The sequence below is a fragment of the Mesoplodon densirostris genome, chromosome 2 (assembly GCF_025265405.1).
Source record: "Mesoplodon densirostris isolate mMesDen1 chromosome 2, mMesDen1 primary haplotype, whole genome shotgun sequence".
Lineage (NCBI taxonomy): Eukaryota > Metazoa > Chordata > Mammalia > Artiodactyla > Ziphiidae > Mesoplodon > Mesoplodon densirostris.
The window spans coordinates 139786041-139858129 of record NC_082662.1 but is presented as its reverse complement, the minus strand read 5'-3'; positions in this window follow the sequence as shown (position 1 = coordinate 139858129).

Here is a 72089-nt window from a genome sequence, read left to right as displayed (position 1 = left end):
CCCATCCAAGCTGCTCTCATATCATTTTTCTCTCCTCTGTGGAAGAGATGACTGCACTCCAGCCTCCCATCCTGACAGGGGCAGCTTTGTTAGAAGGCAGAGGCTTCTTTTGTGTATCAGGCTTCCTTGAGAAGGGACCCCAAGGCTTAGGTTGATTTTTCAGTGAGGGAATCCCAGGGTCTGGGTAGGTATAGACTCCCAAGAGCAGGTTGCCTGCTACTTGTTGTACCTGTTCTTCATCTATTCTAGGGCATTGATTGAAGAAATAAAGAAGTCAAATCCAAGTTTCTAGTGTCTTCTTTGTCTTCTGCTCTTAACAGTCCAACAGTAATGTCAGTTGTCACTGGCAACTACCCAGAAGCCATTCAATATCCACATGGCCATCCTGCCCTGGGCAGAAGGATGAATTATAGGGCCAATCAATTCCTCTCCCAGACCTGAGTTTCTCAAAGTGGCTAAAGAAGTTCTGATACCGCCTTGACACTGAAATTTCTCTTTCTCTACTAAGACTAAACTGATGTCCCCACTTATCAAATGGTCCCTTCAATTGTCCACTAGAGAATTGGCTTCCATTCTCATCTTGTTTCCATTCAGAGCAAATACACACACACACACACACACACACACACATATGTATATTTATCTCAATAGCTGACCTTAGAATTTATTATCCTCATAAATTCATTTCCCAGATAGAATTCCACTGGATCAGTTTTGCTGCCAAGCTCTCTATGCCACATTTGCAGGAAGCACAATACCATCAACTTAGTACTTCCCTAAGTGTGGGGTCATAGATGTCTCATTATATTCTTATTGTACCACTTTGAGGTAAGAGATATAGAGACCCCAGGCTGAGCAGTTGCAGCTTGTCTCCTGCTGATGCTTCTAGATGGATACCAGTGGGAGCATTGGGCCCCAATTGGGTGCATTCTTGTGTATTTCCCAACCCAACACATGCACAGAGAAGGCCCTCAGTCTAGGGGAAAGACAAAAGGAGGGAGAAGATGCCAGGTGGAATCCATCTTGGCTAAGAGGTGTGCCCACACCAGGACCAAATATGGAGATGATTAACCAGAAAAAAAAAAAAAAAACACTGGAAAACTGTCCCTGTATAAGCAACCTAAGCTGCCCCTATTGTGGGCAACTCACTCCGAGCTCACTTGTGTGCTCTTCCACACTTATTTTGTTTTGTCCACATGTACTTTGCTTCTTCCACATGTACTTTGCTTCTAATAAATGCTTTTATCTTTTTCATAATCTTGGTTTCTTTTGCTGAATTCTTTCTTCAAAGAAAACAAGAGCCGAGGTCCTTCCTCCAGCTTTCCACTGCCGGAATCAATTTTATTTATGATGAAACTGGAATAAAGAGACTTGACTAAGGCTGCTCAGCTAGTGAGTGGTGGAGAATGGATTGGAGCTTAAGTTTCTTCTGGATCTTTTGTTCTTCCAAAAACATCAAACTGTTACAGTGGAAATAAAATCTATGTGTTGACATAAATATTAACAGAGAAAATCAAGAAAGACATTCTGGACTAAGGTTGGCCAGAAATTTGACCTGGGCATGAGGAGAACTGCTCAATGATACAAGGAGCAGAAGAAATTGTCTTTCATCTGTAGAAACAGGGAGTTCAGATGTCAACACCCTTAGACATTCTTGCAAAGCTTCAATAAGGCAAACGGGCAAAAACCTTTGTGAACTATAATGAAAGTTTCACGAGCACAGGAATGTTTACTGTTTTGTTGCCTGATGAATTCTAACTACCTAGGAAGATGCCTGACACATAATAAATTCTTTAAACTTTTAAAACATCTTGGATTGAATGAGTGTGTGACATTATTATTATTGTCAATGCTCTTGGAGGTGCCCTTGCTGTTACTGTTATTAGCAAAGCACAGGACACATGAGCTGAGCCAGGCTCTGGAGCGTCTCAAAATCTGAGAGTCTAGTCTATCCACCAACATCTTTGTGAAATGACCCCGAACACCTCTCCCCTAATTACAATGGACAGATTATTCAGCAGAGGAAGGGGCTCTATAATCACTCTGGGGTATCCAAGACTAAGAAGGAGCAAGACCAATTCAGAGAAAGAGATGAGAAACCTTTAGATCTTTTATTAACCCTTAATATCTCCTGCTTCATTCTGTTTGCCTAGACAGCAGGGACTTATACCAGACTTCCTGAATTTTGAGAAGCAAGGTAAGTGACTGGGATGGTCAGGGAATTGACTGAAATTCCCAAAGTAGGAAAGGGCTAAATGTATGTGTGAGCCTTGACACATAGGCTCTGGGTTAATGAATGGGCTCTCTGCTTGCCCTGATGGGGTTAGAAGCCGGCTGAGACATAGGAAAATGGGGTTGAGAGTATGCTGCATGTTACAGCCAGTTTACCTTATAACCCCAGCACTAACGAACACAATACATCTAGTTTAGTTCTACCTCTGGCTTGGATTTCTTTGTTTGTTTTTGCTAGGGGATGATACAGAAAACAAGACAGACTCTTCAGGGGTTGTATCCAGCTTAATTTCCTCTGAAGGACTCAACTGACACAAGCGGCAGCCTCTCCCTGGAGCAGAGGGAAGGTCTCTTCCCCAACTTCATGTGAGGAGTCCATGGGTGCCCACTGCAGGGTGCTCAGAAGAGGATCCCTGTTGGTGCCACAAGGTTTGCACTCTTATCTGGCTTGAATCTCAGAAAACTTCCTGTCTGGCCCTATCCCTTAGGAACAGAGATAATTTTTTTTCCCTTTAAGTATATTTTTTCTCTAACAAGTAACAGCCAGAAAAAGCAAACACATCCCTAGTTCACTATTTCAGCCCACAAGTCAAGACCTCCGTTAACAATGCCTCCTCTCTCACACAACCAAACGGCCCAAGATTGCTTCTCTTTCAGAGAATGTCCTGTAATTGCACAGCCTGCTGAGGGCTGCTGTCCTTGAATGTCCAAGTACCGGAAGACCCTGTAGGGTGTGATGAAAGTAGGATTGGGCTAGGGTGACAGTAGGGAATGGTAGATAAGACTAGAAATATTTCCTGACCTATGAGGGGCTGGGCAGGCAGATGGGGTAGAACACTTTTTTTTTTTTTTTTCACTTTTCAAATACTTTTTTTTCATCCTACTATCAGATGACCCTATTCATGAATTCACTTTCCCCCTGAAGACTATTGAATATTTAAACCTGGGACCTGAGATGTGCCCAGTGATTCCATAGCGGGGTGATGTCTGGCTTAATTTCCTCTTACAAGACTCTTCTGACAGGGCCAGCAGCCTCTTCTGTATTTGGGGATGGCCCCATCGGTCACTGCCACATGGATACAGCAGCCCTTCCCTGCCAACACCAGTCCATGTCAATTCTGCCTCGTCCCTGCCGGCCAAAACGGTTTGATTTGCTCATTTGTTGAGGGAATATTTGGAGATGAATTTGCAGGTGGTAGAAACCCTCTCCTAACTCAAAAACATTAATGAAAAATCGGTTCCAAACACTGATCCAATCCTTGTGCAAGGGTTGGGGTGTAAGACCGGGCACGGACATGTCTCTTTTAAGTCTTTAAGTCTCCTTAGATTTTCCTGGGGTTGGTAGATGGGTGATTTCAAGTGGTAAATTACGTGTGGAGAGCCGGGGTTCAAGCTCCTAATTAATTTCTCGCTTGTCGAGTGCTTTTGTTGAAGAAACCTTTATTAAGGCTGATCATCTCTTCATCTTTAAAACAGAGATAATGATTATATCAGAATTCACAGGGCTGATGTGAGAATTAAATGTGATAATATTTGTAAAAGTGTTTTATACAACATTGTAAGTGTAAGATATATTATTCGTGCTGACGGGAGGCAGATGTCTTGATAGGAAATCTCTGGAGGTTGCTCCCAACATAAACGTACTGATTCTTCCGGGCATTTAGTCAGAGTTGAGATAAATGGCTGCAGCTGCTGTCCTTAACGACTGGCCTTTTTTGCTGTCGGCTGCTGATCATCCAAGAGGCCACTAGGTGGCACCTCCTTTTAAAATCTCTCCTCACAAGTGAATCCGGATCTTTTCAGAAACAAAAATCATTAGAGAGGGATTTAGTCAACACCGGGGGAGTTTGGAGTACTGTCTCCTCCAGGATGACAGAAGCCCTTTGCAAGGATTAAAAGGACTCGAATTAAGAAAATGCATAAATTAAATACACCACCCTTTCTTGCTTGTTCCCAGCTACCTCTCAGTAATCAGAACATGAGTGGATTTTCATCCCTGTTCGTTACGATCCGTCCAGAAAAAAACCGTTGAACTATTCTGAGGGGTCTGGGAGGAAAAGCCAGCAGCTGTTTTCTGAACTCTTTAGGAAAGGGAGTGGTTTGAGGCAGTACCTGCAAAGTCCCTTTCTTCATCCACAACTGGAAATGTGTCTAACCCCACCGTCAGCACCCTCTGCATCGGAAAGCTCCTTCTCAGATTTCCTCAGATCGTGCTGCTAGCCTGAGTCCAGAACAAACCATTTAGTAAAAAGACCATTGAGCTCTAGGAGTTTTCACTCAGACAAAAGAGGCTTTCAAGAGGCTACAGAAACACTGAGTTGAGGGTGGGGATACTGAGGCTGTAGTCTGGGCGGTCCATACACCAGCTGCACGGTCTTGGCTAAAGTCACCTGCCCTTTCTGCATCTGTTTTGTTACCTATCAAATAAAGGATTTGATTAAAGAGTTTGTTGATATCCCCTTCGGAGGTCCAAACTGTCTGAAGTCACATAGTTACATGGATAGGTTATGTATCCGATACATACCATTGAGATGCGTCTACTTGTTCCCTTGTCAGGGAATTTGACAAAGACTCTTGTCAGTTTAAGAAACATGCAACCATTTATTTATTAAAGTATGCTCTTCCCAAGATGTTCACATACAGCCACTGACTTTCTCCTCCCGGGACTCTTAGAATGGTTCAGTGGCTTTTCTGGACAGATTACAATGGACAAGGATGAAAATCCACTCAAGTTCTTACTATTACTGCAAGGTAATTAGAAACAAGCAAGAAGGGGTGGTGTGTTAATTTAGGTGTGCTTCTCAAATCCAGGAGACCTCAACTTCCCTGGTGGTCCAGTGGTTAAGACTCCATACTTCCACTGCAGGGGGCTCTGTACTTGTGATTCATTAGTAAATACAGCTGACTGACTGACAACAATTAGAGAAAAAAAGACTTCATCTAGATAAAAGTCCTGGAATACTCATAGTTAGCCTAACATTAATAACAATAAAAATAATAGCTAATATTTATTAAACATTAGGAGGTAAGTAAAAAAACAACAGAGATTTTTGTCTACTTGCCAATTGCTATATCCCAGAGTACTGAATAATGTTTGGGACATAGAAAGCACTCAATAAATACTTGTTTAATAAATAAATGAAGGAAGACTCACTATGGGCTTTCTTTTACAGATTGTCTCAAGAGATGTTACTATTATTTCCATCCATGTTAGGAATGAGAGAACGGAAGCTTAGAAAACATAAGTTACTTGCCAAGTTCTCACAGCTAGCATGGGCAGTACTGGACTTCATCATCTTGTCTGGTTCCAAAATCCCCCTTAAAGTTAAATAGTCTCTGAAAACACTTCATTATTTCCTTTGATTACTCATCTGAGGCAAGAATATGTACTGTTTTTTATTATCCATTAATAGATTTTTTTCTATCGAGAGAAAAGTGCAGGGAAAGATGCTCCTCTGGTTCCCCAGATATACATAGTGAAGAGGTCAAACCTTCTAGTTCTCTGCAAAGGAAGTCTCAGCACAAGTCAGTTTGCAAGTTTTTACACTAGGTGGCAAAAAGCAGGTTAGCATGTCTCATTAAGGATATGTACTAGGATTAATCATGGATTAAATGCTTATTTAGTAGGTATGAGTTGAAGCATGGAGAGGGGACCACAGGAGGCATGCATAAGAGAAAGAATTTTGGCCTAAAAAAAAAGGGATTGGAAAGAGGCCATGAATGGGAGGACCTGGCACATGATTAGTTTTCTCTCTACAATTCATACATTGGTTCCATGGATATTTGTTGACCATCTACTTTGTGTTATCCACTATTCCTAGTGCTGAGGATACAGCAATGAACAAGACAATATCCCTGCCCTTATTACAGAATTTGGGTGCTACTAGAACACCATGGATCTGGGCAAACTCACATATTTCTCTCAGCCCTGCTAACAAAGGTTAAGGGCACCCTCCTGAAGGGTTTTCAGGGATCTTCCCAAATCTGAAAACAAAAAAAAGCATGAATTGGGTTCTGCCCTTTTATTTCCAATACTTTAAAATAACTCCAAGAAATTATATACACCTTGATTTTATTTTACCATTTTGTTTTTCTAATCTTTCATAGGATGGAGAAAATAGACCCTGTGAAGCTCACACGCTCAAACCAAATCAGATATTCTTAGACTCCCTTTTATTAGAGTTCACTTGCACACAAGGAGAGTCATCTTGTGCTCATTGCCAACACTAATCAAAAAACTGTAAACCTGATGTTGAAGGAGACCTTAGAGATGATGGATTTTAACTTTCCTGTATTACAAATGAGTCCACTGAAGCCTAGAGAAGGAACAGGAGTACTTTATCAAGGCCACAGAGACAGTTTGAGTAATAGGTCCGACCTTAGGTCTCTTATTACCTAATCCACGATGACACAATTGCAAGACTCCCAGTGGAGATGCAAAGACCAGGAAGAAACTTTACCGGAAGAAACCAGTGTAAATGTTCTCAAGGACACTGGATGCTAACTGTATGATTTCCACAGCTTAAACTGATCTTCCCATGAAAATAGTCAGTATGTTCATGGCATCCCTTTCCAGAGGTCTCTGCATCACATCCAGCAGGACTTTCGATCCCAAATATGCCAGTAGATACTTACTGTCCTTGCTACATGTCTAGGCCTTTAGCATAATTTCCAGGAGGGTCTTAAAGTCTCTAGCCTCACCATACTTGGACTAAATTAATCTCAACAGCCCACAATCTAGTCATTCTCCTTCTTCACACCTATAAAGTCACTATTTTGTGTCTCAGATTAAACCCAGCCTTCAGACTCTTCAGACTCTCAAAGGACTGGCTCAGTGTAAGCAGCCATGGTTTACTGACTTTCTGTAATGTATAAGACACTCCGTTACCTCTAATTTGCCCCCAAGCCCTATGAGTTCAGTGTGATAGCTATGGGTGTTGTTGGCCAAGTGTATCCAATACTTCTCCTTCTGAATACAGTGTAAGGTTGTACTTTCCTGAATCCCTTGAAGAAAAACATGCCCAATTTGAGAGGAAGAGCAAGCACAGATTCACAGGGCACCCCCAGGATGGTCATGAACCATGAGAGGAATAGAAACCTTTTCTAAGAGATTCAAGGGGTTGTTTGTTATTGCAGTATAACCTAGACTGACTAATACAGCTGCTCTTATTAACCTCATTTTACAACAGGACACTGAGACTCAGAAAAGTAATGTAATTTTCCCAAGTTTTTACATCTAGTAATTAATAGAGCAAGGATTCAACTTAAAGCCCTGGTGTCTGATTTGAAATCTTCTGATCTTTCCACTGCAAAGGGATGTCTACCCATCTGGCCTGGGCTTCACAATTGGCCTCTCTGTCTTCAGTCTTTTACGTTTTCCAATATGCTTTACTAAAATGTTTTTACATTCTTTACTAAAATGTCTTTCCTAAGTGTCACTGTGACCATGTTTTTACTGACTCAAAAACCTTTATATTGCCTCTAAAAGGAATGGAAAGAAAACACTAGGAAGTTTGAAACAAGGTCCTTCCTCTCAAACAACGGCTTGCTGCTGCTTCTACTGCCAGGGCTCTGACATCACAAATATGGTGCTTTAATCAGGATGAGCCAAGAAAAGGAATAGGATAGGACTGGGCTGTAGATTCCCTTGCCTTCTGACTCCAGGGATTCTGTGGATAAACCAGATCTTTTGGAGTCACTTTTATTTTCTATGCCCAAACTCACTCCTCAGAGTGTATCAGGAGAAGCCATTTCCACCTCATTGTAAGAGACATAATTCTGTAGCTTTCTAAAAACCTGTAAGAATGTTCCTCTTCTTTCTTTCTCTCCTTTCTGTTTCCCATGGGGCCAGGTGTCACCTGCAAAGGAGTTCCAAGAAGGCAGACCAAATCCACTCAGAAAGAGTCCACTGCCTACCTTAGGTCAGGTTCTGATTTCCCATGGTGCTTGTGTGCTCCCTCGAAATATTTCTCGGCATGGATATTTACAGAAAAATAATAAACAAAATCCACATTGGCGCACATATTGATCCCTAGATTTCACTGACATTTACGAATAAATGATGGATTGCCTTTTTTGTGAGGCTGGCTGAACTGACCTATATGGCCCGTTCATAATTTACTTTTGATTAAAGGAGTGCTTCAACATCAAGGTTCTGTTTGGGAGCACCAGGCAGGATCGATACGTTTATGACACAACTTTCAAACAATGTACTCTGAGCAAGAAGTCTCTGCAGTCAGTTCATCTCAGATTTAGTGGGGGTCGGGGGTGAGGGGGAAGGAAAGGCCTAGAATTTCTGAGAGTTTGGCATGGAGCACTGTTTGGAGTTTAAATACAGAGTGGCTCTGCTTTTTGTAGCTTTGGGAGGGAGCCTCTGATTGCTGGGATCCAGCTTGCCGGTCAGTTGGTGGTCATGTCCTCTCAGTTACTTCCTCCAACTGTGCCTGCGGAAGGTCCTCTTCAAGGTTGCAGACTGCTGACTTCTTTGTGTCCTCACGTGGTGGAAGGGGTCTCTTTTATAAATACACTAATCCCATTCATGAGGACTCCACCCTCACAATCTAAGCACAATCCAAATGCCTTATCTCCTGATACCATCACAATGAGCATTGGATTTCAACATATAAAATGGGGGAGAGATACAGTTATTTAGACTATCGCATATCTTTTCATTTCATGTCATGTTTACAACAAGCCTCTGAGGGAGATAATGTCATTATTCCCATTTTCCAGATGAGAGAATGGAGTCTTTGAAAGGTACAACCACTTGCTCAAAGTAGCATAGCTGGTGTCCGGCAGGCACTGTGTTCACGTGAGGTATGTCTCATTCATTCAGACTGCTATAACAAAATGCCATAGACTGAGTGGTTTATAAACAACAGACATTTATTTATTTTTTCTTCTCTTTTTGCTCAACCATTTTGCCTATTGCTACTTCCTTAGTAATAGAACAAACTCTACGAAGGCAGGAGCCATGCTTTACACACCACTGTAGCCCCAGTGCTTACACATTGTAAATACACACTCAATAAATGTGTGTTGCTGTAGCTGAAGTTCGATGGAGCCCTGGTCTACCAAGTATTATTGTATTAGATTATACCTTGTACTTGGTTGAAGGGAGAGCAGGAAGAAGGGGTGGGAGAAGGCTAAAACCCAATCCACACTCCACTCACCAAGCAGAGCTCCTAGCTTGAGGCTACATCCATGTGAAAGAAGAGGCACGTTTTTCAAATTTGTACAAAGATGTCATACAGGTTAATGGTGGCCTTGATGGAGCTTCAGGTGATTCAGACAATTAGGAAGTCCCAGGGTGAACACACTGACAGTTGCTAGAGGGATCAAGGTCCCAACTTGCCATTGCAGGATGGGTAATGAGGGGAAAGCCAAAGGCAAGCAACAGTAATGATTTAGTCTCCAAGGAAATGCTCTTTAACATCTGGAGTCAAAGGAAGTTTTCTGTCCCTTTTCCTGTACTTAACTCCCCATAATTTTTCTTCTTTGTGTTCTAATTTTTCTCTTTGTGTTCTACATGGTAGAACCCATACCCAAATCTTCCAACTCCTCTTGAGCCTTTTTCCATCCTTTCTACTGTCAACTCTGTTATGCACCAGGCACTGTAGTAGCACAAGACACAAAGAAAGATATTGAAAAGATAGATCCGGTCCCTGCCTTTGTGGAGCGTGCGATCTAGCTGTTGGGGAGGATGATGGAAGAAAATAATTAACTGTAATACAAATATGCTTTTCAAGATAATAGTAACTACCAATAGTTACCGTTTATTGAAGGATTACCATACATAAGGTATTTGGGTGAGTACCTAATGAATTATCTCATTAGCCTTTATAAAACACAATGAATTACGCATTATCTCCTTTCTTTAAGGACTTTGGTCCAGAAATCTCATCCTAAATGAGAAGATGAGAGGTAGTTCAGACTTTTTCTTCCCACTCACAATCACTTGGAAGTTTTGTACATTTCTTTGTATCTGTTTGAATTTAATGCCAACATATTTCCCTTATTCTCTTCTATCTCCAAAGGAAGCCTGATAAAATTCAGCTTTCAAGACACTTTAATTTCCAAAAGTCACAGCATTTTTATTTCATGACTCTGCCCAGCTTCTCCCAGCATTTTCCCTTTGGGGCTGCAGCCATTGATGATCCTCCTCTTTAGTGCTGAGTTCCAGCCCCAGACAACCCTTCATTGTGTGTGACTCATATAGGACTTAGTAAGAAATAACCACAGTCCCTGCTCTCTAAAACAGAGCCATCCTTCTTTGGCATTCTGTAATTAATTGTGTACATATATCTATCATTAAAGTAGAATTTAGACTTCTATTAGCATGGTTTATGACTTTCTTTCTTGTAACTTCCATATGGAAATATCATTTCTTTGGGCTGAGCAAGAGAATGGACACTAGCATAATCTATATTCAATCTAACATGTGAACATAACACATAAACCTTTGTTATTTACATGTTACGGTCACTGTGCTGCTCCATTGCCCACCTTAGTGGAAGAACTAGCATAGGTTATGGTACTATATGAGAGTGTAGGAAGACTCTCACCTGAATGAGGTCCTTAGTAAGGGGAGAATTAGAGAAGGAATACTACTGAATCGTATACCGTGTATCAGATTCTGTGCTAGGGATTTTATATATGCTATATTCTTTATTCGTTACCAAAAAAACTTGAGAGATATTATGGTTGCTATTTTTAAAATTTGAAAACTGAATCCCAGTGAGATTAAGCAGTTTGTCCAAGATGACCTGGTACTAGGGAAAGAGGCAGGATTCAGAATCAGGCCTAAAAGGCAATGAAACTCTCCCACTGCCTTCCCCCACATACTGTGCTGATTTATAGAAGACACCAGGAGAGCATAGAGCTGGTGACCTATGCTTCTCAACATGTGGGAGACCAGTCCATTAGCTTCACCTGGACTTGCTAGAAATGCACATTCTTGAGTCCCATCCCAGGCTATCTAGAGCAGAAACTCCAGGGGGTGGGGCCCAGCAATCCAATTTTATCAAGTCCTCCAGATAGACTAAAGTTTGAGAATCATTGGCCTATCTCATCCTTTGAAGCTCAATGGATAATAATCATCATCATTTGCATATCAAGTGACAAGTAGGAAAATTCCTCTCTTGAAGTTGAAACTAGGTGAGAAGACTCTAGATGGTTGAGAAATTTGAGCTAGGATGCTTTTATTTGTTTATTTATTTTAAATTTTATTTACCTATTTATTTATTTATTTGAAGTATAATTGACCTACAACACTATGTTAGTTCTAGGTACACAACATAGTGATTTGATATTCCTATACATAACAAAGTGATCACCACCATGTCTAGTTACCATCTGTCACCATACAGTTATTACAATATTATTTACTATGGCTCCCTGCTTCATTGATAGACTCGGCCTATGACTTGTTTTGGATAGTGGATCGGGAGTGGATATGAAATATGTACTCCTAAGCAGAAGGGTTAAATGCTCTTGGGTCATTGGTCTCAGGGTCTTCCACCATGACAGCAGTGTGTTTTGACAGTGGTCACTCCTTCAGCCTGGCTTCTGAATGAGAAGATAGGTGAAGATGAGTCCGGACAACTCATAGCCACTCACAGCCCTCATGGAACATGAAAATGAAAGAAAGCTTCCTGCTATCAGTCCCTTCAAAGCTGGGATTATTGCTGCAGCAAATGCTAACTAGTTCACACCCCCAAATTCCCATCTGCAGGGTTGGCTTTTGTCCCAGGCATTCAAACTTGCTAGGCCCTTGCCCCTGAATTCCATTCTCTCTGAGGTTTGCTTTTATAAAGCTCTACACCTAAATGGCAGCAGGTACTGTAAGTAAATGTGACCATAAAGAGGTAAAAGTTATAATGTTGTTTCAGAAAATTGTTGTTCTCATTACCTACCTTATTGCCACATGTTCTAATCTAAAGAACTACGATATGGGAAATTATGGTGACACAAAGATGAAGTGATGTTCTGGCTAACAATACGTCCAAATATTTATTCTCATTCCCTCCCCAGCGATACCCACATACATAATTGATGCCAGCTTCCTCAATTAGAAGTCCAAGGCATAAAGAAAATGAGGACGAGGCTGTTCGCATTTCTGAAGGCTGACAAGGAAAGATTAAAATCTTTTATGAGTTCTCCCCCATCATGTGTGGAATGTGGAACTCCCATATTTCATTTCTCAGGAAAAAACATTGTTTGCATTATTTGAAGAAAATCATTATGAATGCAACTAGTCAGCAGCCATGGTGGGCTCTCTTACATTACCATTTCTGAGTTATCTTTTGTACTTGGCCTTCTCTACATACTTTTTCATTTTTTAGAGATTGTGCATAAAGAGAGGGATAAAATGCAGCTGCTCTAGCACTATGTGTGCACCAGACGCGGTAACATGGAAAAGCGTGTCTTGCAAAGTGGAGATAACTGGAGAGTGTGAACGGGGGCCTCCTGGAGTAAAAGCACACCCATCAACACCTTCACTAAATTGAAGCCAAATCCCTTTACCCTCTTTCCCCACAGGTTCCCCCCTCACTCCTAATCTGAGAAAACTTTCAGGGCAAAGAAGTTAACCTAAACTGGCCTTTCACATGGTTTGGTGAAAAAAATTGCCTTTTGGTGACGTCTGTGTCATGGTGCCAGCTAACAAGGATTAGGTCCATTATCAAAGAGAAATCATTGTGCCATTGTATGACAAGCAAATATATGCACTGGAGTCACACAGAACTGGCTTCAAATCCCAGTTCTTCCACTAATGGCTGAGTAACCCAGAGAAAACTACATAATCTTTCTGAACCTCAGTTACTACATGCATAAAATGAAGCAATAATTGAAAAAAAAATAAACTACTTGTGAAGATTAATGTGTGTATGTAACTTAGGGCATAATAAACATTCAGTAAATGTTATTTACTGAATTATCAATACTTTATAATATTACTTTGTATTAAAGGGGTTCTTGCTTTGTTGTTTTTGCTGTTGTTAAACAGAGAGAAAAACACTCTATAACCCCAGAGCATGTTATTTTAGTTTCAACCTTGGCACTGATCACATAGTAATACAACTATGAGCCTACCTGCCTCTTCCTTCAATGGTGATCCCCCAGAAGGCAGAAACAGTGTGATTATATATCACTGCATCTCCAGGGCCCAGTTAGCTGTGTCTGGAACATAGTGGTCACTCAGTAAATAACTGGTGAATGAATGAATGGATTTTCTCAATATACATTCTTAGGTAGAGTTGGAGGTGAAGCAGGTCTGATGGCAAATGTTATGCTCTTTTCACTACAGCTCACTGTGCCTGTCTTTCATTGCCCAGAGTTCTTATGTGGAAGAAGGAGGAGGCAGGTGGCATGTCCAAAAGGCATTGGATCTATTTCCCTCTTTCAAGTAGTTGACCATGCTACCCTCAAAGATCACCATGAAATCAAGTAAATTACAAATGCATGGCAATTGTGAGCTGGTTAGTTCTTGCTTCACCACTTCTTGAGAACTCATGAGGTAACCTGAGAGAAGTTATCTTTAGCTTCCTCCTTTTAAATCTAAGTCTTTGTAGTCCAAGTGGGATTCAGAGATGTTATGTTTTGCCCAAGATCACATATAAGCTGTGATTCAAATTCGAAAGGCCCATCTCTAAATTTTGCACTCCTTCTATCACACTGAGTAGCACATGGTGAGGCTACTATGTAGAGAACACTCTGTATAGGTAGGTAGTCAAAAAGAATTTGGGACTCACAGCCTATTAGATTGGAAAAATAACTCATAGTTCATCAGACCCAACCCCTCATTTTTCAAATTAGGAAATAGATGCCCAGGGAGGGGAAGAAAGTTGTCCAAGGTCTCAAAGTTATGACTCTCAGTATAGGGCACATTTTTTTTTCTAAGCAGAAGATTTTTTTGTTTGTTTGTTTTTATTTTTGGCTGTGTTGGGTCTTCGTTGCTGCACGTGGGCTTTCTCTAGTTGCAGTGAGCAGGGGCTACTCTTCATTGCGGTGCATGGGCTTCTCATTGTCCTGGCTTCTCTTGTTGCAGAACTAGGCACGTGGGCTTCAGTAGTTGCGGCACGCAGGCTCTAGAGTGCAGGCTCAATAGTTGTGGCCCATGGGCTTAGTTGCTCCACGGCATGTAGGATCTTCCGGGGCCAGGGATCGAACCCGTGTGGTAGACAGATTCTTAACCACTGTGCCACCAGGGAAGACCCTATAGGGCACATTCTACTATATGAATTCATTTCCTGACCTGGTATCCTGAGCATCTTCTTCCTCACATTCAAGATGGCTTTTTATTCTGTTCCTTACTGAAACCAACAACCTACAGCATCTTCAGGAGAAGACAGACAGGTAACCCTTCTTTACCTACTGAATATCCTTAACATTTAAATAACAGTCTATAAAGTTTGTATGCATGGATTCAGCAAAATCAGTATTACACTTAGACACAGGTAAAGGGTATATATTTATCATTTCCTCATTATACTTTGCAAATAAGAAAAAGGGGAATTTGACATAATTTCTCCTTGTGTTTGAAAACAGACCTGCATACTCCTTAGACTTCACTTTTGGCTGTCTGCCTGGGCTCCCCATTCTCCCTTCTTGCCATGAGCTCAGTTCCTTTCCTGGGCTCAAGTTTTAGCTCCTAGCTCTGTGCAGGGCTGTCCATAACAAAATCCCAATAGATATTGATGCCAATGAATGGAGAGATGGAAGATCCCTGTGTTATACTTGTGCACCCTGGAAGCCCAGTATCAAGTGTTACTTTTCACTCTTCAATGTCACCAAAGGAAATGAAGGCGTTGCAGCCAGGGTTTTGCTGCTAATTTGGATTTTAGTGCAAAACACAGAAGAGCTTCCAGGTCATCTCTTCCTGGACCATTGTAGAGCCTGATGGACAGACGGGAGCAAACTCACTTCACGGCAGGTAAGGTCAGCATCTGAAACTGCTGAAAGAAGAAGCCTTAATGGGGTGGAGAAGGCACCCATTTGCAGCCTTATGATAGATGTTTTAAATATTCTAAGTATGTGAGTTTCATTAGTTCTAACTCAGAGAAAGTGTAACTCAGAGTTGTTGCAGTGTCTCCTGGCCAGACCCAAGTCAGCCTGGATATAATTTATACACATCCTCTGGGCTGTCTGTGCCAAGCATTGGCGTGTCTAGTTTATGTGCTCCAGTTGTGAGGACCTCAATATCTTTTTAATTAAAAAACAATTGATAGTGTTGAAGCTTTAAATTCTTTTTTGCTGAAGGGAAAACTTATGGAGAGTTTCAGTGTTGTAGATGGGATGTAGAAAATATTCTTGGCTGATGAGCAATTGTTTTTTTTTAATTTTTTAATCTCTGTATAACTGTTCCTAGACTTTATGGTTGTTTTCTTTAAAGGTGATATGGGTAACTTATTGCCAAGTTTGGCCCTATGTGGTTCTGCATCAAACAGCTTCAGCTGGGTAGTTTTCTCTCTAGGTTGTAGAGCTGCTTAGATAATGGAAGGGAAGGAACACTCATGTGGGACTCTGAAGACTTGGGACCCTATGATAAACTGAGTCACTGAAGTCACTCATGCCTTCTCTTTATTAGAATTACATATCCACATCTTTGGCCATGTGACTTTGAAGTAATGTCCACTAGAATGAATGGAGTATATTTCTCTGACCCAGTGATTTTGGAGCTTAGCCCATGTGACCTGATTTAGCTGATGGAATGGGGGTGGAAGCTAAAGTTTTTCAGTTCTGGCTGTGGTGTCAAGAAGCATAACTTTTTTCTGCTTGCCCTCCTGCACACCTGTGCTCCACTGTAAGATGAACATTCTCTGGCAGTTGTTAATACAGGGTGAGAGACATGTGGAACAGAGCTGGACCCAACCAGAAGCTTGGAGCAGAGCCCAGCCTGGATCAGCCTGGCCACAACTGACCTGCAGACATGTAAGCAAAAAATACATCCTTGTTGTTTTAAGCAACAGGGTTTTGGAGTGGATTGTTACAGAGTGGAAACTGACTAATAGACCTTATCCCAACCCTATCAATAGCCAGCTAATCCTAACTAAGTCACTTCTACTCTAGGTCTCAGTTTTCTCCTGTGTAAAATGTGAAGGTTAAGCCAGATGACCTCTAAAGTCTCTTAAAGTTTTCTTCAAATTCTAGAACTTAGTGTCTACAATGGATGACATGAATTCCTAGGAAATCTTTGCATAAGTGGATTCTATTATTTACTAAGGAGAACGGAACCAGAGAATGAGTTTTTGCTTATTGTTGTTATTTGTTCTCCCTCTAAGAGCAGGTTAAATTAAATGTGAAAATACAAATGCTACAATTTATAACATGATAATTAATGTATAAATATACATTCACAATCTGAATGAATGTATCTACCATGTTGGTTGTTAATTCCTCATCAGTGAATTGCTCTACTTAATAGAAATATTGCTTTCTACAACTAGAAATTCATAAACAATATATAAAACGTTTGTGTTTAAAAGAACACATCAAGTTTGGTCAAAATAAAAATCAGGGCTTCCCTGGTGGCGCAGTGGTTGAGAGTCCACCTGTCGATGCAGGGGACACGGGTTCGTGCCCCGGTCCGGGAAGATCCCACATGCCACAGAGCGGCTGGGCCCATGAGCATGGCCGCTGGGCCTGCGCGTCTGGAGCCTGTGCTCCGCCACGGGAGAGGCCACAACAGTGAGAGGCCCGCATACCAAAAAAAATAAATAAAAATAAAAAAAGTAAATAAAAATCATTCCTGCTTATGAAGACAATAGTAATTCTCATTTTGAGCTCCTATTAGGAGTTAAGAAATGTTCTAAACAATTGTATGTGTTACGTTATTTAATTCCCAAATAGTTTTTTAAAGACAATATTATTTTCATAGATGAGGTAACTGATGCTCCCAAAGTTTAAATGTCTAGCCTCAAATTACCATGTTGTAAAAATTAGAGGCAGAGATTTGAACTGAGGTCTGTCTAACTCCAGACCTGAAGCCTGGGTTTCAAGTAGTATGGCAACCTGCCTCAGAACCCTCATCCCACTGTCAGCTGCAAGAGTGACCTCTGCCAGGTAACTAGCCAACCGTATAGTGACTAACTTGTGCCTATACATTACCTTCAAGACTTCTGAACATCTCTTCAAATATACATAATGGGTAAAAATTTTCACATCACAAACTCAAATGTGAAAAATAATGAACCTTTCTTTCTTCGAGCTGATCTTCATTTGTACATCAAGTCCCATTTCCACCTGATTAATTAAACACACACACACACACACACACACACATCTGGACATTTTTGTATGATCTCACAAAATTAGGACAAAACATTTTGGGTATAAACTCAGCCATATTAAGAGTTAATTCTTCTATCTCCTTTTCTACTCAGATGCCATCTAATATTTGGAAGAAAAGCAGGGCTTATGAGCATACAAGGGGTGAAGAGGTAAGAATGAGGGAGAAGCATCAGATACACCACTCACTGCCTTCCACTCTCTGCTGGTACATGATGCCACCAGCACTTTGGTCATTAGCTTTACTCCCCAGTGCATCTGCTGCTATTGTCCATGGTCCTGCAGTGACCTCTCTTTATCAGAACTCACAGGCACCTCTCTGTCCTAATCCTGGCTAAAAGGCCCCTTTAAGTCCACCAGGTATCCTTCAAGCATTTCCACTCCTCTCCTGGGAGCTCAGAAAATTCTATATGCTTCATTTGCTACTTCTAACGAAACTTGGAAGGCTATTTCAGATCTAACTTTGATAGACACACCACACCCCCTTTCTGCTTTACGACCGTGGCTCTGAACTGGCATGGGGCAATTCTCCCCCGAATCCTTGGACTTCACTAGCATCATGAAGCCTCACTCTTCTCTAGTCAGAGACCCCTTGGTTTTTCATGGCCCAGTGAGGAGCTGGCTGAACACTGTACCTCTTGTCAACTATCGTCTAATATCTCATCACGTCCTCCGTGATACTTGCCTACATCCTCTCTGCCCCTGCCAAACAACTTCCATCTTTATGTCTCCATGATTGGATAAAACGATTCTTCTTCTATTCTTTTTCCACACAGTTTGTGGCATGATTCCTTCAGGGCTTTACCTCTGATACTCAAAATGGCCTGCATCTTGCAAAGCGGCAGCTATAATTTAGAAAATCCATCTTTTCTCTTTGTATTACCACTTTAATAATCTTAATCTTCACTGGGACAATGATGCCACTGATTAAATAGAGGGAGAATCCCAGTATGCTCTCTGGAGGTGAGGGGTGTGTGGGAGGTGGGGAGACTCTTAAGTAATATCTCAAAATAGTCATAGGCCATAAAGAGATGCAGATGATAGTGAAAATAATAGACACTTAGTTTCTGAGGCATCTCATTCATTCATTCAATAAATATTTGTTAAACACTTACTATTTGCCATCCTAAGAACAGCACATACAGTAATACACAAGGCAAACAAGGCCGCTACTTTCATAACACTTTTACATTCTAGTTGGGGGAGACAATGAACAAGCACACACATGTGTAAGGTAATTACATGTACACGGATAATTACTTTAAGAAAAGAACATATTGTTGATATGTGGGGAGCAGGGCAAGAGATGGGGCAGCTGATTTGGATCGGTTGAATAGAGAGGGTATCTCTTAGTGTTCATATTTAAGTTGAAACCTGAATGATGACAAGGAGCCATCAATGCAAAGATCTGGGGCCAAACACTCCAGGGAGAAAGCACAGCAAGTGCGCAGGCCTGTAGCTGGGGAAGAGCTTGGGCTAGGAAGAAAATCAGAGATGTGTCTGGAGCATCATGAGTGAGAAGAGAGGAGGTGATGGATAGAAGAGGGAGTCAGGGGCCCCATTATGGTCTTGCTGACCACAGTAAAGAGCTTGAATCTTATTCTAAGAATAAGAGAGGTAGTCATTTTTAAGATTATAAGCAAAGAACCACCGAATCTGATTCACTTTTTTAAAATGTCATTTCAGCTGGGTAGAGAATAAACTATAGAAAGGCAGGAGTGGAAGCAGGGCGACTGTACTAAGGATTATTCAGGGCAAAGGCCACCTATATGCCTAGCTCCCCAGGCTGGCAATGTTCCATATTTCATCAGATACAAGGGAAGTCTAAATCACCTCCTCAAATAAACTTCCAATGAATGGTCACTAGGGTGTAGATAACTGAATTTCAGCAGCTTTTCCTGTTCCTCCTTTCTTTCCAACTGGAGTCCTTTGAAGGGAACCCAGGAAATGTGTGCTCTGCAGACACTGGTTAGAGACCACCATAAATCTAATTATTTTGTCTTATCTAAACTGGAGCTTTCCAAGGTTGGTGGTGGATGGTGGGTAGGGGTGGGGAACTCCTCTCCTTGCTTCATTGTTCCCCCTACAGCCTTTATCCTAGTGCTAGGCACATACCAGAGAATCAAAAAACATTTGTTGATTGAGGGATTCATTGATTCTGAGGGACTTGAGTACATTTGTAAATATCCTTTGAGGATCTTGCATCCCCTTGGAATAAAGCACCTCATGTTTTATTCAGTTCTTTCCCAATATGCAAATGTGCAGGTGCCCTGATGGCATATAGATAACATCATTACACATACACGCTCACACTTGCACACCAAAGAAATGACTGCTCACATAGAAGACACAATTAAAGGAAGATTGTGTTTGAGAAATCTATTGGGGTTTAATGTAAGAATGATTGGATGTATCCTCAGACACTGGCGGCCTGCTTCTGCAGGGCAGACTTCCCTGCAGACTTCATGAAATAAAATATTTAAGTTAGACGGCCTGATTCAGAACAATAAAGACTAGACAAAGAGCCAGAATGCTTTTGAGTTCTAGCTCTACAATTACTAGCTATGTGCCCTTGAGCAAGTCACTTAAGCCAAACAAACTTCAGTTCCTGATCTGTAAAAATAAAACAAAAATATTTGCCTTAAATAACCTCTATGATGAGAATGAAGCATCAAGATCATGCCAATGGAAATGACTGGCAAACTATAAAGTGGAATGTGTCAGTGAGTTTCAAGCAGGCTTCACCACAGCCTCAGTCAAATTCTAAGAGCCCAACCCTTCAGAGCTAGAAAAAAATATGTCAGTGTTTTCAAAACTATGGAATCAGATCACTGGGTCCATTTCAAATTGCTATAAAAAGCATATAATTAACTTTCAGTATTTTACATTCCTTGACTATTCAGCAACAGCTGTTTCCATAGTTCTTCTGAGGTATTTGTGTTTTCTTCATATTTTATGCTTCTTATTTTTCAATAATTGGATGTCCACACCTCTATCATCTAAGAATATGTTGATGCTTTTTGATACTATTTATGAAGATATAAGAAGTCACTGTCATTCCTTATTCATATTTCCTATATTATTTGATCTTCTTTATTTATTCCATTGTTTTAAAATATCAAGATTATAGGTAGGTGCCCCAGACCCAGATACCAATATATAACATCTCTTTAAAGGGTTGTTTCCTTTTTATTTTGAAAATTAAAGACTTTAAACAAAAAACAAAAAGAATATCTACAGCTTACTATCACTGCCATATTATAATGTAAGACCCTTTGAAATAAATTGAACATTGAATACATTTGGCTTTATCGAAAATTCCTTTTTTTGATGTTTAACTTTGCTTCAATTAATATTTTGAATTTTATTTTATTTCATTTTTTATTTTTTTTGCGGTATGCGGGCCTCTCACTGTTGTGGCCTCTCCTGTTGTGGAGCACAGGCTCTGGACACACAGGCTCAGCGGCCATGGCTCACAGGCCCAGCCGCTCCGTGGCATGGGGGATCTTCCCGGACCTGGGCATAAACCCGTGTCCCCTGCATTGGCAGACGGACTGTCAACCACTGCGCCACCAGGGAAGCCCTGAATTTTATTTTTATAAAACAGTACATTTAACATGGTTTAACATTTAAAAGATAGAAAAGAGCATTTAGTCAAAATTCTCACCACTTTGGTCCCTCAGCTATTTAGTTCCCATTCCATTAAGCAATTATTATCATTTTCTGGTAAATACTTCTGGAGATTTTATGTACACACACGTTTGCGTGCATGTGTGTGTGTATGTGTTAGCTTCATTACACAAATGGTAGCAAAATGTATACACTATCTTACATCACTTCACTTTTCTCACTTAACCAATTATAGAGATCTCTCCATATCAGCCCATAAGGAGTTTCTTGTTCTTATTTATGGCTATGTGGTATTTCATTGTATGGATGCCCCATAATTTATTTAACCAGTTTCCTACTGATAGACTTGTAAGATGTTACCACTCATTCACTATTTAAAACGACCATCAATGAATAATCATGTGTAGTCACTATTTTACTCATGCACAAGTATATATTTAGATTACATTTCCAAGAGTGAAATTCCTTAGCACAAAAGTATGCTCAATACTGCTCAAATGCCCTTCATAGATGTAGCTCCAACTTATACTCTGCCCAAAAGCATGAGAATCTGTTTCCCTACACATTTTTCAGGACAGTAAGTTATAAAACATTTGTATATTTGACAATATGATCAGCAAAAAATGTCTTTTTATAGTTTTATCTCCATTTCTCTTAACATGAATGAAGTTGAGCACCTCTTTGCATGCCTAATAGCCAGTTGTATTTCCTTTCTCATGAACTGTACATTCATGTCTTTCATCCATTTTTTTTTTCTTTTGAAATGTTGGTCTCTTTGTTATTGATTTATATTAATTCTTCATATATTAGGGAGATTGGCTTTCTGTCTAAGATAAGATTTGGAAGTATTTTTTTAAAGTTTATCACAAAATTTTGATTGCATGTGGTGCTTTTGTCAAAAATAAACTTTTTTTCTAATTTACTGTAATTTAAAATATCAGTCTTTCCTCAGTCTCGCCTGAGATTTGTGACATGGTTAGAAAGGACTTTCACACTTTGAGATTATAAAATAACTTTTTCCTTGGTTTCTTCTAGTACTTCCTTGGTTTTATTTTTTATCCTTAAGTCTCTGATCTATTTTCAATTTATCCTGGTATAAGACTTAAAGTATGAATACAACTTAATTTTTTTTCCAGATAGTGACCGAGCTTTCCAGCAAAATTTATTGAATAATCCATCTTTTTCCACTGACTGGAAATGGAAATTTATCATATACTAAAGTAATATAAATCTTTAGGCCTACTTCTAGATTTCCAATTTTGTCCTTTGTTTGCCTGTTTATTCATGTACCAAGGCTAAAACTTTAATTATTGTAGCCTGGCAATATATTTTAATATCTGGTAATACTAGTCTTTCTCCTTTTTATTTTTTTCCCATTTTCTTCCTTTCTTCATTTATTTTTCCATCTGAATTTCAGAATCAGCTTGTCTGCTTCCAGAAACAAATTTTTAACATTTTAAAAAATGAGATTATGTTAAATGTATAAATTGGGCTGAGGAATAGTTTATAGTCTTATGTTGTTGAGGCCTTTTATGTGAACACATTGGCAGGCCTATCACTTTGTGTAAGTTGCCACATGTCCTCAGCAGGATGTCTTACACACATACACATGCACACAAACATACACATATTTCTATTAACTTTATTACTAGGTATTTTGTATTTTTTAAATCAACTGTAAATGAGCCTATTGGAGATTTAACTAGTTGTTTTTACATGAGGAAACCACTGATTTTTTCCTGTTCATCTCACTGAATTATCTTGTTTGTAATAGGTCTTAGTTACATCATATGCAAATAATGATAACTTTCCAAATTCCTTTCTAAGTTGTGTTCCTGTTGTATGATGGTTTTGGCTAATACTTCCAGATGATATTGAAGAGCAGTGGTGATGCAGACATTCTTGTTCTATTCCTGACTCTAATGCTTTCTGTTAATGTTCCTAGTGTTTCCTTATTAAGCACGATACTGGCTTTGCAGCTGAGATATATTTCATTGCATTAAAGAAATTCCACCTATTTGTATTTTATGAACTCTTCCTTTTACTTTCTTTCCTTTTTGAAAAGAAAATCTAGAATGTAAAGTGCCTTTTTTTCAATATCTATGGAGAAGCCTATTCTTCTTTGTTTCATAAAAATGGTGAAATATATTTTCTAAGGACCATTTTTCTCTTCCTAAAATAAACCTCACTTTTTTGGAGTGGTTTATATTCTTAATTTATTTAGGATTTTTGCATCAATATTTTCACATGGGATTCATCTACAGCTTTATTTTTCTTCTCAATCCTTATCAAGTTTTGATGTAAAGTATCATGAAAAGTTTATCCTCAGTGTTTGGAAGCCTTTCTCCCTGCCATCCCCACAACACAGCCCATGCTCTGGAATGGTTTAAATAAGTTTAACTTTGTCCTTCAAAGTTTTACTAGAATTTCTGAAACTGGATTTTATGCCTTTGGTATGTGGGAGAGGAAAAAATGGTAAATGGTCTGTTTAATATTTCTAGTGTATTTTCCATTCTAGTATACTTTCCATTTCACCTGTGTTCTCAAGTTTATTTGTATAAAATTGACCTCAGTAATTTCTTTTTTTTCTTATAGTTTTGATTTATTGAAGTATATGTTGTGTTAGTTTGAAGTGTACAGCATAGTGATTCAGTTATACATACATATCTATTATTTTTCAGATTCTTTTCCATTATAGGTTATGACAAAATACTGAGTACAGTTCCCTGTGCTATACAGTAGGTCCTTGTTGTTTACATATTTTATATGTAGTAGTGTGTATATGTTAATCCCAAACTACTAATTAGGAGTAATTACTTTTCATTTCTTCTATAGCTTTATTGCTTCTTCTTATCATTTCTTATTTTGTATATTTTAAATTTCTAAACAAATTCTTGTTTAGATTAGCCAACAACAAATATTTTATATTATTGGATTTATTTGCTCTTTTTTCAGTTTCAATTTCCTTGCTCTGATCATTTTTCCCCACATTTTTTATTGTGTTTTTCTAGATAGTTTTTCAACTCCTTCTATTATCCTGAGTTCTTGTACTATTTTTTTTTTCTGCTCTTGTTTTATAGAAATGATTGCTTTAAGGTTATCTGTTCCTTTTTTTTGGGGGGGGAGGTGCAAATATTTGACTGTAATTTCCAGATTCTCTAGCAGTTTCTTTTGGATTATTCATCACTGAAAGAGATTCTTTTCCCAAACAAGCTATATCCTGAAGGTTTATGTTGGGAGAAGTTAGGGCCATGTCCCAAGCTAGCCAGAATTTGCCTTGTTACTAGGGCCTTATATGTGAGTTCTTTATTTTCAATTTCTCCCTAGCCAACTGATAAGCAAAGGTGTGTGGGTGTCCATAATTCAAAGACTGCTCTGCTACCAAACTGCTAGGAAGTAGTTGGTTGGAGTTTGTGGTTCTCTGCACAACCTTGGTGCCTCTCCTTGGGGCCAGACTATGTCACTGCTGCAAACTCAGGAGCCCTGGACCCCCTTCTGCCTGTAGGGACCTTAGCTACAGTTTGGATTGCACTTTCTCTTTTATGAAGCATAACTGTGACTCTACCTAAAGCCAGCTCATCCTCTTTCATGGCCCTCTTTCTTGCACCCCAGCTTGATCCCCTCTGCTTTGAGCAGGACTCCCACCTATTTCCTTGTTTCAGATTTTAGCAGTCACTTTGTTTCATCCAAAATGGTATTTGTGTTTTTATTTCCCATTCTTGTTGCTTTGGGATAACTTCCAGGAAGAAAAGGAGAAAATTATGATTTACATTACCATGTTCAAACTGAAGTGCCCTTTCTTTTTAATACCTTACACTATGTATTACATTATTCTCTTTACATTAAATTTAAAATATTGATAATGCTTTTAATAAAAGCTAAATAGCCAACATGCATAAATAGTTCAAACTCCAGATCTATATCCTTTATTACTCTTTATTTGATGTCTAGCCCAACACATGATATATAATCCTTCAATATACAGGTGTTGAGTTAACAAATGTGGGCTCTAAGAGATAGTCAACAATAGACTCAAACCAGGGATTGAACACTGGTGGAAATAGGGCCTGTAAATGTGTTGTTTGGCCAGAATAGTATTTGTTAATTAGCTGTACACACTGCAGTTTGTTCTAGTCTTCCCTACACTCTTTTATTTTTTTTGCCTGGCTGCTTTACACACACACTTTATCTCCATGACTTCTAAAGTCATTTGAAAATGGGACCTCTGCAAATATTTAATTACATATGTCAGATCATATTTTCTGGGAATCCTTACTTTTTAAAAAGTGTTATAACACACACACACACAATCTATAGGTTAGCAAAGTTAGGGCTGCTCTGGAGTAAAAACTGGAGGCAAGCTTAAGAGGTTATTTAACCCGTCTACACCTTCAGGGGAAGATAGTGATTCATTAGTTGAAGGCTTCTGCTTTCTGGACCAAATACTGCACCTTGTATAGAATCCAAGAGGAGTAAATAGTATAAAGTGGTGCCCAAAGGCTGTCAGTATCTAATTAGTTTCTCACCTTTCTGAGGTATGATCCTGTACCATCTATCCAAGAGCACATTCAGAAAATGAAGGGCTCCACATGTTCCTGGAGTGACCCATGTTCCTAACCAATGTTGTGTATCTCACCTTTCACCAGGAAGGTCAGCTCAATGGCTTGGGCTATACTGGAGTGTGTGACCTTAAGGGTTTAGGTCCTCTGAGAAGTTTCCTTTGTAGTAGCTCCCAGGAGAAAATTTCCTGAACCAGCGCAAAGCATCCCTATAGACTGGGCCAGTGAACTCACATTTATCATAGTGCAGGTGACTGCATCCCAGAAACCAGTAGCATAACCTGCCAATGGGGTGCATTTGGAGGGGTGAGAAGACAGGAGGGCTATATATAGGATGATTAACTGAAATATATGGTCTGATTATGTCATCTGGATCTGTGCATCTTCTGAGATCTAGCTTCTAGAGGAGATGCACAAAGTTGAATTTCAATTTCCATTCCCTTACTTTTGACCCTACAAGAGTCCTTTTCTATTCTCCTTCAGCAAATATGAGGCAAAGATGTTCCACTGAGGCTGGAATAAAAAATCGCCTTAGAAAAATCTTCCTCAGGGCAAACATATAGTCAGAGTCTGGCAGAAGCCTTCTCCACTAAAGGCAAGCCAGCAGGTATCTAGCCTTAGGTTTCTTCTTCTTGGGAACTGCTCAGTCTTTCAGCCTCTGTGGAATAAAAAACCACAGGGAAAAATTGAGAACTTTAGAACTCTTAAAGGATCTGAAAAATCATCTATTCCAATCTCCTTATTTTATGGAGCAGATAGTAGAACTCCAGTGAAGAAATGTTACCTGAGATCGCTGGTCTAGTGTTCCTCCCAATGTACTACCCTGCCCGACTTTACCAATTCCACTGACATTTATTGTACACATACTATGTGCCACATATGATTAGGGGTGTGATACATAGAAAAATAAGACAAATTCCTGCTTTTGAGAACTTTAAGGGTATTGCTTTTGAGAACTTTAAGGTAGTACAAAAGAAAAATAATTTTGATTTAATGTTTGCTTCAGGCAAAGCAAAATTTAAGGACATATTTTCTTTCTAGGATAGAGTGTATTCTTAATCTTTTGATCACAAAGAGACAAAACAAAACATTCAAAGGGCTTCATTCTTATTGTCCTTCCCATTAAATACAATGGCAAGAAATACACAGCTATTATTTACTGTGTTGCCGATGGTCTCCAATAAACTGGACTATTCTGGATCCCCAGATCTGTGTGTCTCCCTAAAGCCCACAGCCAAGTGTCTGTAAGGACAACTGGGTAACTGTTGCAACAAGAGGGTAGGGGAGGGTATTCTGACTCCTGGACACATTGAGGGTCCATGATGGTGTGAAATCACAACTAATTTTTGCTTTATTAGGGAAATACAGGACAAAGATTTCCCAGTTTGTGTATAGAAACTAATGGAGAAGAACAAAGAATTAGAATTTCACAACAAGACCCTTTAAATAGGAATTTGTCAAGCACTCATTATTCTCTCCTTCAATACAGAATCCTGACCTTTTTAGAAGTGCTCTCAAAATAACCAATCGACAATTTGTTCATACCATTTGCTTCCCATAAGAAGAAAAACAATCTTCACCTGATGCTGGAAGGAAAATTTAGCCCTTCCCTCTCTTGGAGATTTTCAAAAATGTTCCTAAAACCAGATAGAAATGCACATAAGGAACTGTCAATATAAGCAGGATGCTGAGCTCCACGGTAGCCATCCAGGTGATTTCTGATGTGGGCCATAAAAAGAGAATGACTCTGTGCCATGAAGATGGGCAGAAAGGTATATTTTCCAGATGAAAGAATATGAGAAAAGAAAGGTGTCAAAGAGAGTGGTATATGGGAGGCCATAAGCCAACAACCTCATTTTAAAGATAAGGAAAGTGAGACACAAAAAATATTCAGGACATGTCCAAGACCAGTGGCTACTGAGTAGCAACATAAATGGAGAGCCCAGATCTTATGCTTCTTCTTACCAGTGCTGCCTCTGAGTTCACAGCTTTTTAAGCCTAGGCACTGGGCCTTGGGGAAATTGCCAAAAAACAAAGGAGGTGGACACTCATAAGGATGTACTTACAATAGTCTTTTATTTTTTGCAATGCTTTACTAGTGTCTAAAACACCCTTTTTACAGAAAGTCAGATTGTTTTGTTTTTTGTTTGGGGTTTTTTTTGTTTTTTTTTTTTTTGGCAAGTGTGATTAGAGCAAGAGAAAGTGCTGAATTTCCAATATGCAAATGAAATTAAAGGCCACCCAGGGATGAAGGAGCCCTACAGGAATGCTTTACTGACTGCTGCAAATTTACCCAAATAACAACTTTTTAAAATATATATATATATAAATAAATTGAGTTACAACCTCTTTTGTTCTTCCCCTTAGGAGTCACATGTTTTTCACCTCTAATTTCATATCAGTGTTGGGTGGTACATTGTGCATTATTTATGGATGGACTATCAAATGAAGGTGGCTACAATAAGAAACTAGAATTAGACTAATCACAAAATGTATGGATATTAGCCATTTGCCCTTTAAATGCTCATTTTAGATGGGTGTAAACAGGGAATAGAATTTAATTTTCTTGGCTAGTAATAGCAGAAAATATCTAAAATATTCTATGTCGTTACCATAGTTTTTCCTGGAATGTTTGTGCAATTATAGACTTTCTCCCCACAAGGAAATCTAAAATAGTGAGGGCTTCTGGGACATATATTGACATTAGGAAGATTGTATTTTTAAAGGACAGGAAATTAGGTGGCTTAGAACTGTTCTTCTAGGTTAGCATTGTGGTCCTAGCTTGACTAGATTAGAAACCTCTAAATAAGTAACAGACTTACTAAGTAAGCCCCCTTGCAGGGTGTCTAAAATGTTCTGAAGTCATTTCCATGTAAATTAAAATTTTTAATCCAATTAAGATCTTATTAACTCCAGTAGTGGTTGGCATCATGAACTTGTGGGCCTCCCAAACCCGTTTCTTGCTCAAAATGCAAGATCGTGACATTCAATCAAGGAAACTGGCTTTGTCTGTGAAGTTGAAAGATCAGCAAAAGATCAACCTCAGCATTCCTGTGGGAGTTAAGGGAAAAAAAATAAGATGTCTGCAACCCTGGCATCACTTCATATCCCCTTTGGGTCTTCACATACCGATAACCCTCCAGAAGGCCTGGGCAAACTCCCTAGAACAAAGGAGTGTCAAGGAAGCAGTCAGCATAGCTGTTGTGAATAAGAGCTTTGGAATCAAGCAAACTTGCATTTGATACTTGGCTTGACCCTCACAGGCCACAAGAAATGGCACAAGGGGCTTGAAAATGTCTCAGTATTGTTACCTGTAAAATAATGAGAATACTGCTTACCTCCCAGTCTCCTTGAAAGGATGAAGTGATACTTATAAAGTTTTGGACACATAGTAATCATTCAATTATAAGAAGGTTTTCTTACAAAGCATGAGAATACAATATAACTCAGGTTTTTGGAATGTTGCTATGTGCGTGGGCCATGCTGTGAATGACTCAAAAGTTTTAACACTGTGACCCTCTGATCATATGCTCAGTGGTAGAGCCAGGATTCAGACCAAGGAAGCCTGGCTTGTAAATGTGAATGCTTAACCACAAAGCTCTGCAATGGGCTCTTGACCAAGTAGGTGAACAGGAACAATGACCCAGAACATTCTGTGCCTCCATTTTCCCATTAAAGAATGAGAACTTAAGTAAGGTCAGCCTGTCCCAAAGCTCCTGAGCTCCTGGTACCCTTATAGACAGAACTGCCATGGGAATAATGGGGCTGACAACAGCCTTTCACACCTCCCCTTAGGGCCTGTTACCAAACTGGCAGATATCTGTGGAATTCTAATCAGCATCTTAAAAAAACAGAGATAGACCTGCAGTCACTGTCTGTGTCTAAACAATTTATAATCCAAACAGTAAATGCTCATGACCAAAAGAAATTCAATCATATATAGTTAATGTGTTATCCTTCCCTAATTTGAAGACAATGTGAAATCAGTCCAGTAAGACTAAAGTATACACATATAAGTGAATAAACTCATACAAATCTCTACCACCATTGAGATGAGTCTCTGAAACTCATTTAAATCTCTAGACTTCCCCTTACAATTCTTGTGAATAAGGTGGGAGTTTAGGCTGACAAGTCTTATTGTCAATCTTTAAGGTATACCTTGAATCAGTTTATTTTTCAACAGAGACACCAACAACCCTATCGTCTAAACCAGGGGTCAGCAAGCTCTCTCTGGAAAGGACTAGATAGTAAATATTGTAGGTTCTGCAGGCTATACAGTCTATAGAGCAGCTACTCCACTCTGCCATGTAGAACAAAAGCGGCCACAGACAATGTGTAAACAAATGAATGTGGCCGTGTCTCAATAAAGCTTTATTTACAAAAAAATGAGCAATGGGCGAGATTTGGCCCACAGGTCATAGTCTGCCAACCCTTGGTGTAAACCACTGTCAGCTTTCACCTTTTTCATATACTGCTCTTGTTTCTTCTCTCTGAGCCTTTTCCAATTCATTCTAAATAAGTATGCTGCTTCCTTGTTTAAAATACTTCAATGCATTCTTATTGCACTTAGATTAGAAGCTAAATTTCTTGGCATGGCAACCAAGGCCTACATCTCAGGAGCTACCTCCTCATTGAGTGTTATCTAATGTCTTGCTCACTTCAGTTCACTGGCTTTGTTTCTGTTACTTTTCAATATGCCACCTCAAGGCCTTTGCACATGCTGTTCCCTTCCCTTCAAAGTCCTTCTCCCCACTCTGCATCCCTGAGTTCCTAATCCAAATTAGATAATTTCCCATACCTCTCATAGTAAATCTATACTCTTCTTTCAAATCACTTAATTAATTAATAATTAAATATATATTTATGTGAAGATTTGTTTAATAGCTATCTCTCTACCAGACTTAGGTCCATGCCTGAAAGGATCAGTCATATTTGTTTCCTTTATTACATACTCCTAACATACTCAACAGTTGCATGATAAATGAAGAAACATATTGTTTATTTCTTAGTGTTCAAAGAACTTTATGAAATTTAATCATCTTTCTTCTTTGGGAGAGTAAAAAGTCTGGAGCAAGGAGGATTTTTTTTTTTTTTTTTTGTGGTACGCAGGCCTCTCACTGTTGTGGCCTCTCCTGTTGTGGAGCACAGGCTCCAGACGCGCAGGCTCAGCAGCCATGGCTCACGGGCCCAGCTGCTCCATGACATGTGGGATCTTCCCAGACCGGGGCACGAACCCGTGTCCCCTGCATCGGCAGGCCGACTCTCAACCACTGTGCCACCAGGGAAGCCCAAGGAGGATTTTTTTTTCTGTAGTATTACAAATGGAGAAACAAGCCCAGCTATGATCACACATGTCATCAGGAGGTGTTTGATTATAAGTCCAAGCATGTTTTCTCAGCTTAGTAATTTCCAAAGACACATAAAAGTCCCACAGGTTCATGTTTGAGGAATTACCATGTAATTTCAACTTTGCCCTTGCTGATGCCCTTTGGAAACCCTCCAGTAAATTTTCAAAGGACACTACCCTTTATGCTGGGGTGATGCTTATTCTGGGAGCTACTCTGATGCCATAATTACCTTCATTTGCAGTGTTGACCCAGCACAAGAGTTGTGCATTTACTATGTGCTAATTTTGAAAGTTTACAGAGCTGGGCTACTCTACATATTTGTAAGAAGGCATTTATGGTTCTAAGCACCTTCCCTAAAATCATTAGGTAACAAATTTGCTTGAAAATTTCTTTCATTCCGTCTCAGTGGAGATGAAATATGGTCACTTGCTGGGGAGAAAACAACAATAAAAGGAGAGCAAAATCTCCCTAAGTGCTCCCTAAAAACAAGAAAATCTGATATGCAGCCTGTGTGCTGATACAATTATGAGGCTTCTGGCTCTGAGCTGTAACAGATGGGAGTTTTTTTTCTCTCCCTTTGGTGATAAGGTGAATGGTTTCCCCCAGGGATGTGTTGGGAAAGCTGCTGTGTTGGCAGTGTTGGTGCTAAGCAGCTGGCTACTGACAGGATTAGAGGCTGAGATTGGCACTTGGGGGCAGCAGTTCATAATACGGGGGTAGAGGAGTAGAAACCAAAAATTGTCCCCCTCCCTTATCCATCCATGAAGCTGGGGCTTGAAGCAATTCATTTTGAACAGTGAATGGAATTCCAAGAGATGCTAAAGAAGAGCATCAATTCATTCATTCATTTATTCATTCATTCAACAGCCATTGATTGAGTACCTGATATATAGCAGCTATTGTGCTGACTGCCAAGATATGAAGTCATAGGAGAAATGGATTGTTTCTACCCTCAGGAGGCTCCCAGCTTAGTAAGAGAGAAGAACAGTGAAAAAATAAGCTTGATGAAGTGTTATTGTAAGTAAGAAAGACTTTATAGCAGTGGTGACAAGATAAATATTTGGAAAATCAGTAGATATTTACTATAACTGGGAAAAGAAAGAAAGTAGGATTTGGGCAGAGAATGCAGCTTGAACAAGGAGGATCCCTCTAGTCCTATCTCATTTCAACCTCCATTGGACCCCTGCTAAAGTCATACCCCTCGGCATGCAGTTCCCTTATAAAGCATCACTGGCTCCTGTTTCTGGTCTTTGCTCATGGTTCTCTTTCTGTCTGGATTTTCCTTCCTTCTCCCTTGAGTGTTTCTAAAACCATGGAGGACTTTTTAGAATATGTTGAACAATCTGAACCTTATTTTGAAGGTCTTGGGAAACATAAAGGGATTTTAAGCAGAACAGTTACAGGATCAGATGTACTTTTCAGAAAGTTCACTTTGTTGTTTTGTTGAATGAGCCATTAGAAGACAAATGCAATTACCCACCCAGAGGTATTGAGGACCCGAACTAGAGCAGCGATAGTGGTCAGAGAGAGAAGAGTCTGGGTGTGAAAGAAGATGAAGGAAAAGACAGTCCCTGATTGGCTGAGAAGTTTTTTTTTTTTTTTTTGGCTGGTCAGGTAAATGGGTGTAATAGCACAGCATCATAGAGAGCAAATGAAGAGGCAGAGCTTGGGAAAAGATTCTTGAGTCAGTTTGGGCTGGTGATGTCGGCTTGGGATTCAGTATTAGAGGTGCACATTTGACCTCCTAATGAGCATATTAAGGTGTGGTGTCAAGAGATTTGGAGCTCGAAAGACAGAGGTCGGGGCTTTTGTCAGTCAGGATGAAGTAGGTTATAAAGTGGTAATAATAAAATCTCAGTGACTTAAAACAACAAAGCTTTCTTCCTCCCTTCCTTCCTTTCTTTTTTCTTCCTTTCTTTCTTCCTTTCTTTCTTTCTTTCTTTCTTTCTTTCCTTCTTTCTTGCTATGCTGCATGGCTTGCGAGATCTTAGTTCCCCAACCAGGGATTGAACCTGGGCCCTGGCAATGAGAGTGCTGACTCCTAAACAATGGCCTGCCAGGGAATTCCCATCAAAGGTTACTTTCTTCCTCACTCTACCATCTATTGTAGGTCTGTGGGGGGTCCTTAGCTCATTGTAGTCAGTCATGGCCCCAAGCTAAAAGGGCAGCCACCATTTCAAAAGCTGTTGACTATTAAGTCAGGGAGAGAAGAGAGGTCTTGAGGGTCTTGCCCTGACAACTAAATGTTTGACTGGGAAGTGACTTGTGACACTTTTGCAAAGAAGTAGTCAATAGCTGCACCCAACCACAGGCAGCCAGGAGTGTACTCATCTTGGAGGGAGGGAGAGCTGGAAAGAGTTGTCAATAGCAGTAATGACTATTGCAGGACCAGAAGTGGAGATATGAGAATGATCAGCATGTAGATGGTGGTAAAGCTGTGCGAGTGGATAATGCAGGGAAAACTACATTCAGTTTGAAAAGAAGAGGGCTATGTATGAGTCCTGGGAGACATACATTTAGGGTACATTGTATAGAGGAGATAAAACCACAAAGAGAGGACAAGTAAATGTGGTCAAAAAACTCTCAGGAAAACCAGAGTGGCATTTCAAAAGACAAAGAGAGTAACATTTCAACAAGGGAGTGAAAACTCAGGAAGCATTTCTCTAGTGACTGACTGAATCTCTTTTAGACAGTAGCTGGGCTGTTCTGATACAGTGATGGATCCGTACACTTTTCCTTTTGAAGAAATTTAGTATACTAAAGTCATCAATTCCTAGAGCTGACAGGGTCCTCAGAGATCAGCCAGTTTACCCTCCCACCAAATGTTGAAACTTTCACAATGACATGTTACAAAGCTCTATCTTATATTAATTAACCTGAAATCTTTCTCTTTGTAACATATCCATGGCCCTACTTCTGCCCTCCAAAATCAGACAAGGTAGGGCTTTTCTTTTTGTTCCCCAGTCAATTATACAGCATCATTAAATAGTAGTTTGGGCTGGTGACTGATTTTTTTTAAAAAATATCTTTATTGGAGTATAATTGCTTTACAGTTTTGTGTTAGTTTCTGCTGTATAACAAAGTGAATCAGCTATATGTATACATATACATATAGCTGATCCCCATATCCCCTCCCTCTTGAGCTTCCCTATCCCATCCTTGTAGGTCATCACAAAGCATTGAGATGATCTCCCTGTGCTATGCAGCAGCTTCCCACTAGCCATCCATTTTACATTTGGTAGTGTATACATGTCAATGCTACTCTCTCACTTCGTCCCAGCTTCCCCTTCCCCCCCGTGACCTCAAGTCTATTCTCTACGTCTGCATCTTTATTTCTGCCCTGACACTAGGTTCATCAGTACCGTTTTTTTAATTTTTTAATTTTTTTTTTTGCGGTATGCGGGCCTCTCACTGTTGTGGCCTCTCCCGTTGTGGAGCACAGGCTCCGGACGCGCAGGCTCAGCAGCTGTGGCTCACGGGCCCAGCCGCTCTGCGGCATGTGGGATCTTCCCAGAACAGGGCATGAACCCGTGTCCCCTGCATCGGCAGGCAGACTCTCAACCACTGCGCCACCAGGGAAGCCCAGTACCGTTTTTTGTTTTTTGTTTTTTCTTTTTGACATGTATGTGAGTTAGCATATAGCATACAGTATTTGTTTTTCTATTTCTGACTTCACTCTGTATGACAGACTCTAGGTCCATCCACCTCATTACAAATAACTCAATTTCATTTCTTTTTATGGCTGAGTAATATTCCATTGTATATATGTGTCACATCTTCCTTATCCATTCATCTGTTGATGGACATTTAGGTTGCTTCCATGTGGTGACTGATTTATAAAGCACACTTGGTTTGCATAAGAAGTAACTGGTAGAAGGACCAAAATGGTCAGAATTTAGGTATTCAAATTCCCAACTGGAGAATAAATCATCCAAACCACATTTTCCTTTTTGATTCATTATGAAAAATGAGAAGTAGTGTACAAGAGTCAAGGTGAGATGATACAGTTTATAAAACATTTAAAGATTGCTAATGTCGAAGAATGCATACTGTATTTGGCTTCTAACTCTGTGACCTAGGTAAGTCACTTAACCTCTCTGAGCAGGAATTTTTGTGTCAATGAAATGGATGCCTGAGGTGTATACCTCACAGGGTTGTCATGAGAAAAAACTGAAGTAAAGGCTGAAGTACAATGCACATCTTAAATACAGGAAACTGGAAAAGATAGAATAGGAAAAATGACATATAAGCTTCAGCACAGGCAGACATCAACTGCCCAGCTCAAGAAACAATTTGAGGTTGAAGGTTACTAGCTGTGATTCAAGGAAACTTTCCTGTATTTATTGCTACAGTAATATCTCACAACAACAGCAACCATAAAACTCTTAGGTGCACAATGATAAACATTTATTTTAAATCTATAAGCTAAGGATCTGATGAGGATTCTTCTGGTCTGATGAGGCTAATTTTGGCTTGACCTAGTCATGTATCTGCAGTCAGCGGGCAGGTCCACTGGGGGATGGCTGGCCTGGGATGGTCTCACGTGGGACAACTTTCTACATGGTCGCTCATCTTCTAGCAGGCTAGCCTGGGCTTATTCACAGGTGTTTACAGGTGCCCAAGAGAAGGCCTCCTGAAGCTTAGGTACATATTGGCACATCCATCACTTTTGTTGCATTGTATTGTCCAAAGAAAATAATAAGGCCAAGCCCAAGAGATAGAAAAATTGACTTCAATTATTAATGGCATGAACATAGGGAGGAGTGGAGCATTTTGTCCATTTTTGTAATCAGTATACCATAGTCTTTCTCTGGTAGCCTATAGACAGGATGAGAAAGTTGATCAAGTTGATAAGAAAGGGTATAGAAATGAAGGTAAGCACCTACGAGCAAATTCAAGGGTCATGAAGAAAAATAGACTGGGGAAGCCATTTCCAGGCAGCAGAACTGGGACCTAATCAAGGAACTCTCCCTACCTTCAGAGTGAGGGGACCTGGAAACATTTACTCTTCAGGATTTCAGAACTGCTTTGATCAGTGCCTGGCTCTTTGCCTTCTATCATTTCCCTTTTTGAATGGAACTACTTGTTGTAGCCACCCTATTCTTATTCACTATTGTATCTTTTGTCTTTGGAGGACAGATAACTTTTTTTTTTTAATTTCATAGGCTCAGGACTATAGGAAGCTGCATCCAGGCTTGATGTCAGTCACAAGATCCTAGACTTCCGGTGTGATGCCATGGTTAGATGAGACTTGTAAAAATATTGAGAGAGACTTGAGAAAGATTGTGGGAAGGGTATAAATAATTGTGATTAAAAGACAGACTGTGGAAGGTTGATCGCAAAAACTGGTTGCAATTCTTTATTCCTCCTTGAATTCATGTCCTCTGCAATGTGACTTTGAAGTTCTTTCAATCAACAGGTGGAGTCAATTTCTCCACATTTTGAATCTGGGCTGGTTTTTTATTTGCTTTGGCTAACTGAATACACAAAGGTGATGTTGGACAATTTCTCAGCCCAGACCTCAAGAGGCCTTGCCTAACTCCACTCTCTCTTGGGATTCCTGCCTATGCCATGAAAACAAGCCTCACTGGAATTCTGGGTAATGAAAGGCATATGGCTCAGTCACTCCCAGCACCTCATCTGACAGTCGGATGTGTGAGAGGCCATCCTAGACTAGCCAGTCCACAACTTACCCAACAGGTGGCCAAAGAGGTATGCTTAAGCCCTGTTGAGAAAAGCAAAGCCTGCAACAAATTATCAAAACCATCTAGCTGACATGGAAACCCATGAGAAATAATAAATACTTAATTGTTTAAGCTACTGAGTTGTGTGTGTGTGTGTGTGTGCCTGTGTGTTTGTTACTCAGCAATATCTAACTGATACACCTTTAGTTTATTCCCCATCATTTGAAAAATGTTTTTTTCTCAGTAGCAGAGCATCACACCTGAAGAGTAAGAAGACACAGAAAAGAAAAAAAATTCTAGTCCTGTTGCCTCTGTTGTCTCCACACATGCTGACACATTATTTGTGGTTGTCTGTTTTGAAATAGGCCTAAGCTTACATCGTTCCTTCAAGCTACTGCTTTGTGCACCCCCACCTCTTTCTGTCTCTGTCTCTGTCTCTCTCAATCACTGACAGTCCTTCTCCCATCAGTGTCTAGGGATGTGTCTAATAGAGTGAGAATACAAATAGAAAACCAGTAACTCTGAGCTTTTGAAATAGTAAAATATGGTCATTCTGTCATTTTCCTTTCTTTTGTTAGAGAGAGAAGGAAGAGTGCAAACAACTATCTGGAGAATTCTCCGGAACTGGACGCACCAGAACACCATACAAATGGACTCTAGCTGATCAAAACAAGGGTTATTTTGCTGTTTTGGCACCTGTTTCTAATGGGAAAGCCAAAAAAGAACCTGTAAAAACTCTGATACAATGGGCCAAACTGTATGTCCTTTATCCTCAATATTAATAAGTTAAGTGTTTGGAATATAGGGGTTTGGATATAGAGAGAAAACAATGGCAATGTCTACCTAAAAGAAATTAAGAAACTGAGGGAGATGTATATGTATGACTGATTCACTTTGTTGTAAAGCAGAGACTAATAAAAAAAAAAAAAGAAACTGAGGGAGAGATGCAAGGTTGCATAAAGGAAGAGGCATGGGTTTGTGGGATCAGAATTACTAGCTTCAACTTTCCTTCCACAGCATCACCTCTCTCCACCTTTACTGGTTGTATAATTGTGACCTGATTACTTCTCCTCAATGTCCTCATCATAAAATAGATATAGTTAATACAGTTAAGACCCAGAAATGTTGTGTTGATGAAATGAAACAGTGTATGTGAAATGTCATAACAAACCTAGGTTTCCCTTTTGCCTTAATTCTCTGAGGTAGCCAGTCTCTGGAATTCAAGTTTTGTATTATCTGTATAATTTCAAAACAATACTTTATTTAGTTTGAATCAAAATAAACACAGATATCCCTAGAGAAAGCTGACATGGTTTGTGTCTCATTTTCATCAGTAAGCTTGTGCTCAAGATTTGTGCTTAGCGCAACTATTATATAGAAAAGTAGATGCTCCTGTTCTCAAAGAAATAATTTGTCAAGAGCCAAGACAGGAGGTCATTAAGCAGTCAGTTTGTTGGTACAAGGCATACTTGCTGTAGATATTCAGAGGAGGAGGAAGCTAGAGCCCAGCAGATCAGTCAGGAAGGTTATTGGAATTGGGTCTAGAGCTCAATCTTAATGATTATAAGGGCACACTGGGTACCAGTAAGACAAGGATGTGACCATGTATTCGAAACAACACTACGTGATTTAAATGTATATGATGCCTCATTTAGTACTCACAGCTTAAGGAGATGTATTATTTTCCTTGTTTTAAAGACATGAAAACATTGTTCAAGGAGGTTAAGATGTTGACCCACAGTCGCACAGTAAATGATCATCCTAGATGGGAAACCACATCTCTCTGACTCCAGAGATCATATTCTTCCCACTGAACCCCACTACCTGTCCAGGGACAAAATGCTGCATTATGAGACAGTGAGGCAACCCACCCAAACGCACAGAGCATGTGTATAGAGGAGCCCAGGAGGTACTGCTGGACAGGGAATGTGAAGTCACCCTGGTTTGGGTGGTCTGGAAAGAACCAGAACATCTAAGTATGATTCCTTCGGAATAAGGGGCTATTAGTGACTTTTATCAACTTGGCACTAGAGATGGAGATAGTCAAGCCTTCATCTCCCTAAGGGAAAGCCCTTATTTTGCCACCCTGGGTGGAGGAAGATTGTTAAAAAGACTTTAATATCAGAGATTTTGTCCCCCACCTCCAGTTTTTCCCACTATAATACAGCTAATAAAGTATGGGTTCTAGAATATCCCTGGGCCCATCAGTTGACCTAACACAGATACAATGCACTCTTTTCTTTTAGTTTTCTTTTCCTGGGCTTCTGTAGAAGAACAAAAGGGAGGCAAAAGGTGAAATAGAGTGGTATTTTCATTCAGTCTGTCAGACTGTGTTTTAAAAGCTCTTTTCACTTTATCCTCATGGAGCATATGCATGAACCTCCCTCTCATGAATATTTGAATGATCTTCACTTTTTCTGTCATTCCTGGAGTCTCAACTACAGTGGAGAGCAAAATGTGACCTTCCCAGGCAGATACTTCTGGGAGCCTCTGTCAAAATGTGTGCATGGGACCAAGAGCCTGAAAAATCATGATAACCACTGGGATTTATTGCTCTTTATTTTCAGCCCTGAGGGGTCCATTTGATGCTGGTTCCAAAGGAGTATCTTTATGGAAATGAGAGATATGACTGGAGGAAGTCAGATGGGGAATATGTCTGTTTTAGCTTTTCTAATATTTCTATATCAATAGAAGAAGTAGGGGCATAGGCAATGAGATTAAAAACCCTAAGTTAGGGGGCTATGGCTCCTTTATTTTCTGAGAGACAGACTGGTATAATTCCATTAGGTTTCTTCATGCTTAGAATTTGATTATCTATCACCCTGTCATTCTTATTCCATTATCCTGATTTCTTCTTCTTTATAGCATTTATCATTACATGACATTCCATTTTACATTTACTTGTTTGTCTATTGTATGAATGTCCCATTAAAATGTATGTCTGATGATGCCATAGGCTTCACTTGTCTTATTTACTATTAAAGTCTTAGTACCTGGAAATAGTACCTGGTACCAAACAGGTGCTCAATAAATATTTGTTGAACAAATAAATGTGATCATTCTATTTTTCATTTAATTTACATTTATGGACTGACCACCGTGGTTAGACCCTGTATTAGAAATAAAACAGGAGCTCCTATCCCAGTATGAGATACAGACACATGATTAGATATAACCCAAAAGGTGCAATGATAGAGGAGTTTGTAGGAAATTATAGGAATACTGAGAATGGGGTCCCTAACCAGAGGAACTATCTGATCCAAACTTTAAAGAATGAATAGAATATTTATTTGATTAGAAAACAATGATCTGCATTTCCCTTATTCCTCAATGGGATCGAGGGACCCAGGGATTACTGAGGTAGCAGCCAGAGGTATTAGAAAACCAAAAACACATATTTTAGAAAATAGAAATCCAATTAGATTTTTTTTAAGTTACTATATGGACCACTAAACAGATATGCCAGAAACAGATATTAAAGGCAGGGTGTGAACAAAGGAATCCAGGTTGATGAGCACAAGAACAGGGTAGAGTGGTAGAGGGAAGGAAAAACGTTCAGGGATAGTGAATAGCTGTGTAGAACAGGCATTAATGTTAGAGCTCTCTTAGACAGGCAATCTGGAGGTCAGGGCTGGTCTTCTAAGGAGAACAGTACCTGGAGTCCTGGGGTCCTCTGTCATGATGGCTACATTCTGGACTTGTTTCCACACCAACACAGTTTGCTTCTTTCACCCAATATTTAATGTGAGGGAAGATGAGAGAGAATAGAAGAAACAAAGAAAGAGGAAGATTAGTACAAAGGATGTGAATGAGAGAGGAAGAACAATTTTTATAAAGGAACAGGGGAAGGAAATGGAAAGTTGAAAATGAAAGAAGGAAAGGAACTCCCAACCCTTATTAGGTTTGAGTGCAGGTGGTTATTTAAGTGGTCCCTGTGCATAGGTGGACACGTTGAGCATTTCATTTCTGGTTTGTTTATATTTATAAACCATAAAGTCAAGCTCAGGTTTCTGCTAGAAAAGAACTTTTTGAAGGCAGTGAGATCTTATCTTTCATTTTCTATAGATCAGTTTCACAGCTTCTTGAAGTATTTATAGTTTTAATACATAACCATAAATGTCCCCTAAACAAGGAATATCACACATTTTGATTACTATTATTACTTTTTTGCTTATCACAACTATAATTAGCAACATCCTCTGGCATTGCTGAAAGAGCACTGAATTAGGTTACAACACGAGTACACAAGAACCTATTAAAGCTTTGCTGTTTCTTAAAAGTCTTTATAGTTTTCTAGCATACCCCATAAGTGTTTCAATTAAATAACTCCTTGCCTGTTCAGCAATAGTTCTCCTGTTTGAGGTGTGATAGTAGTATCAGAAAAGAAAAACAAGATTAAAAGAAGTGAAATTGGAATATAAAACATTAAAAATGAAATGGCTATAAAAATAAAAGCAAGGGTTTAAATTATGCATATTAAAGTCATTTAAATTGTTTAACTCTTTATTCTTTATTTGATGCAAGTTGCGATATATATATGATATATATATAATTTATATGTATATATAGGAGATACTGCTTATGTCTAGGTCTATATTTACATATTTTGTTCTCCTAATGAGTTTTTAATTCCATCAATAATATTTCTTACCTTTTCAATAACTGGTCATGTGGGCAGGAACTCCATTAAAGATATCAAAGATGGCATGAAAAACTCATTGGGAGAACAAAGACATTGACCTAGATATAAGCTTGATGTCTAGGTAATGAGGATGATAATGATGGTGATGACATAGCACTTGGGAGGTAAATATCACATTGAATATCATTAAGATTACAAGTCACATACAATACAGTAGAAAAAAATTAGAGCCAGGAAATCTATCTTTGTAAATAATATTACCTCTCAGTTCTGGGTTTCCTTGGCCACCAATGAGTTGATAAAATTAGATAATGTGAGGTACTCATTTTAAGTATATACTGACTAGCTGCTAGGCATTGTGGGAAATTTTTAAAAATTAAAAATCATATTGCTTACCCTCAAAGAGCTTATAGATTATTTTAAATAGAAAAATATATATTGGGTATTTATTTATTTATTTTTCATTTAATATTTATTTGTTTTTTCACCATTTTCTAAATTGAAATATAGTTAATTTACAATGTTATGATAGTTTCAGGTGTAATCTGGTTAGTATGTTAAAAGTCACAAGAGACTATCACTTTGATCTTTATAAGGAGAAAAAGCCAAATATGTTACAATAACATAGGTTGTGTGTGTGTGTGTGTGTGTGTGTGTGTGTGTGTGTTTAACCACATTATAGAGCTAAGAATGCAAAGGAAGCTAAAGTAGAAAGTGATTATGCCTTCCAAAAAGAGAAGAGTCCCATAACAGCTCTCATTCCTGGTGAAATGGTGGTAAAAGACTATTACTTCTATCTAAATAAAATGAAAAAGACAGATAAACCACACGAAAAATTTTTCTCAAGTCCATCAGAGACATGAGAATACAAGGAAACTGAAATTTTAGAAACTGGAAATATCTTCCTAGGAAAGTAGAAATCCATGACTGCTTTTATTTCTGGCAGCACTGTGGGATGAGGGAGAATCCCTAGGAAATGGGGGTAGAGGAGAAACTTTTAATTCCTCCTCTTGAGCCTTTACTGAGTACAAACAGACATATGCTAAAGGATTAGAGTGGATCAGAAAAACTGAGAGAAATCCTAATTTGGGCATGCAAGACCATCATTAGGAACACTGCAGCAACTTAGAAGGTTGTGGATAGGAAAGGATACATGATAAAATTCCATTCAAGGCATTCTGGTCTTATACAGAATGTTAAGACAGTTGCCCTCCAAAGGCTAGTGGGAGGGCAGCCTAATGGAAATAGATCTTCTGAGGTTAAGAGATCTTAGAGCGGGACTGGAGAGCAAAGAGAACTTCTGGGAACAAAAAACAAAAATGAAAACAAAAACAAACAAAACACTGGCCACTTTCCTGAAAAAAGAGACAGATTCTCAGGTCTTAACACTTGCTAGAAGTAAAGTCATGATCCAGCCTTCCAAATATATGAAGTCAGTGGTGAACTGAATCTAAGTTGCAACAAAGGCCAGGCCCAGCTCAATTAGAGATTAAATTGACTTAATTCCCACAAACCACAGTCTGAAAGAATAGACATGTCCACCTTGAGTTATAATATTATTCATTTCAGTCTCTACTATTCCTTTATATATAATTAAGGTATACAATAAAAAATGCACAGAGTCAAGAAAATGAAACCCCTTGGCCAGAGAGAAACAATCAATTAAGTAGATACAGAGATAATCTAGATATAGGAATTGTCAGAAAAGGACTTTAAAATAACTATAGCAAATATATTAATGAATTTGGATAAATATTGGACTCATGCTGAAACAGATGAAAAATTTCACCAGTATGAAAAGAACCAAATGAATTTTCACAGGCTTCCTCTCCAGTGTTCAACTGAATAAAGCTCAACATGTGTGTGTGTGTGTGAAGACACTACTTGAAGTTATAATCACCTAAAGAGGTACCAAGCCCTGGAGCTTTCACAGAGCTAACACAATTTGTGTTTCCACCATCCAGACAGGAAAAACCTGATAAATCATATAACACCAGTATAGGGAAAAATTAACCTTAGACTAATGGTTGATCTGGTCCCAATTAACAAAACTTACAAACAAACTTTGATATAATCAAATAATTTCAAAGTAACTTAAGTGCATCCCTGAAAAAAAGCCTAAGAATATTTTAAAGAATTCAATGAGGTGTTCAAAAAGGTACAATGCACAATTAAAATTCAAATTTAAAAAGTACCAGTCCTACAATGAGGTAGGAAAATATCATTCATAATGAGAAAAATCAATCAGTAGAAACAGACAAAAATGATACAGATGATAGAATTAATAGACAAAGGCATTAATATAGTTATTCTAATTATACTCTATATGTTAAAGAAGATATAAGAATACTTAAGCATATTAAATAGACACAAGAAATATATTTTTAAAGGAATCAAATCAAATTTCAAAAAATAAAATATATAATATCTGAAATTCAAAATACATTAGAGGGTTTAATAGCAAATTAGACATTGCAGAAGAAAAAATTAGTGAACTTGATGACATATCAATAGAAACTATATGAAATCAAATACCATAAAGCTAGAGTAATTGATTCTGCATGGTTTGACAAAAACATGGACATAGGCATCAATTGAACAAAGTAGAAAATTGAGTAACAGACCCACATATGTGTAGTCAATTGATTTTCAACAAAGCTGCTAAGGAAATTTAATAGAGAAAAGATAATTTTTTGAAACATGATTTTGCAACAATTTGATAGCCATATACAAATGAGCTTTAATTCTTATCTCTCTTATATATATTAATATATAATAAAAAAACTCAAAATAAATGATCAACCAAATACGAGAGCTAAAAATATAAATTTTCTAGATAAAATTAAGAGAAAGTCTTGGTAATCCTGGGTTTGTAAAATGTTTTTTAAACTTAAAAAACATAAAGTATAAAATAAAAATTTAATAACATGGAATTATTCAAAAATTAAAAAAAATCTCTTCAAAGCACTATTACTGAAATGAAAAGGCAAGCCTCACTTTGGGAGAAAATATTTGCAAAAAATATGTGTGACAAAAGAATTCTATCTAGAACATATTAAGAACTGTTACAATACAATAATTAGAAGACAAAAAACAATTTAAAAATGGCCAAAAGATTTGAACAGATACCTTACTAAGGAAGAGGTACAAATAGCAAATAAATACAGATGTCAAAAAAATGTTCAACATCATTAATCATTAGGGAACATGAAATTGAAAATGAGATATCTCTGCATTCCCCCTAGAATGCCAACATTAAAAAGATTGATCATACTAGGTTTTGGTGTCGTTGTGGAGCAAGTATTGATACAAGTCTCAATTTCTAATGAGATGTTAAATGATACAGTCATTTTTTAAAAAAAGGTTTTGTAGAGTTTTTCTTTTAAAGTTAAACGTATACACACTATATAACATAGCCACTTCATTCTCAGGTATTTACCTCAGATAAATGAAAGTATATGTCTGTACAAAGACATGTACATGAATTTCATAACACTTCATTTGTGATATCTAGGAACTGGAATCAGCCCAAATGTCAGGCAGCATGTGATTGGATAAATGAATTGTGGTTATAGCAATACAATAGAATATTACTTGACAAAAAGAACAAGTAAACAACAACAATAACAAAAAATAACAAAATAACAAAAAATAATAAAAAACAATAACAAAGAAATCATAGACAACAGTGTGAATGAAAATCAAAATAATTGTGCTACATGAAAGAACATAGATAGAAAAAGAGTACATGCTATAATAATTCATTTATATAAAATTGGAAAAAATGCAAACTAATCTATGGTGACAAAAAGCAATTCAATTGTCACCTAAGAACAGGAGTGAAGTGATAAATACATTAACAAGAGTAATGAAGAAATTCGGGGGCTTCTTGTTTTTCACAACCTTGATACTTCTTGTATTTTAAAAAAATCTTTATTGAAATAAAATTCACATATCATGAAATTTACTCATTGAAGTATACAATTCAGTGTTTTTTTAATATATACAAAAAGTTGTACAATCATCATTATAATCTAATTTTAGGATATTTCATCACCCTTAAAAGAAACTCCTTACCCACTAGCATTCATTGCCTATTCCTCCCCACTGACCCAAACCTCTCAGCCCCAGGCAACCACTAATCTACATTCTTTCTCTAAAGACTTGTCTTTCCTGGAAATTTCATATAAATTAATTCATAAAATATGAGGTATTTTGTTTCTGGCTTCTTTGACTTAGTATATTGTTTTCACAATTCATCCATGTACTTCATTCATTTTAAATGCCATATAACATTCCATTGGATTGATATGTCACATTTTAGTTATCAGTTTATCAGATGATGGACATTTCCACCTTTCAGCTATTACAAGTAATGCTGCTATGAACATTTGTGTAAACACTTTCTTTTGGTGGAAGTCTGCTTTTATTTCACTAAGGTATATACTAAGGAATCATTTGGTAACTCTGTGAGTTTCTGAGTCATATGGTAACTTATGTTTAACATTCTGAAGAACTGTCAACTTGTTTTCCAAAGCAGCTGCACCATTTTACATACCATCAGCTATGCATGAAAGTTGCAATGTCTGCACATCCTCAGCAACACTTATTCCTATATCGTTATTAGATTATAACTATCCTGATGGATATAATGTGATGATATCTCATCGTGATTTTGATTTGCATCTTCCTAATGATGTTGAGCATATTTTCATGTGCTTATTGACCATTTGTATATCCTTTTTGGAAAAATATAAATTCAGATCCTTTGCCCATTTTAAAATTGTGTTATTTATCATTTTATTATTGAGTCATAAAAGTTCTTTATATTTTCTGGATACAGAAATGCATGCAATAAAAATGAAAAACATTGCATGCAAATATTTTTATTTATTCTGTGAATTGTCTTTTCAGTTTGTTGATGGTATCATTTTCAGTGAAAACGTTTTTAATTTGGTGAAATCTACTTGTTATTTTATCACTCTTGCCTTTGGTGTCATATCTAAGAAACCATTGCCTAAACCAAGGCCATAAATATTTACTATTTTCTTCTAAGAGTTTTGCATTTTTCGCTCTTACATTTAGGTCTGTGATCCATTCTGAGATATTTTTTTGTGTCTGGTGTATTTTTGTGCATGAATATCCAGTTGCTTTAATACCAGTTATTAAAAACTATCCTTTTCCCATTTACTTATCTTGATACCCTTGTCACAAATCAATTGACCATACCAGTACCATACTGTCTTGATTACTGTAGCTTTGTAGTATAGTTTGAACTTGGGGAGCCTGATTCCTCCTACTCCATTTTTCTTTCTCAAGCTTATTTTGGCTATTTGGGGTCTTTTGTGTTTCCATACAAATTGTAACATTTTTTGTTATAATTTTGTGAAGAATTCCATTGGTAATTTGGTAGGGATTGCATTGAATCTGTAGATTGCTTTGGGTAGTAGAGTCATTTTCACAATATTGATTCTTCCAATCCAAGAACATGGTATATCTCTCCATCTGTTTATGTCATCCTTGATTTCTTTCATCAGTGTTGTATAGTTTTCTGAGTACAGGTCTTTTGTCTCCTTAGGTAGGTTTATTCCTAGGCATTTTATTCTTTTTGTTGCGATGGTAAATGTGATTGTTCCTTTAATTTCTCTTTCTGATTTTTCATCATTAGTGTATAGGAATGCAAGAGATTTCTGTGCATTAATTTTGTATCCTGCTACCTTAATAAATTCATTGATTACTTCTGGTAGTTTTCTGGTAGCATCTTTAGGATTTTCTATGTATAGTATCATGCCATCTGCAAACAGTGACAGTTTTACTTCTTTTCCAATTTGTATTCATTTTATTTCTTTTTCTTCTCTGATTGCAATGGCTAGGACTTCCAAAACTATTTTGAATAAGAGTGGCGAGAGTGGGCATCCTTGTCTTATTCCTGATCTTAGTGGAAATGCTTTCAATTTTTCACCATTGAGACGGATGTTTGCTGTGGGTTTGTCGTATATGGCCTTTATTATATTGAGGTAGGTTACCTCTATGTCCATTTTAGATCAGTGGTACAGGATAGAAAGCCCAAGGATAATCCCATGCACCTATGGTCACCTACTTTATGACAAAGAGGCAAGAATATACGATGGAGAAAAGACAGCCTCTTCAATAAGTGGTGCTGGGGAAACAGGACAGCTATGTGTAAAAGAATGAAGTTAGAACACTCCCTAACACCATACACAAAAATAAACTCAAAATGGATTAATGATCTAAATGTAAGACTGGACACTATAAAACTCTTAGAGGAAAACATAGTAAAAACACTCTTTGACATAACAGCAAGATCTTTTTTGACCCACCTCCTAGAGTAATGAAAATAAAAACAGAAATAAACAAACGGGACCTAAGTAAACTTAAAAGCTTTTGCACAGCAAAGGAAACCATAAACAAGATGAAAAGACAACACCTCAGAATGGGAGAAAATATTTGCAAAAGAAGCAACAAACAAAGGATTAATCTCCAAAATATACAAAGAGCTCATGGAGCTCAATATCAAAAAAACAAACAGGGCTTCCCTGGTGGCGCAGGTGTTGAGAGTCTGCCTGCCAATGCAGGAGACACGGGTTCGAGCCCTGGCCTGGGAGGATCCCACATGCCGTGGAGTAACTGGGCCTGTGAGCCACAACTACTGAGCCTGCGCGTCTGGAGCCTGTGCTCCACAATGAGAGGCCACGATAGTGAGAGGCCCGTGCACCACGATGAAGAGTGGCCCCTGCTCGCCGCAATTGGAGAAAGCCCTTGCACAGAAACAAAGACCCAACACAGCCAAAAATAAATAAATAAATTTAAAAAAAAACATTTTTTAAATGAAAAAACAACCCAATTTAAAAAATGGGTGGAAGACCTAAATAAACATTTCACCAAAGAAGACATACAGATGGCCAAGAGGCACATGAAAAGATGCTCAACATCACTAATTATTAGAGAAATGTAAATCAAGACTACAATGAGGTATCACCTCACACCAGTCAGAATGGCCATCATCAAAAAATCTGCAAACAATAAATGCTGGAGAGAGTGTGGAGAAAAGGGGACCCTCTTGCACTGTTGGTGGGAATATAAATTGCTACAGCCACTGTGGAGGACAATATGGAGGTTCCTTAAAAAATTAAAAATAGAACTAACTTATAACCCAGCAATCCCACTACTGGGCATATACCCTGAGAAAATCATAATTCAATAGGACACATGTAACTCAATGTTCATTGCAGCACTATTTACAATAGCCAGGACATGGAAACAACCTAAATGTCCAATGACAGAGGAATGGATAAAGAAGATGTGGTACATATATAGAATGGAATATTACTCAGCCATAAAAGGGAATGAAATTCGGTCATTTGGGGCTTCCCTGGTGGCGCAGTGGTTGAGAGTCCGCCTGCCGATGCAAGGGACACGGGTTCGTGCACCGGTGCAGGGGGATCCCACATGCTGCGGAGTGGCTGGGCCCGTGAACCATGGCCACTGAGCCTGCGCGTCCGGAGCCTGTGCTCCGCAACGGGAGAGGCCACAACAGTGAGAGGCCCACGTATCGCAAAAAAAAAAAAAAAAAAAAAAAAGAAAGAAAAGAAATTCGGTCATTTGTAGAGATGTGGATGGACCTAGAGTCTGTCATACAGGGTGAAGTAAGCAAGAAAGAGAAAAACAAATATAGTATATTAACGCATATATGTGGAATCTAGAAAAATGGTAGAGATGAACCTATTTGCAGGGCAGGAATAGAGATGTAGAAGTAGACAACTGACATGTGGATACAGTGGGGGAAGGGGAGGGTGGGACGAATTGGGAGATTAGGATTGACATATATATACTACCATGAGTAAAATAGATAGTGGGAACATGTTATAAAGCACAGGAAGCACAGCTTGGTGCTCTGTGATGACCCAGATGGGTGCAATGTGGTGGTGGGATGGAGGTCCAAGAGGTAGGGGATATAGGTATACATATGGCTGATTCACTTCATTGTTCAGCAGAAACTAACACAACATTGTAAAACAATTATACACCAATTAAAAAAATTTTTTAAACACACAAACAAAAAATCAATTGACCATAAATGGTCAATTGTTTTTTTTTGTGGACTCAGTTATATTTCATTGATGTAAATGTCTATCCTGTATCAGGATGACATTGACTTGATTACTGTAGCTTTGCAGTAAGTTTGAAATTGCAAAATGTGAGTCTTCTGACTTTGTTCTTCTTTTTTAAGATTATTTTAGCTGTTCATGAGCCCTTGGATTTCCATATGAATGTCAAGATAAGAGTGTCAATTTCTGCAAAATATGACATCTGGGATTTTGATAGGAATTGCATTGAATCTGTAGATCAATTAGGGCATATTAATAATAATAGTAAGACTTCTTTGTTCCATAGAAAATGAGATATTTTATTTTATTTTTATTTTTTTAACCTTGTATTTTATATTGGAGTATAGCTGATTAACATTGTGTTGGTTTCATGTGTACAGCAAAGTGATTCAGCTATACATATACATGTATCTATTTTTTTCATATTCTTTTCCTATTTAGGTTGTTACGTAATTTTGAGCAGAGCTCCCTGTGCTATACAGTAGGCCCTTGTTGGTTACCCATTTTAAGTATAGCAGTGTGTACAGGTCAATCCCCAGCTCCCTAAATATCCCTTCCCCACTCCACCTTCACCCCGGGTAACCATGAGTTCTTTCTCTAAGTCTGTGAGTCTGTTTCTGTTTTGTAAGTTCATTTTTATGGTTTCTTTTCAGGTTCCACTTATAAGTGATATCATACGATATTTCTCTTTCTCTGTCTGACTCACTTCACTCAGTATGACCATCTCTAGGTCCGTCCATGTTGCTGTAAATGGCATTATTTCATTCTTTTTAATGACTGAGTGATATTCCATTGTATATATGTACCACATCTTCTTTATCCATTCCTCTGTTGATGGACATTTAGGTTGTTTCCATGTCTTGGCTATTGTAAACAGTGCTGCAATGAACATTAGGGTTCATGTACCTTTTCAAACCATGTTTTTCTCTGGATATATGCCCAGGAGTGGGATTTCAGGATCATATGGTAGCTCTATTTTTAGTTTTTGAAGGAACCTCCATACTGTTCTCCATAGTGGCTGTACCAATTTACACTCCCACCAACAGTATAGGAGGGTTCCCTTCTCTCCACACCTCTCCAGTATTTATTGTTTGTGGATTTTTTGATGATAGCCATTTTGACTGGTGTGAAGTGATATCTCATTGTAGTTTTGATTTGTATTTTTCTAATAATTAGCTATGTTGAACATCTTTTCTTGTGCCTCTTGGCTGACAATAGTAAGACTTCTATTCCATGAACATATGATATATTTCTATTTATTTGGGTCTTCTTTAATTTCTTTCAATGATGTTTTGTAGTTTTCAGAGTATGTGTTTTGAATATTTTTTGCTAAACTTATTGCTAAATATTTTATTCACCTTGATGCTATTGTAGTGAAATTTTATTCTATTTTCATTTTCAGATTATTCCTTGCTAGTGTACAGAAATGCAATTAATTTTTATAGATTGGTCTTGTATTCTAACCTTGATAATCAAGTTCTAAGAGTTTTTTGTGGATTCCTTAGGATTTTCTATATACAGTATCATGTCATCTGCAAATTGAGATAGATTTATTTCATTCTTTTCAATCTCGATATCTCCCCTCTCTTTTTTCTTCCCTCCCTTCCTTCCTTCTTTCCTCCCTCCCTCCCTCTTCCTTCTTTTCTTTCTTTCTTTCTTTTCCTTTCCCTATTTTTATAATTGCTTTGCGTAGAGATATCAGTACCCAGAAGTAGAAGTGGCAAGAGTGACCATCTTTGACTTGTTCTTGATTTTAGGGAGGAAAGCATTCAGTCTTTTACCCTTAAGTGTGATGTTATAGCTATGGAGTTTTTGTAGATGTCTTTTATCAGATTGATAATCTATTCCTAGCTTCTTGAGCTCCTCTCATTTTATGTTATCTCTTTTTTTCTAGTTTAATGTTATTAAGTTTTATTCCATCAGCAAAAGTCATAGCCATAAAATTTGTTTGAGGTAAGGCCTTTTGTACCTTGGGTTTCTGGTAAGACTGCTGTGAGACAACACCCTTAAGGTTCCCAGAAACGTTATATTTTAATAGAAATTATCTGCGAGGAATGACCTTAAGATTATAGGGCCAATGTATTTTGGGGGTTTGAGATGCCACATTAAATATTTCTGAGGTTTTAACATAGAAAGTTTTAGTTACAACATTGGTTTCCTCTTTATAGGAAGCTCTGTATTTGACCTTTCTGATGCAACTCTAGATTTGACTTTTGCCTGGAAACTATTTCTTAATTTTAGCATTATATTTCATTTGGAGAGTCTAGTAATTAGATACAGTTTTAGTTTACAAACCTAGCAAATCCTGGTTCTTTTATATTTAGCAGCTCTTCAGTTTATTGCTTTCTTGCTGTAGGTAAGCAACTAGAAGAAGCTGGGTGACACCTTTAACACTATTCCTGGAAATCTCCTCAGCTGGATCATGTAGTCCATTAGGTGAAATATATATTTCCTATGTTATCATCAGTGATAATGTTGCTAAGTTTTCTGTCACTTCATAATAAAGATGCCCTTTCCTCAAGCTTCAAATAACATTGCCCTCAATATCTTAATGCCCTCAGAAACAACCTCCTCAGGACCATCAGACCTCAGTTAATAAACTTGTCAAGACTGTCCAACTTCTACCCTCCCTTCAGTTCCAAAGGCTCTTTAAGTCTTTGCTATGATAGGTCTCTACTTCTGATACCAAATCCATTTTGGTTACTGTGGTTGCATAACAAGCTACTCTAAATATTAGTAGCTTAAACAATGACAGCATTTATTTTACTCATGAATCTGCAATTGGAGCAAGGCTCAACAGGATAACTCACTTCTACCTCACAGTAGCTGTACAACTTGAACAGTGAGAACTAGGGTCATCTGAAGTCTTGTTCACTCACGTGTTTGAAGTTGATGTTGATGCTCAGCTGGAATCCTAGCAGAGAATGTTAACCATAACACATACAGGCACCTCTCAATGTGGTTTAGGCTTCCTCACAGCCTGACGGCTTGGCTCCAAGGGCAAGCATATGAAGGGGGCAAAGAAAGAAAGCATGGCAGAAGCTCTGTCATCTGTTCTAAGGTAGCTTAAGAAGTCACATAATGTCATCTCTACCATATTCCATCCAAGTCTGTCCAGGGTAAATGAGTGGGAAAGAACCTTTACTTCTTGATGGAGAGTGGCAAGGTATGGAAGAGCATATTGGATGGAAATATTGCTGTGGACATTTTTGATAATTATAATTTGCCACAGGAATCAACTGGCCTTCCTTATGGAAGTGTTGTATTAAAATTATCCTTGAAAAGAGTAGAGTTGTATATGAATTCATGGGTAAGGTAAAATGTATATTTATCATATGTATATAACAATATTTTTCCTCCTTATACTCAGGTCACCTATTAGAACCTGGGCTAGGCTGAGCTCCTTTATCCTAAATTTCTTATTATTTATCCATGATTTGTCTCTCATTTCTGTTTCTGTGCCATTTCTATAGGTCTCTCTTGCAGAAGCAAGAAATTGGACAGAAGCAAATCACTGAATCAATCAGAAATAGTCAAGGTTTGGGGTATTGAATAAGATTGGTCAATGCATTATGATATTTTTTTAACCACAGATATGGGCCTTTGAACAAATGTCCTTGCTTTCACAGGAGGCAAAGAATGAGCCATGTCTCTATAGACAAAGGACATAAATATGGGTCTGTGCCTCCAGTTTGACTTAATCCACAACATCAGGATTCATTGGCATGCATCTGCATTATGCTCTCTGCCCAAGATCAGCGTTTCAAAAAGTACCAGTAGGAAGGAAATCAGTACACAATAACTAGTGGGCATTACTCAAGGCCACCGTGGCTGCCTCCAGTGGAACACATGTCTAATGGCCACACAGAGAGAATAGAGTAGAAATCAATCCGGTTAATGTTATTCTGGCCTCTGTTAAGGGATGAAGAGATGGACTCATGCTTTGAAATGCAGTGCAAACTTAGAAACCAGGATGATGGACAGAATAAAAGAGAGAGACTGATTTTCCCTCTCCTTCAATGCTCCCTAAAACATCCAACTTCCCATTCAGCAGACCAGGTCAATTAATCTGTATTTTCTTGTTTTTCTTTTCATAATGGTATCATCAGCATTAATGCTATCATCACCATTAGAAAGTGAAAGGCATCCCTTGACACTAGTACTGTGGCATTATGCTTCTTGAGCTCTACCCAGCCAGAGTAGAGAGGCAGTAAGCATAGAAGCAATCACTCTAAGGAAAGCTAAACAAGTCTCCAGATGTCAGTTACATAGGAGTAGCAAAGGGATGAGATCCTATAGTGTCTCTTCTTACTTGGATCAGTAGAATGATGTGGGTGGCTGGTTGGAAAGATGGAAGATTAAACTGGGAGTTAGGAAATTTGGTTTCTACTTATGACTTCATCACTAACTCAAGACCTCTTTTGTGCATGTGTCCAATGGGGAGGTTGGTTTTCACACTCTTTGAATTATTCCCTAGCTCTGATATTCCCTTCTCCCACAAGATGTGTTTCTCCAATGTGGTCCTAACCTTGCTCATATGGAGAGAAGGCCAGTTGTTACGGCTCTCTAGCTAAAGCAAGACAGTCCAAGGAGTTGCATCATGTGTTATATAGTTTCTTTAGGGATTCAGATCTTACCACCAGTAATAGTTTTCTTACAAACATTACTGCAAGCAAGCTAATGTTAGCATCATCTGTGGGTAATTCACAGGCACACCTGAACAGACAGAGGACAGTTTGGTTTTTCATAGCAAAATGCCTTTGGAGAGACTGCTTGGTAAAGAAGTTGCTTGCTGAAAGGTTTGGGAACTGGGATATGCATGCCCTGGAAGAGATAAGAATGTTCTGGAAAGGCAACACATTTGGTGTAAGGGTTTGGAGGTTCCACTTCCCCTCCAGTGCTTGCATATTCTTTTAATTACGTTTCTTCCCATCCTCAGTGAATAAAATGTTTCAAATCATAAAGGATATAGTTGGTCAGTTCTGCTTCCCTATTCCCAGTTTTGCTCTGAGCCAGCTAGTTATCTTGGGTAGGTCACCCACATCTCTGCATCTAAGGGTTTCATCTGTAAAATAGGACTGTCTTCTTCATAGAGTGAGATATCAATTTTACATTTTAAATAAATCTTATATGTGATATTCTTTGAAAATATATAGTGGAAAACAATTTTAAAGTACTGTTAGTACAAGATTATCAGACTTCCCTGGAAACTCCTGCAGTAGTTTGGATTCGCTTTGGGTGTTTTTCAGGTACAGATGGAGAAATTCAAAATCAGCGATTTTTGGCTTCCAAAGCAACCCAAGCACTTAAGACTGAACTGTATGAAGCCAGCACCACAGAGGGAACAGCAAAAGAAGGACAACCTGCAGAGTCTAGCCTTTTCAAAGGAAATAATGAGCTATTCAGTCACTATTCTGTGGATTAAAAAAAAAATTTTTGGAAAAGGTTAGTTCAGCCACTGCTACCAAAAAATGCTCACTGCTCAACTTGCCTGCTGCAAATTAAGCCACCAAATAATGGAGAGCTGCTGAAGATGCTGGAGTCAAGAATGCCTTAAAGACCATCAGCCTCCTCAGCATCTAATCACATTTTTAAATAAAAGCTAAGTTTCTAACCCAGCCCCAGAACTCTGAACTTTTCTTTCTTCAAGGGCTTGGACACCAAGCCTGGAGCCATTTGGCCTTTGTCCATGGCTGATTTTGAACTTTCCTCCTTTTCCTTTGGCACTTACAGCCTAGCAGGTGAAAAGTGGTGGGCTTAGCTGGCTTGGGTTTTAATAAGAGTCTCCCCAAATGCACCGAGCATGGGAACAACTTAATTATCAAACATAGGAATTGGATTCAATGAGCATACAGGAAGTGTTTACTGAGTACTCAGTCTCATCCCAGCACTGTGTTGAGTTAGTGAGGACACCCAAGAAAGTGCCATAGCTTTTGTTATAAGAAGTAATAAGGGATTTTTAAGAGTAGGATAATGAATTTCTCAAAAGTCCCCTGCAGGAAGTCTTGAACTCAGGCATCTGTGTCTCTTACTATGCTGACTTGTTTTCCAATTTTTGTTCACATTTGAAAACTGTACTGGCATTATCTACATTTTGTCCCTATGAGTTCAGTGTCTGATTTGGACTCTCCATTTCCCTTTCTCTCTTTAGCCCATCTTACTCTTACTTCCTAGCAGTTTAACTCATTCTTTGCTTCTCCATTGCATTCCAATTTCATCTCTGGTTTGACTGTCTTTGAATTTCTTTTGATACTTCTGACCAGGGGCTGTGTTACAGACTCTGCCCAGTTCTATCACATTATTGTCCACAGGACAGGAGGCTTCTTCACTTAGTCCATCCTTTGATATCAGCTCCCTCCTTGTAGTCAGGTCCCTAGCAGGAAGCTAAACCTTCATAACTATCTACTGGTGGAATTTTCTTTTAGGAAAGTAATTCAGCATTAGTGTATATATTAAGAGAGATTAAAATCACCAAATCCTTTGGCCTAGAAATTTCACATATAAGAACCTACCCTAATATATTGTTTCTTAATAGGTAACTATTTACTGTTGAAAATTTATTGGTGAAAATATCCAAATATGGTGAAATAAACTTTTTGAAATATAATTTGGACTTTAATAATTTACTCCATAAATGTTTGCTTAGTGAAGAAATAACGTCAAAGATTGTAAAAGAGATCAGATGTCCATACCTGATTTAGTTCCTTCCAGCCTTCTATTGAAATACTTGTTATGAAAAGGCAGAAAACAATAAGAATGCTAGAAACCAATGAAATCATTCAGTGATATCATTCAAACTAATGTGAATTTCTTGGAGGAAATATTCCTGACTCTGGTGTGTCTGGGCAAGATAGAAAAACTATCCAGACATGCAAAATAAAACAACTCATCAAAGGCAAATGAGAATAGGTTTCTAGCTACTCATGCATTTTACCACTACATTCAAGATATGAAGTCTAAGCTACCACCAAACAGCCTGGTAGTCTCTCTCCTTCTATAGGAGAACTGACTTCTGAGATGCATAATGATACTGCCTCCATTGAAGCCCTTTCTCTCATCAGTATTTATTTTGTTTCTGAAACTATTTGGAAGTCTCCAACTTTCAGCCATGAAAATGGCTGGAGATGAAAGAGGAGTTTATGAGTTGTGGCAGCCATATATTCTCATATGTGTAAGAGCCCAAAAAATATTCCATGCATGTATCCTTCCTGAAAAAAGTTATTCTAAGGCATAATCCAGCTGACAGATATATGAATCAGTTGTGGGAACCCAAGAAAGAAGTTAGAGGATAAAAGAATTGCAAGTACAATGAAGTTAGTTGAAATATTTATTTAATTATTGTAATAAAAATAAGTGCCAAAGTAAAAACTATCTAGAGAGAGTAGGGTATAAAAAATAATATCTCATTTTATAACTTTATGTTATGTTAGAAAGGTTTTGTAATGTTTAGTTGAAGGAAGTAAAATTGTACTGAATCCTTCATTTTACATTAAGATGAATTTGTTTTTTCGTCAATAACTCATTAAGATGAGTACTCAATTTTGCAAGATTATAAGGATAAAATGATAAAATTTTGGCAATTCAAGAATATGAGAATAGACACAGGTTTCAAATAATATAATTAATTTTTTAAAATAGGGACTTTAATGACTGTAACCCAGACCTTAAAATTAATACATCTTTCCAAGTGTCCATGAAACATTTACCAAAGTCGACCACATGTTACTTTGAAAAGAATGTTAATAAATTCCAAAAGACTATTATCCAAAGTTCTTCTAGCATTTATTTTTTTCTCTTTTCAGTCCCCATAACCAAATTACTCAAATAAAATCATACCTATTGATGGTATATACTAAAACTCAATGGATGTATATCATCTCATTTTTACACCCATTTTGATTCCCAACATCAGTGGTTTTAGAAGTTTTGGATACGGACACAGCTTTTTTAAGTAGAACACATCAGAATATCAAGATTCCACTTAGGTTGTATCAATAGAAAGCAGGAAAGAATGGTGATCCTAACTTAGCAACAAAAAAAGATGAATAATTTACAAAAATCGCAAATTTTCTTGAGCATAGAGTTGAGGTTACAGGACAGCCAACTAATCTGAAATATAAGGAAAGAAAAGGCATCTCTCAGCAGATACAAGAGGCAAGCACTGGCTAACTTGGGACAGAGCATGGAAGTAAGTTGGTGCTACCATGCAGGCAAAGAAATTTCAGCTAAGATTTTTAACGAATTGCTAAAAAGAGTGAGAGTATAGACCCACAGACACAAGGGCAGTTTGAAACCATTTCAAGCCTCTTTGTCATTAACTTTATTTTAGGAAGATTGGGGGACAGATTATCAGGCCCCCAAAAGAACCCTTGTGTTTCAGCCTTGAGGGAGGGGAATAGCAGTTGCTGCAGGTAAGGCACAGAGTCCTATCCAGATCCTTCTCTCCTATAGAAGAAAAGTCTTAATACTAAGAGAGGATGGCAAACTCTATCTTCTCCACAGTACAGGTGTATACTCATTGTGCCTAGGGGAAGAAAATAGAAAAAGCCCTCTACCTCTATGGAAAAAGCAGGAACACATTCTAGGTCCAGATAATTACAGATCTTCTAACACTACAGTAGGGAACTATCACTTAGGAAGCCTACCCATGGGACCCAGGAACTCAGGGTTTGTCCTAGACTGAACCAGGACCACAGAGAAAGTCCTTCTGGATCCTACTATCAGGCTGGTACTGTTATCATATAGTAACAAGTAACAGCAGTTTACTGCTTAGAACCAAAAGCATGAACAAAAACCCTCTCTGAGGTACAGATTCACAAAGAAAACATAGCTGGAAATGCTAAAGAAACATTAAAAAAATCCACCATCAACCAAGACCTCACCTTAAGCAAAAGGTAATGTTAGATGAACTTGAACTCAGTGTTTTACTGAGGGTAACTTTCACAACAAAACCCAAACCTTGACTAGCTCAACACTTGACTACCTTGACTCAACTCCCCACACTAAATGTCTAGCAGATTATGCCCATTTCCAGGTATAAATTCTATTTACTTGAATGTCACCTCTCTTGCACTCAGTGTCTGACTTTTAAACTCAAATTATAAGAAACACAAAAAGGAACACACACATACACACATACACAAACCCCATACTGTCAAGACTCACATCAATCAACAAAATCACCATGTACAGATATGACATAGATGAAGGAAATATCAGACAAAGGACTTAAAATAATTCTGATTAATATGTTAATGGATCTAGTGGAAATGGGGACAACATGTATAAAAAGAAGGGAGAATGTCAGTAGAGATATGAAAGCTATAAGGAAGAATCAAGTTAAAATGCTGAAAATACTTATATTAAAAAACATGGTGATAGATAAGGAACAACTTCTACAGGCTTATTAATACTCTTGGCACAGCTGAAGAAAAATATCAACCTGAAGGTAGATCAATAAAAATTACCCAAACTGAAACATGAAGACACACACACACACACACACACACACACACACACACACACGTGTCTAAAAGCTGTGGGACAGGATCCAACAGTCTGACATACATGCAGTTTGGCTTCCAGAAGGAAAAGAGAGAGAGAAATAGCAGAAGATAGAAGAAATATTTCAAAAGATAATGACAGAATTTTCCAAAAATAATGAAAGACATCAAGCTATAGCACCTTTAGAGCAGAGAGGGGGAAAGGACATATTACATACAGAGGAACACTGATAAGAATTACAGCAGACTTCTCATTAGAAGCTATGTAAGTTAAGTGACATCTCTAAAATGCTGGGTGTAAGAGGGGACTGTCAACATAGGATTCTATAGCCAGTAAAAATAACTTTTAAAACTGAAAGAGAAAATTTTTTTCAGGCCAAAAAAAATTAGAAAATAAATTACCAGTAGACCTGTATTATAGGAAATGTTAGATGAATTCTTTCAGACAGAAGGAATATAATATCAGCACTCTACACAAAGAAATGAAGAATACTAGAAATTGTAAAAATGAAGACTACTGAAATTTATTATATGTGAATTATATCTCAATGTAAAGAAATACATTATTACTGGTGATGTTAACTTCAGTTACCTGGTTAATGTGGTGACTGCCAGGTTTCTCTACTCTTACTATTTTTCTATTTGTAGTTAATAAGTGTCATGTGAAAAGATATAATGCCTCTTACCTGGACTAAGCCATTTCTCCAAGTAACCCTGTTTCAGTTCATTGGAGAATAGCATTTAGAAATCAAGATTCAGGTGCTAGATGTGCTGCTCATTGGTACTGGGTGACATTGCTTCTAGGCCCTCTCAGCAGAGAGAGCTAGTAAATATTTATGTATATACAAAAATACACATACATACAGAGGAAACACACATACACACCCATGAAATGATAAAGCAATTGTAATAAAATTTAAAATGAGGGAATCTGGGTAAAGGATGGACTAAAATTCTTTGCAATTTTTAAAGACACTTTTTTTTTTTTTTTTTTTGCGGTACGCGGGCCTCTCACTGTTGTGTCCTCTCCCGTTGTGGAGCACAGGCTCCGGACGCGCAGGCTCAGCAGCCATGGCTCACGGGCCCAGCCACTCCACTGCATATGGGATCCTCCCGGACGGGGGCACGAACCCATGTCCCCTGCATCGGCAGGCGGACTCTCAACCACTGCGCCACCAGGGAAGCCCCTTAAAAGACACTTTTTAAAGAGTAAAATTATTTCAAAATTAGAAGTTAACTTATTTCACTCAGTATGACAATCTCTAGATCCATCCATGTTGCTGCAAATGGCATTAGTTCATTCTTTGTTATGGCTGAGTAGTATTCCATTGTACATATGTACCACATATTCTTTATCCATGCCTCTGTTGATGGACATTTAGGTTGCTTCCATGTCCTGACTATTGTAAACAGTGCTGCAATGACCATTGGGGTATGTGTATCTTTTCAAATTATGGCTTTCTCTGGGTATATGCTCAGGAGTGGGATTGCTGGGTCATATGGTAGTTCTATTTTTAGTTTTTTTAAGGAACCTCCATACTGTTCTCCATAGTGGCTCTACCAATTTACAATCCCACCAACAGTGTAGGAGGGTTACCTTTTCTCCACACCTTCTCCAGCATTTATTGTTTATAGATTTTTTGATGATGGCCATTCTGACGGGTATGAGGTGATACCTCATTGTAGTTCTGATTTTTGCATTTCTCTAATAATTAGTGATGCTGAGTACCTTTTTCATGTGCTTTTTGGCCATCTGTATGTCTTCTTTGGAGAAATGTCTATTTAGATCTTCCACCCATTTTTTGATTGGGTTATTTGTCCTTTTGATATTGAGCTGCATGAGCTGTTTGTATATTTTGGAGATTAATCCCTTGTTGGTTGCTTCATTTGCAAATATTTTCTCCCATTCTGAGGGTTGTCTCTTATATGTGGAATCTAAAAAAAAGAGTACAAATAAACTTATTATTTAAAAAACAGAAGTAGAGTCATGGATATAGAAAACTTATGGTTACCAGGGGATAAGGGAGGGAGGGATAAATTGGGAGATTGGGATTGACAAATACACATTACTATATATAAAATAGATAACTAATAAAAACCTGCTGTGTAGCACAGGGAACTCTATTCAATACTCCGTAATGGTTCATATGGGAAAAGGATCTAAAAAAAAAAAAAAAGAAGAAGAAGAAGAGTAGATGTATGTATATGTATAACTGACTCACTTTGCTATACACCTGAAAATAACACAACATTGTAAATCAACTGTACTCCAAAATTGTTTTTTAAATTAGAAGTTAAAAAATAAAATAAGAATATATCAATGATACCCTCGGCTCTTCTTTTCTGATACAGCATGCCCTTTCACACGGGGTAGTTCTAAGTATCTATCTCCTTTCCTTCCCACCCTCCCATGGACCACTGGAGACACAGAAGTCAGTGATTTTAAAGGCCTTTTCAAACTCATGGTCAGGCTACTCCAAAAGACCAGACCTAAATGCACATAACATCGTGACAAGTCTCTATACTTCCAACTGCCCACCTACCTTCTTCTAAAACATTCATTCTCAGCTTTACTGGGTATTACTTGGAAGGCTTTAAAGAAATACTGATGGTCAATCCCAACCCCAAATTTAAAATTAAGTGATCAGGATAAACCCTAGACATTGGTGCATTTTAAAAGCTCTATGGGGGATTCACTTGTGCATCCAGCACTGCCTACTGATTCTGTGAGGTATCATCAAATTTACACATTACCAAAGCTTCCTGGGTCATCCATATATAGCCACTTCAAACCACAGGCCATACTATACTGTATAGTATGTGATCTATCTCTCTCTGCCCTCCCCAAATTTCCAAAGTACCTTGTGAAACCTATGGCCTTTATTGTTTGTCTTTTCTATATCCCTAACCTCTTCTTTGGTTTCTTCACCTTGCCAAACTAAAAAAAACTTGTGGGACAGGTGTGTTCTTTGTTTTCCAGTGTTAAAAAATTTTCTCTTTCTTCCTCCTTTGAATTTCAAGTCCTCAGACTTCACTACCTGCCACTCTTCCTTGGTATTGTCATTCCATATTCCTTGAGGTTTTCAGTAATTGATCCTGTTTTTCCTTTTCATCTTGCCCCTTAGTACCATTGTTGGTGATGTTAGTATCTATTTGCTGGGCCCTTGTACTCTGTCTTTTTTATTCTCACCTTCTACCCACCCCGTGTTAGACCTCAATTCCACTTTCATGCTTAAGCCAGGTCCTAGTACCCAGTGGACTTAGGAAACCTAACTTTTGTGTAGCAGTAGAAGACCAACTTTTTATATCAATGTTTCTTGTTTGCAACAGCTTTCCACCATCAACGTATGACCAAACTTAAGCCCTGTTTCACCCTAAAGCTACATTCAAGGAAGATTAAAATTAAACAGCCTGCACTGCATTTTGGCTAGGAAGGTATTCAGCCCTTATTAGGATAAAGTTTCTACCCTGAGGAGCCCTTGTATCTGAGCACATGTCAGGGTAAATGCATTTATCTGGCTTCATATAGTTCCTTTCTCTACTGGAAACAGATCTGGTGTTCTCCGAAGCTCATCTCTATATTTTTCTGCACTTTCAGATTTTGATTCAGAATGTTTCATTCTCTTTCAGTTACCCCAGTATTTATCTTATACTGTTGTTTGCTATCAATTTAGCCTGTCCTTTATCATGATGCATTTGCTAAATATGGCCATTTATTCTAGAGAGAAATAAACTAAGATTTCCTGTATGATACGTGTATCAGTTCTCATTTATTTTTTTCCACTGAGAATAGGATAAGAGTGATGCAGTCTTCACCTTCTTCAGACTGGAGAATTATAGTTGGGCATTAGGAAGAACGTACAATCCCATTGTGAGACTGTAATATATTCACAATAGAATGTATTACATTTAAGGAAGTATTTACAATAAGAATTGAACCAAGAGTCAAATATTTGAATTCCAGCATTAATTTCACCATTAATTAATTAATTATGTGATCTTGAGCAAACCATTATACCCAGGTAAGCCTCAGCTTCCTATCTGTAAAACAGGGAAAGTTATAGCTCTGCTTGCTTTCTTATAAAATATGGGGTGGAAGGTAATGTTATTGTAGAGACCAGATTAAATAATGTCCCAGACAGTAGTTGGAAAGCAGTTAAGTGCTATTCAAATAGAGTTTTTTAAATGTGCTCTTGTAGGCATTGTTTTTTTAGGCAGAAACCGGGCGTCTCATTGGTGGATAACCCTGCTCAGAGTGGGAGCATGGATTCAGGTTTTCCTTTGTCTCCTCTGATATGAGGATTCAAGAGGAGATAAGCACACAGTATCTAAGAGAGCCTTCTCTCCTTCTGTTTCCTTGTTTGCACCCCACAGCCTCCAGCTCACACACCAACGCTGCAAGAGTTTTCTGTCCCCAGGGATACCACAGAGCACATAGGGCTCCCATCCTCAGCTTCCTGAAGCATAACCCATTTTTGTGTGAATGATTTTCCTCTCTGATTATTAAACCTAATATCACAAACAAACCAAATCTGGAATTAATTTAAAGGATAAAATCATTAATTTAAGGATAAAATCCTTCAACCAACCAACTAGCTGTCTTCACAGTATGTAAAGATGTTCTGGATTAAAATGATTTATATTACAGTTTTCCCACTCATTTAGCCTTCTTTGGTTGTAGTTACCGCCTAATAAAAGTCAAAAGCAAGGGCTTTCCTAATGCTGTATTCACTTTCAGCCCAGCAGGAAAAGACATCTTTCAGCAGGAAGCTGCGGTTCTGTAGTGGCTATTTTGGGTAATGTTACTCCAATATGTTTTAACTCAGAGAGATTAGCTATCTTATGTTTAAAAAAATATTATAAGAAGATATTTAAGAGGTCTATAAATTAGTATTCATTGTGGCACTAAAGATGCTAATTTTTTTTTGTTTTTTGTTTTGTTTTTTTTGCAGTACGCGGGCCTCTCACTGTTGTGGCCTCTCCCGTTGCGGAGCACAGACTCCGGACGTGCAGGCTCAGCAGTCATGGCTCACGGGCCCAGCCACTCCACGGCATGTGGGATCTTCCCGGACCGGGGCACGAACCCATACCCCCTGCATCAGCAGGTGTACTCTCAACCACTGCAGCACCACGGAAGCCCAAGATGCTAATTTTTAAGAAGGAAATAATGTGTGGCATTCTGCTAGATTCTGTATGACCATTTACTGCAACAGAGCCTTGGAGATAAAAAGAGTTGTTGCTTTCATTGACTCTAACTCTCATTTGTGAAGGGAAATGCACTCACACGTCTTTTACCAGAGTAGATGTAATTGTTATTCATGTTGTGAAAGAGGTTTATTCACAGTTTTACCATAGAGATTCAGCTAGAAATAAAGACATTGGGTTATTACAAGATATTAATTATGAACGTCAGCCAACTGCAATAGTAGGTTTCTTTGTGATATAAGATACAACATTACCTGCTGATTTGGTGGATACTTGTAAGCTCAGCAGTTTTGGTCTGAGTTCACAACTTTCATTATCTGTGTAAATACCCATAGAGTGTTCAAATTATGCTGGTATGTTTCTAAGTAACTTGTTTTCTTTGAGGGATCCATAGCCAAGTTTTCTTAATTGTAGCCTATTTTATAAAGTTTGTCATTTTGCCTTTTCTTTCAAAGTGACAAAATAATTTTTGAGTGGCTACTCACATTTATTTACTCAGTAAGCATTTATTGAGGGACTTCTCTGTGCTGGGGACTCTGCTTAGGTCTAGGAATAAATTTTCAAATAAGAGAGACATGATTTTTGACCTCTTAGAGCAGGAAAGACAGACAAGGTAATTGTCATACACTGTGTTGCTTAACATCTAGATGTGCAGAGCTTTAAGAAGCATTAGAAAGGGCATCAGACACAGGTTTGAGGGATCAGAAAAGGTTTTGAGGGGAAACTGCAACTAGACTGACTCATAAAGGATAAATGACACTTGGCCATGTAAAGAGGGAGAGAGAAAACTGTTCTAGGTGGACACAAAAATGTGAAGGAAAGCCTGGCAGCCAGAGGGGACTATGTAGAGGGCAGCTTAGGAACTAAATTTCAGTGTGGTGGAAATGTCAATTTTGAATATGAGGGTGGGAAGAAAAGAGGTTGATAGAAGTAGGAGTTGGTCTTGCAAGGGAGTGCCCATCCTGTTTGGTGTTTGTGTTTCATCCTAGGAGAGTGAGGGATTTCACACAAGGAAGTGAAATGATCAGATTAGCTGCAGTGGGAAATGGTTTGGAATGTGGTAAAATTAGAGGTAGTCAGGAGGTTATTGCAGCAATCCAGATGCAAGTGGTAAATTCTGGGGCGTAAAAACTGATGGTTTTTGTTTTCTGCATGAGCTGGGGAGAGAGTAGCTGAGAATGAGATAAAAGGAGAGGAAGTGTCCAAAGACCTGAGAACCGTACAGAAAAATCATGGCTAGGGAAAAAGGAGGTTTGCTGGCCAGCACTGAGGGACCCACTGGCGATGAAGGGTATAAAGTTATAGTGGTGACATCTGCATGGTTGTGTGATTTTCCCCATGATACTCCAAAGTACATGTGCGATATATTGCTGGTGGGCAGCTGGAGTGATCTGTCAAAAGACTGGATGAAGAACGAACAATGGAATCTAAAGTGGGTAAGAGTAAGAAAATACAAAAAGGGGCTAAATGATAGGGAGGAAATGTGAGGTCTAAAGACTCAAGACCTGAGATCAGACATAATAGCATTAAAAGGAGGGCCAGCCAAAGAGCAGCATAGATGCATAGGGCATTGTTCTACCACAAAGAATAAGACATCATTGGTGATGAAAAAATCACTGGAAATAAACTATATGGAGACATTTTAAATTTTCATAACCTTTGAGGAAGAATCCTATATGTGTTTTGAACCTACTGTAAGTGAGAAGTCTTCATAATGAAAGGGATATGATCTAGTTATATGTATTTCCTTTTTCTCTGGCTTACATTTCTGTCTCTCCAAGACACTCAGGTTTATGACCTCTCCAGGAGCAGGTTTGGTAGTGGAAAGAAAGACAAGGCAACAAGAATAGTCTTACTAGACTGGAACTATAGAAAGATGGCATTCGTGCTTTCTGAGCTTGGCAAATATATACATACATATATATATATGTATATATATATGTATATATATATACATATATATGTATATATATGTATATATATATGTATATATATATACATATATATGTATATATATGTATATATATACACACACATATGTATACATATGTATGTGTACATATATATATTTACTTACTGATTCTTTCTTCTATGGAGTATCTTGAGGAATTTTTTGATATACCTCCTCCCCTTCCCCCACCCCCCTGCCCCATAACACTTAAGTTTCCTCAACACAATCAAATGCCTCTCTTCCTGTTGGTAATTATGATTTCCCTCTCAGCCCTTGAGCACCCAGAGGTATTCTTTCAGCCTTTTACTGCAGAGATCTCATTACACCTCCAGGCATCTCCTGGGCAGTACTGCATATCACTTATGTGGCCATGTCTAGTTTGTGAATAATACACAATTTGGGCTGGCTGTGATGGTCATGGAAGTGTTCCGTTCAAATCTCTCTTAAGAGAAACCACTGTGCAGAGCACAGCTGAACTGCCGTAGCTTTGGGTCAATCAAGGCATTTATCACAAGCCACATTCTTCTGGGCTGCTCTTATACAATAACTGAGCATGCAAAGGTACTAGAAAACAGTCCGTACTACCTGATGCAGGATTCTTCCAATGGGCAACTTTAGCTCAAGGATGTTCCATCAGTCTACCTGAGACTTTCTCAGAACTAAGCAGCAGGCTGAGGCTCTTCCTACCTAGTTCTTCCTTCTCTCTCACATTTCACAGGCATTAGACCTATATCATGGTGGAAGGTTCTCCTCTGCCTACTCTTGCTCCCTCTTCCTTTATCCTTCACAGGCGTTCTCCTAATAAATGTCTTACACATTTGATCTTATCATGTCATCTGCTTTTTGGAGGACCCAAATGCCATAATTACCTCTCAGTAGCTGCTACTACAGGCTCCCTCATCCAGCCTCTTATCTTTTAGAATTCACAGGTATGAGTTCAATCCATCAAGGGTCCATACTCCATATTAAGCTTCCAGATAGTCTTCTGTCTTAACGGTACCTGAGATTTGTTTTACTCAGGTATGGAAAGACATGACAATGACTGTCATGAAGGAAGAAATTTGTTATATTCACAGACTGTTAGAAACAGGAGGCACAGCATGCCATGCAGTGCCATGTGTGGAAGCACTAGGGTCAGTCAGGAGGCAGAAGAAGAGTGGAGGGAAAAGGTGGACAAGAGTCTTTATTGTTGTTTCTACTGGAAAGAATAACCCATAAAGACCAAGCAGGCTTAGAATCAGCTAGTCTGAATAATTTAAGTGGGCTCTGGGGTGGAAGAGATATCCATAGCTACCTGGTATCTGCCCTGGGGTGATTCGGTCAGGGGAATAGTGGCCCAGAATGTCAGAGACAGATAAAGAAGATGGTTGAGCATATAGGCTCTGGATTGTTCGGTTTACATATGAAAGGCACATTGCTAGGTGAGTTGTTTATTATCACTGGGAATTAGCTAACCCTGAGAGGGACAGTTCCTCTAGTGTCAGCAAGAATCCAACATGTCAAAGAAGACATAATAAATAATTCTTCTTTGATGCCCTCATTTGTCTTGAGGTAGGGAATAGGTACTCCCCCACACCTACTCCATTCTGTGTGGAGGGTGGGGGTTAAGGAGAGCACTTCAACTAATTCTCTCAATCTCTTTTATAGACTGAAGGTATGAGTAATAAAATATGTGTCTTGAAAATTTTTTTTTCATGAAACTGATTTTTGGCTAGCTTCTATGCAAATCCTATATAGGTGCTCTAGAACCTCTCTTTGGTCTTGAGAAAAACTTCATAGAGTTCCAGTTTTATATCCTGTTACCATAGATTTATTCATGGGTTCCTTAGATCAGGATGCCATTTTCCATCTTTTCATGGGAAATCTTGCCTATTTTCTAACTGAAACTAAAACATTATCATACTTACAGTTTTCTTTGATTGCTCCGCCAGATATAATATCACCTTTCTGTGAATCCTCATAGATCTTTACTTCTAATGTTCAAGTCTACATTAACTTCTCTTAGGACACTTATAGTTTGCTTTCTTGATTTGTATTTTGGCTTTCTATTAGGTAATATCATTGCAGAAAGTCACCTGTTGGGAGCTTTGAGAACATGTTTGCCGTGGAAATTCAGGGCATTATCACCGGGCATCCCATGGTGGCCTTTAGATGTCTTGGGAGAAATAACAGAGGGATCTTTTGATTTGGTGATCAAAATCCTAGACACTACGATTCAGATTCAGGTTCTGGCAAAAATTTGAAGATATAGTCTATTTTGACTGATAAAAAGGAAATGAACAAGAATGCAGTGGATTCGATTGAGATAAAGAAGAGTCGGACCCATTTGAGGACAAAGATTCTAAAGCTGAGCTAATACAACATAAAAAAATTGTCATATTTTTTAAGTTAAAGTGAAAAGAATAACAGAACATCCATAAAGCCAAAATTACAATTATATACTTATCCTAAAAGATAGCAAAAAATTGGATAAAGATTTAGAAATTAAGATTATATGGTATAAGCATAGTGATGGGGAAAAAAAAAGTCAATGCATTAGAATTACAACCCCAGAAAGAGATCTAAATATATCTGTGACCTTGATATATGACTGGAAAGTTTTCCAAAATTAGTTGGAATCAAAATGATGTTGAAACAGCTATCTTTTCATATGGAAAAGAAAACAAAATTATATTCCTACACCCACCAAAGTCAGAAACAAACTTCAAATGGATAAAAGTCCTAAATGTGAAAAAAAAATCCTTTAAAAACTGTTAGAATACAATGTAGAAGAAAATAATATAATCTTGAAGTAAGAAAGTGTTTTTTGTAAACTATAACAAAAATAGAAATCTTTAATACATAAACTTTCTGTAGAACAAAAGGCACCATAAACAACATTAAGATACACCACAACCTGGGAGAAGAGATTTACAGCAAATGTAACAGGCACAATATTAATATCCAAACTATAAAGGAATTCTTACAAATCAATTTAGAAAAGACAAATAGAAAAATGAATGCAAGATGCAAAAAGACAATTCACAGAAGATGAAACCTACAGTGACAACAAATATGCAAAATTACTCTACCTCAATTTAATCAGGAGAGTGCTAATAACAACAAGATGCTCTTTAACCTTATCAAAGTTCCTTAACTCAGAGAGTGCCAACCTTTGGCAGGGAAGAGGTGACCTGAGAACACTTGAACATTGCTGGTGAGAATATAAATTGGCACAACTATTTTGAAGAGCAATTTGACAATATCTAGTAAAATTGTATATGTATATAACCTATGACCTGGCAATTCCACTTCTAAATATATGCCCTAGAGAAATTCTCCCTCCTATGCAAATATCTTCCAAGACATTCAGTGAAGTATTGTTGGTTATATATAACAAAAACAAAACATAAAAGTAGGGAAAATCAAATCCATTAGGTGAAGAAAAGATAAATAAAGCTCTATGTGACATATTACACAGTAATTAAAAGAGGTAAAATGGAGCTGTGTGTAATGATACAGATATGGCAATCATAACAGTGACAGAAAAAGCAAGCTGCAGAAGAATGTTTACAGTTTGATGTATTTTTTTCCATAATAAAAACATATGATATGATATATTTTTTATTGATGAATGCACTTAAAATTACGGTTTAAAATATGGATTTGAGGGCTTCCCTGGTGGTGCAGCGGTTGAGAGTCTGCCTGCTGATGCAGGGGACATGGGTTCATGCCCCAGTCCGGGAGGATCCCACATGCCACGGAGCGTCTGGGCCTGTGAGCCATGGCCGCTGAGCCTGCGCATCTGGAGCCTGTGCTCTGCAACGGGAGAGGCCACAACAGTGAGAGGCCTGCATACAGCAAAAATAAATAAATAAATAAATAAAATAAAATAAAATATGGATTTGATACCTACAAACTATATTCATGATACTTCTGTAGAGAAAGGGAGGACATTGGGACATGAAGGAAAACTGAGGGAATTTTATTAGTAATATTTTTAATGAATTTCTCAATCAAATGTGAAAAAATATTTTCTTTAAGTGGTAAGCACATGATTGGTACAGTATCGTCTGTAGTTTTCTATATTTAACTTTTAAAAGCAATGACTTAAAAAGCTAGTGAGGGAAGAAGAACTGAAACAACCTCTAAGGAGAATTGCAGAAAAAGAGAGGAAAGGAAAAGAAATGGATTGAGGTTTAGAATCTAAGTAACAAGAGTAGGTGAGGGTTCAAGTACAAACATCACTAAAATCTTGCTCCAGCTCTTGCTTATTTTCAAGTGTAGTTGGTTACCGGTGGGCACATGTAGACTCCTGGTTCCTAAAGGCAAGTGTGTCCCCACATATCTATCACCCATGGCACCCAGAACAATGTCTTACACAGAAAAGGTGACCCTGAGAAGCATGTTGACTGAATCAAATCAATGACCTTCCCATCAGACTTCACAAAGGGGAAAAGATAATTTTCTCAGTCACTTGGAGGGTTAGTTGCCCTGTTTCAAAAGGAGAAAGATAAAACAGGAGAGTGACCCAGAATTGTGGGAATTTGCCCAGAAGGCTTTGAGGAGTCCCCCACCTGCATGCAAGACAGCTGGTCACACAATAGATCTTGCAGACAAATAAAGAAAATTAGCACATGGCTAATGGGCCAAATCCTCTCCAGTGAAAAGGAGGCAATAAAGATATCCTCATCTGACTCCTCCTGGCGTACATCAGTAACAGAATCTTATCTGTGAATCACCCACGCCTGGGTGGGGAATGCCAATCAACATTAATTTGGTACTATGAATGTCCTGGAAGGAGGGACGGGAGGCTATCCTGCTAAATCATATTTAAATTAGCCAAGGTGGGCAGCTGCCTCACAGAGAGTGCTGGTGGAAGACAATTCAAGACAAATGATTTACCAATTAAATGAAGCAGGCTCCCCAAACACTGATGGCTGAGGACTGGGGGTACCATGTGTTTCTGCCAGACACAGATCTGTTTCCATAACCAAATTAGGCTTCAAGTTTAGAACTCATATGTCTAACCCTCCCTACTTTGTCTCCCGCCCCCTACATACATACAAAGAGGATTGCATGTTAATGAACAAAGCTCAGACTTACTCCATTTCTCCACTTGTCAAAATCTCTTTCACCTTCACAACCAACAGTAAATCACACGTTCTGCTTGAACGGGCACTCAGACAAAACCCACAGCAAATGGCTATCATAGGAAAGAGGCCTTTGTCAGAGCACAGGCATTGTGCTTCAAAAAGAGAAAGATAGCCCATGTGGAAATAGGAAAGCTTGTCCTGGCCATTTTATTTTTTTTAATGCAACTTCTGGTGCAAACTAGAATTCAGAAATGAATCCAAACACCAATTTCCAAGGGACTGCCCAGCCAATGAGAAGACTAGAGGATTGTATTATAATAATAATAACCAACATTTTGGTAGGAATATTTCCAGTGTGCTTTTTACTATTGCTTGTGTAGTCTTCAGAAAAATGTTTACTGTTTTTATCATAACTTCCTTTTATAGATGGAGAATCAGAGAAGGTAGGATTATTCCTAAAGTCTCACAATCTGAGACATAGGATTAAAAAGATTTGTTGCTCTTTCTATTATAACATACATCTCTAAAATGCTTTTGTAATTCTGAAAATCTGTGAGTATAGATCTAAAAAGCAGGAAGCCATGAAAGGCAATTTGACACCATTCAGGGATTGCATTATAAGAAAGAAAGAAAGAAAGAAAGAAAGAAAGAAAGAAAGAAAGAAAGAAAGAAAGGGAGAGAGACTAGAGGACATGGGGAGGGGGAAGGGTAGGCTGTGACAAAGTGAGAGAGTGGCATGGACATATATACACTACCAAATGTAAAATCGATAACTAGTGGGAAGCAGCTGCATAGCACAGGGAGATCAGCTTGGTGCTTTGTGACCACCTAGAGGGGTGGGATAGG